This window comes from Schistocerca piceifrons, chromosome 11, assembly GCF_021461385.2.
Source record: "Schistocerca piceifrons isolate TAMUIC-IGC-003096 chromosome 11, iqSchPice1.1, whole genome shotgun sequence".
NCBI classification, from domain to species: Eukaryota; Metazoa; Arthropoda; class Insecta; order Orthoptera; family Acrididae; genus Schistocerca; species Schistocerca piceifrons.
In genome coordinates, this window is record NC_060148.1 from 151,928,447 (window position 1) to 151,982,355 (window position 53,909).

Genomic DNA, 53,909 nt, shown 5'->3' on the forward strand with positions numbered 1-53,909 from the left:
TTGATTTGGGAGAGGGGGGGGGGGGGTAGACAGCAGGGGGAGTGGTAGAGAGAGAGAGAGAGAGAGAGAGAGAGAGAGAGAGAGAGAGAGAGAGAGAGAGAGAGAGAGAGAGAGAGAGAGAGAGTGGTGGCTTGTCAGACCATGACCTTTTTTTATTTATTTTCTTTTTTAAAGAACCAGTTTCTCTATGAACTCTTCTACAGTTGATTGATGCATCTCTACAACATTCTTATTAGTATAAACCCCTGTTTGTACTGTATAATTTCTTCTGGGTCATATGCTTTTAAAAACATGTACTGAATAAGATTCTAGGTCAGGTTATCCAGGACATGGTTCACAATATTGCAGCATGCATTCTTTGATTCCAAATGGCACACAGTTTTCTTGATTAATTCCTCATAGTTACCATCCGTGATAGCAGCTGCAGCCAACACCAGTTGGCCATTTTTATGTATTACACATACATGAACTGAGTGTACCAGCCAGGATTAGGGAGAAAATAAAAATGGGTTTAAAAAATGAAAGAAAAGTAGTTGAAATTGGATCTTATTGCTTTCTTTTCAGATTGATGATTAAACAATTCAATATAAATTCCTATTACTACTCTATTCAAAACAATAACCCATTCTTACAACTACTTTATTAGTGCCTCTTTTCATGCCCTGCCAGCAATGCACCTGAAAGAATCTTGTCCGTCTGCCAGTTCATTTGGGCAAAATTAATAAAAAATTTAGGAGACAAAAGAACTGAGAAATTAGTGAAGATCTACAAATTTCTGCATGCATCCAAAAAGTAGTTAATTGTACTTTACTCTCATGACAATTCTACATCAAGTTAGTTTCTTTTTGCTGGGAGTGTAAATGTTATTTTAGTTGCATTTCTTACATTGCAAGAAAAGTTAAAACACAATATTAACAAAATAAATTCTTGTGACACTACATATTTGCCTTCAGTAAATATGATGTTAATTGAATTTTCATATTAGATATAGTTGGGTTTTATTGATTTCTTTTTACAATGGGTTTAAAAACACAATCTTTTTGGGTAAGGTTAAATTACAACAACTCTGGTACCAGCAGCACTACTTTGGCCTGAGTTCACAAGATTTTGAGAGGACCAATTCCAGAACAATACATGTCTAAAAGTCATAAAAACACCAAAACATCAGGAATCCAATATATTTACTCAGAATATGAACAAGACAGTAATAGCAATTTATTCATTCTGATGTGGAAAAGAATTATTCCAGCTGTGTTTAGAGTTATAACATTCTGAATTTTCATTTGTTTTATTGCTGCTTATTGCTTGAAGTTGATTTTTACATAACTACACTTGTATTTTTATGGACAGAAAAAAGGTTTCACTGATTTTTCTTTCTGTTTATTCATTAATATCACGTTTGAGCATAAAAATGTGTATGAAAAGTAATAACTGTGAGCAATTTTTTTTCAGTCATAAGCAGGCAAGAGTCAAAAATTAAACTAAAGTGCCTCTGAAGTTGAAAGGCTTCTCTTTTTAGATACAGAAAGACTATAAAGATTAAAGAACATACAGTTGAGATACAGACTCCAAAAACTACACAAATTTGGCACCCAAAACATTTACACCAAATTGGTAGGAGCATATAATTTGACAGAAAAGGCCCAAGGCTATCAAACAAAAAGCACAAGAAGACAGCACAGTTGTCGGCCAAATCTGTTGATTAAATTGTGAATTGTGATTGGTTAAAGATGGGCTCTCAAAATCACACAATGAATTTTCTGTCATTTTTGTAGTCTTACGGCTCTTACAGTTTGCATTTAAAAATGTCAACGATAATATCTTCTAATTCCGCACAAAAAGTTGTTTAAATGTACAAAAGCAAGGGCTTCTAAACTGAAAGTACCTTTCACAAAAGTTATCCAAAGTTCACACTTTGGCACGTGTGTAGGTGGTGCAAACTTGGGAACCCTATTCACGAGAGGCTGTAGAAATGAACCAAAGGAGATATGGAGCTGAATCTTAGTACATATCCATTCAAGACATTGTGGAACCTTCTGATAAAATTTCATTACATTCACAAATGGTCCAGCAGAGACTCCCGTTACACTTGAAATGGAATGAGCCAATTTTCAAACTGTTCATGTACTCCACACCCTAACAAGGACTGTACAGGTGGAGCAGAAAGTGTGCTGCAGTCACAAACAATATTCTTTATTTATTCAGAAATGTATTCCGTTAGAAGTGATTTTAAGGTGGAAATCAGTTTTTAAGCACCAGACTGTGCTTCTCTCTGCGTACGTGAGTTCGGAGGAATGATGGCGAGACAAGAATTGAGGTTACAGGATGATCCAGAAGTGGGGTGGGGGGAGTGAAGGTGGAGGGGAGGGATGTATTGTAGGATCACAGTTAGATGGAAGAGTATACCAAGTAAGGCTGGGTTCAGTACTAGTTTTGAGTTGGTAGCAAAAAAGTGTTTCCACTTTAGGGAGGAGGTCTTTAACAAGCTCAGAATGACCAAATTTGTGAATGTGGCAGAAGATAAACCCCTTTGAAATGAGGCTTTTGGAGGAGAGGTTCACTACTATGTTACAGGACTGTTTAGGTGCTGGGTTCGGTAGGATGGTGGGCGGGAGCTTGTGAGATTGTAGCATATGTAGATCTGCAAGATGGGGTCAGGCATCTATTAACTGATGTAAAGGAGGTTTGACAGAGGTTTTTGTAGTGGTGCTGGATTGTGGTAGTCCAATATAAGTGTACAAAGTGAATAGACTTTACAGTTTTTAAGGTGGCACTGTGCATGCTGCTCCTGTTCCTGCAGTACGTGGGTTTCAAATTTGGCAATGTGATGTGGTAATTGGTACAGCAGAGTGGAAATATTTTGCAGGCAGTGATGAGGTAGTGACAAAATGTTTAGGACTCAGTTATATATTGTGTAGGGTTGAGTTGGTGAGGGCTGTGGAATGACAGAATTACAACATAGAGTCACTGTGGAAAGCTGTTTGGGAGCAATTCCACAAACTAAGCAGCAACACAGAAACAGTTATGTGGGAGTGGGTTCGGTATAGGGGTAGGGAAACTTTTCTGTATTTACACAGATGGAAGGAACAAAAATCGATTGTGGAGAAAAAAAATAGTAACAGAGCATTAAAACATATGGGAATATTCTGAAAACTGGAAAAAGACAAAACCAGATTAAGTATAGCGAAGGAAGGATAAAGCTACATGAAGCACAGTAATAAGACATCAAGATGTAAATAAGACCAATAATAAAACTGGATGAGATTAACATGAAGACAGGAATAGAAATAAATAATAATACAATAACAGTGTGAGATGCATGTTGGTATGTAGGTATGAGTGAAGCAGGCAGCAGTTGTAAATGGGTTGGGCATGGTCAGTATCTTGCCTTTACGTTATGATGCACTGTAAAGCCTGTCACACAGCATAGAAGGTAAGAAGACACAGTGCTGCCAATGTACTACCAATTCACACGGGTCCATACTGTACCCTATAGCAAACAGAAAGTGAGATACCAACTGACCTGAATTAGGGGTTAACATAAGACTAATTTCAATTAAAATCAGTGGCTTAACAGAAAGGTTCATTTTCTTCTACCATAAAACAAAGAATAAAAATAGTCATTTACAAGCATCACGGCAGTAAAAATTTTTCTCAGAATGGATGTATTTATGTGTGACATAATGTGGAATTCACAAACTGATTTAGTAACTGATTTGAAGTTTTATTTTTCCCAGAGCATTTTAATGCACTGGAGGCCACTGACGCCAATAATTTTTGGACTGGTTGCATACGTCTCTGCCCACCAGGTCTGTTGGGTGCTATGAAGGTCACAACTGTTGCTGTGGCAGAACACTGACATTTCCTTGAAAGTGAAGGTTTAATTCTTATTTTTGCGCTCACTGGTTTCAACACTATCTGATTTTTAACAATTAAAATCTTAATTTCAATATAAGATGAATAAAAGCCAGTTGTCATGTCATTTCCTTTTTTCATTTATTATTAATACAACAACATACCAGTCATCGTACAGAGCAATAAGTTAAGTCTTCATGAATTTCCTTCTTTTCCTTGTAGTACATTTACTAAATTTAGCATATGCTGCTCTATTTGAAAGGTTTAATTTCACATTTTTGTAAGGAAAAAAATCCTTCAGCCTGTAGCGCAGAATTGCTCACTGAACAGCTAGCTAATTAATGCATCAATACCCATTTGTGACACATCAGGAGGGTAACAAGTTGGGTACCTGGAATTCTATCTGCTTTTATAGTTTGCTTCTCAGTTGGTCTTACTAGGATGATTAGGGTGTGTGCATCCTGTATGTGGATGCACGAGGAGTTGGCTGTGGTCCGCGAACAGCTTGAGGCGCTTCTGGCTACAATCGGTCACCTTCAGACTGCTGCCTGAGGGTACAGTGGTAGTGGAGAATCTGGTGTGTTGTATGGGATACCTCAGGTGTCACTTGTTCTGCCCTTGGGCTCTGCTAACCAGGCACCTCCTAGTGTACATGATGCAGTGGATTCAGCCTCACCGCAGGGTGAGTATAGGGACGTAATGCATTTGCATCAGTCAAGGCGGAGAGCCAATGAGGAGACTGGTCGCTTGGCCTCACCCATTCGCCCTTTAAGTAAATATGCGGCTGCTGCTTCAGTAGGATATGGGCAGGCACACAGGAGTAGGGGTTTACTAGTTATTGGGAACTCCAAAATTAGGTGTGTTGTGGAGCCCCTTAGACAGACACTGTTCAGGGCTGGAAAGAAAGACAATGTGCATTCAGTAGTGTCTCGGTGAGCCTCATCCAAGATGTGGAGGCAGCTCTGCCTGCAGGTATCGAGCATGCAGGGTGCGGTAGTCTGCAAGTTGTGGCTCACATCGGCACCAATGATTTCTGTCGCCATCCTCAATTCATACAGGTGGCAGGGGAGGGGGGGAGGAGGAGGAGGAAGAAGTGGTGGTGGTGAAGACCGCTAGCCTTGGTGTGGGGTGCAGGCAGAGCTCGCAATTTGCAGCATTGTTCCCAGGGGTGATTGGGTCCTTTGGTTTCGAGCCGAGTGGAGGGTCTCAACCAAAGGCTTCGTTGATTCTGTGATTGTCTTGACTGCAGATTTCTAGACTTGCATTACCTGGTGGGGATTTGTAAGACTCCCTTTGTCAGGTCAGGGGGTGGACTACATGAAGGAAGCAGCTACTCAGGTAGCAGAGTGCTTATGAAGTGCACATGAAGGTTTTTTAGACTGGACAGTAGTTTGAAGTACTCTGAAGAGCACTCCCCAGTCAATATGCAGCAAAGGATGTCAGACCACTTTAGGTCTAAAGAAACTTCGACTGTCACAATTTTATCAGTAAACTGTCAAAGAATTCATAACAAAATTTCTTGAATTTCCTGCCCTACAGGAAAGCTCTCATGCTCAGAGTATTCTTGTGACCAACAGCTCACTAAAACCTAAAGTGAAAAGATCTGAGAGATTTAGAAAGTCAGGGAACATATGTCATAAAGACAGATTAGACTCCAAGGCAGGGGGAGTGTTCACTGCAGCTGACAAAAATATTACCTCTATTGAGGTTGAAGTGGAATGTGACAGTGAAGTTATCTGGTCCCGTATAACAGATGGACGTTTTAGTGGCGACCCGATTCCACTGTGACAGTTCTTAAATCTTCAAAGAAAGACCACAGTCAGTTGCGCATAAATTCCCAGACCATGCAATACTAGTTGGAGGTGACTTTCACCTATTGAGTATAGACTGGTATATCTATGGATTCATTGCAGAGGATACTGACAGACAGATGGCCAAAATAATTTTGAAAACATTTTCTGAAAACTCTTTTGAGCAGTTAGCTTGGCAGCCCATACGCAATGGAAATGTCTTAGATCTTGTAGCTACAAACATGCCAGATCTTACTGACAATATCAGTATAGAAATGGGGATTAGCAATCATAACTAGCAATTAACCATGGTTATGAAAGATATTACATCAAGTAAGAAGGCTAGGAGAGTGTTTCTTGTAGATAAGAGTAGATAAGCAGTTGTTAGCATCTAACTTAGCCAGTGAATTAACGTCACTTAGTTCCAGTAAGATGCAAGTAGAGGAGTTACAGGTAAAGTTTAAACAGATTGTAAATCACGATCTGGAGAGTTATGCACCTTGTAAGTGGATAAAGGATGGAAAAGCCTCTCCATGGTTTAATAATGAAATTTGGAAGATGCTGAGGAAGCAGAGGTTATAGCACCCTCAGTTCAAAAGAGACCGCAAAAATGACAACAACAAAAGGTTGATAGAGATTCGTATGTTTGTGAAAAGATCTATGCGCAAAGCATACAACGACTACCACCGTGATACCTTAGCAAAAGATCTTGCAGAGAACCTGAGAAAATTCTGGTCCTATGTAAAATCCCTAAGTGCGTCTTATGCTTCTGCTCAGTCCCTTGTTGAACAGTCAGGTGTGGCAGTTGAAGATAGAAAACGAAAGCCAAAGTTTTATATTTCATATCCAAGAAATCATTCACGCAGCAAAATCATACAAATATACAGTCATATGACCATCAGACAGGCTCCTGGCACAGAGAAACAACTGAAAGATTTGAAAGCAAATAAGGCACTAGGTCCGGATGAACTCCCAATTTGGTTTTACAAAGAATACTCCACAGCATTATCCCTTATTTAGCTTGCATTTATTGCGAATCTCTCGTCCAGCACAAAGTCCTAAGTGGCAGAAGGGTAAAGGAACACGCCTGCAAAATTACAGACGAATATCAGTAACTTCAGTTTGTTGAAGAATCCTTGAACATATTCCCAGTCTGAATACAATAAATTTTCTTGAGACTGAGAAGATAATGTCCACAAATCAGATTGAGAGAGCATTGCTCGTGTGAAACTCAGATCAACCTTTTCTCACATGATATACTGTGAACTACATGTGAAGGGCAACAGGCAGAGTCCATAGATTTCTGGAATGCATTTGACACGGTGCCCCACTGCAGGCTCTGAACGAAGGTACAAGCATATGGAATAAGTTCACAGATATGTGAATCGCTCGAAGACTTCTTAAGTAATAGAACCCAGTATCAGGGACAATGGTATCATCAGGAGTGCTCCAGGTATGTGTGACAAGATCACTGTTGTTCTCTATATACAGATAAATGATTTAGAGAACAGGATGGGCAGCAATCTGGGGTTGTTTGCTGATGATGCTGTGGTGCATGGTGCTGTACTAATTGAAAGTTGTCAACTGAAAACTTCACTATTATACGAGATAGGAAATTTTGAATGAGCTGAGCGGAATAATCTGAAGCAGTGATACCACTCACCGGAAAGCACTCATTCCGGTATCTGTGAGAAGATATTTTGATTCACTGGAAAATAATTCAATTAAAATATATACATACTTAAAGTTTGGAACCAGGCACACTATTATCTTTTGTGTCATAATATCAGTTTACTTCTGAAGTTCACCTGTGTAATAGACATGAATTTTGTGGACTGAATGGCATCCTTTATTAATATGTAAAGTAATTAATTAAAAACGTAATAAAATCAACATAAGGCATTATACTATTAAATATGACTGCCAAACTTTTAGCTGAGGTGTTCCTAACATGGATGAATAAAGTGGTTGCATGAATTTTTCTAATGTAATAATCCACAACATATTTCATAAACCCAATTTTGGTCTGAGTATACAGCCTATCGAAAGTAGTAAAACTTAACCTAGTCATTTTCAAATAATTACAGGATTCCGAAAGCAGCAAAAATCTTTACACCACCCTTTATAAGACCAATCCTACCAAAAGTAGTCAGTCAGTGGCAATCTCTCACATGATTAACCTATCTGCATTCATATTATCAAAAGTCAGTCCTCCTAACATCTTCATTAACATCTTTCTTTTCTTTTTCCACAGTCTTTGCAGTGACATGCATTACCTTTAACTTTTTGGAAACATTCAGTAGGCAGCATATGGGTTGTGTAATTGTGTCAACATTATGAAAGACAGTGTACATGGGTTACATTCCTGGAAACTGGATGTATCAAACTGTAAGCACCAGGAATACTGTGGTTATGTTAATACGTCACTCTTCATCTGATGAAATGCTCTGTGTTTACATCAACACTGTCACACTACTGTTTCAGATTGTGGTTTTTTTTACCGGTAATAAACATTTATCAAAGATCTGAGAGTGGTCATCAATTTGACTTCAAGGAATAGATACTCAAAACCAATTATAGTATTTATTTTGGCATACATTACAGGACAACTTTCCACAGAACTTGTGTTCACTAATAGTGCGATCTTCTGTCAATGAGAGAGCAAATGCAGAATACAAAGTTGCAGCTAAGCAATGTCCTGAGATGGTTGTCACAGCAACTGGAAACTGTGTCACAAACAAAATCTAGTTTCTGTGTCATTATCAAAAAATAGGAAATGAAAGTCATTAGCCATTTGTGAGCAGATGGCTTCAAGCAATTCTTTTTGTGCTACACAGTTCTGTTTCTTTTCTTTCTAATCAGATTTTTTCAAGATTCTAAATAATACATGATCACAATAATATCTTTGTAGTATTTGCTTTCTATTCAGTACATTAAGGTCATAAATGCATTTTTCTTTGTAGTAGCATACACGCAGTGAGCAATATGTGGAAATGTAACATAAGAATGATAAGGACAGGACATGAACAACTGACTTTTGCTTTTGTTGATATATATTGTTAACTGTTCACAAACTGTGCTCCGAGTTGTTGCATCAGATCATCATACATGTTTGTATTACATCTGAACATTCTATCATATAATTATCATTAATTATTGTGATAAAAACTTTAATTTTTTTATCACTTACCTACAGCAGTAAAGGTTCACTATTCACTGTCAACATTTTTAGTTGCTGGTATTAATGTACGGGGACTATAAACAGAAAGCAGGAATGACATGACAGCTAGCTTATATTCATCTTACATTTAAAATAATATTTTAATTATTATGTCTACCACAGTTTTGAAACTAAGAGAGGTGACAAAAAGAATGAAATCTTCACCTCTCAAGAAAACGATCAGTGTTACGCCCACCAAACAGTAGTCACTTTCCTGGCACCTGGCAGGGCTGATGGGTGAACACTGTCACACAGCCGGTACGAGAATGGTTGGCCTCAGTGGCATCTAGTACTTCGTAATAAAGGGTGTAAAACAGGATCACACTAGTCTAGCCCATCAACACAGAAATGCTGTTATTACTAGACCAAATGGTTAGTGGTTTTTGTTTTACTTAAATGTTTGACAGCTGGAAACAATAGGAAAAATTATATGGATCTTAGTGCAGCTACAAAGACCACATTAATACACAACACATTTCTCATATAGACATAAAATCATGTTAATTCTGATAAACAAATATGCTTTCAGTTTTTGTCTTATCCTTGTCTGGAGATGCAATTTTCAGCTCCTTAGTGACTCACTAAACATCCCTCAGAAAAGTCTAATACATTCGAACTGTGGCATCTCAACTCTTGTTTGTATTATCTCCATTCACTAATACTACTTTGACATGCATGTAGAAATGCAAGTGTCAGTTGTGAAAAGCATAAAACGCTGTAGGAGGGACAAATAAAATTGCAGATCAGTTACTAGATCCATTTACAACTCCGCATCATGCCATACAAAAATGTGCACATCAGGAGCAATGTTTTTACTGGCTGTGATTCTTGTGAATTGCTCTTTTCCTTCCTTGTTTTATGGTGTAGACATATAGTTGTAAACATATAGTACGTTGACAGCACTGTCTCTCCTGTTATGCTGTGTGACACTTTACAGTTCAGCATATCAAAAGGCAAGGGATCTTGCAACTTATGCCACTGAATATGTGAGAATATATGTGTGGTGCAGGCAGGAGCAGGAAAATACAATGATGGTGAAGAGAAGTGGTGAGATTAGTTTGAAGATCCAGAAATAAACATATCAGTCTTAGCATGTGGAGATGATAGTTTCTTGTGTGTGTGTGTGTGTGTGTGTGTGTGTGTGTGTGTAAGAGCGCGCGTGCGCGCACACACGCGCACGCTTGCGCGCCGTCACATATCTCTTTTGTGTATCCGGAGGTGGACTCTCTAAAAAAATTTAATTTAGTATTACATACACGTTAATCAAAAATAAATATAAAATTAGACTTTATTACAAATCATATAACACTGTTCCCTGATTACATAAACATTGCATTGGATTTCTCAAATTTAAAGATCTTTTTTATGAATTATATAACATAGAATGCATTATTAATCATGTGCAAACAAAACCAGAAAGACGTAACTTGAACAAATCAGACTACACTCCAAATTTTTCTGCCTTAAAAATTAAGTAGGACAATAACACGATAATTACACAAAATTTTCTTCTTCTTACTTTCAAATAATGTGTTATTATCTCTTAGGAATCTTTATTACTTCCAAGCAAGTTAAAAGATTTCAGTGCTAGTTCTGTTTCACACATTTCTGTACTACAGAAAAATTCATCAGATCATAATGTGGGTCACATTTTCTTCTTATATTATGGTTGTGGTACATTTGATTGTGAGAAAGTTATGATTGAAGAAAGAGAATGTTTGGTTGCGGTCAATGTCCCCATTTTCTTAAAAAGGCTAAGACAGGAGATTTCTCGGGTGACGAGACACATGTAACTCTTTAATAATCTCATTTTGGGTGTAGATTTTTTCATTGCCCATTAACTGCCTTAGAAAACATTCACAAATCCACAAGTAAATGAAAATATTTCATTCATATTAGGAATTATTCTGATGGCAAGTGTTGCAGAGCACATACTTTTAATTTTCTAAATTAGGAGCATGTGCAACTCCCAATTTTGCTACAATCAACACAACACATCACTATTATCCACCTATACTATACGGCTTGATAATGGCATCCCCTTGGGGATAATATTCTGGAGGAGAAATGCTTTCCCTTTTGGATTTCCCAGTTGGTGAATACTAAGCAGGAGGTCACCAGAAAAACATTTCAATTTTGTAATGGAGGGAAGCTGGAGGGGAGGGAGCAGGGGTAACATTATAAAGGCAGAACAATTTTAGACAACAGCACGCAGAGCCAAATGGATGTAGATTGCAGCAGTTATACGAAAACAAAAAGCTCTGTACAGAAAAGACAAACAAGAAGAGCTGCACCAAATAAGTCTTGGCCTTCAAAGTAACCACTGTTAGCTACAACACACTTCTGACATCAGTTGTAAAGCTGTTGGAAACTGTCAACAAATTTTCTTGTGCAATCGCTCAAGGCACTGTGGTCACACACCATTGCATATCTGTGGTATAGCAGGTGATGAGACCTGGTGCTACCAATTAGATCCTGAGACCGAGTGACAGTCCGTGGCACAATGTTTGTTGTCTTCCCCACCTCCCAAAAAGAGTCTTCTGTCAAAATCCAAGATTAAAGGATGTCGATTGCTTTTTTCAAAAGCAAAGTCTTGATCGACCATGAATTTCTATCTGAGGGAGGTGAGCGAAATGTCTGTCGCTCAGTCTCCGGATCGTACTGGTAGCACCCGGTCTCACCTCCTGTAATGATGCGATAAATCCAACAACGCATGACCATGTTACTTAAAACTATTCCACCAGAAGTGTTTATGAACAGTTTTACTTTGTAACTCACATTTTATTTATTTTCTGAGACCATTCATCGAACTTTTTGGATGTACCTTGCATATTTCGGAGTATAATAGCACACTGTAATGCATAATGGTGATAGGTTTTCATTATCATGTTCTTGTGTTTAAAAAGATGGTTTATACCACCTTACCTTATGTAAATTGCCTTTCAAAAGAGCTGCCCTGTCTTTCATTTTCTTGTACTTCCCAACAAATCGTTCAATCTGCCATTAGAACAAAACAAGAAAGAAAATTGTTGTGAACAAAACCACAGGAATTTGCCCAAGTATTCTATCTATAGTAAAATTAACTTGAGGAAGCTGCTTGGTCCAAAACTACTTGTAACCACCTGTCAAAAGCCCAAATAGCCATCTTTCACAGTGAGGACATGCATGGAGAGTGTCAGTGAGGCTCCAGAAGGTACCAACAGGGATGTGGACCCACTCCAGTTCCACTATCATGGCCAAGTGTGCTATGTTTCACAGCCGAGGGCCAAAGATTCGTGGCAAAAACAGTATCAAAGTAGTCACCGGATATTCTCAACGGGGTTTTGAATTCAGCCTTAGGGTAGAGGAGGGGGCAGGGAGGGGGTAGGGGGAGGCAGGGGAGCATGAGCACAGTGAATTCCCTCTGGTGCTAGTGGTACCACACACTTACACTACGAAGTGTGTGACATACTCCATTGTTCTGCTGGTAGATGCTATCTTGCCAAGGGAAAATAAATTGCACGTATGAGTGGATGTGGTCCCCAAGGATTGATGCTTACTTGTGTTGAACCACTGTGCTTTCCAGAATGATAAAATCACCCAGGGAAGACCACAAAAATATTCACAACACCATAAACCCCCTCCACCGGCCTGAACCCTCCAACAATTGTTGCAGTGCCATACATACCAAAAGCCGTCTGTCTGATGGAGCATAAAACACAATTCATTTGAAAAGGCCATCTTTTGCCACTCAGTGGCATGCAAATTCCTGCCTTTCTCGATGATGGACAGCAACCAGAATACGTGCATGAACCAAACCATTGCTGCAGAGGCCCATATGCATCAACATTTGTTGAACGGTCATTGAGGAGACACGGTTGGTAGCCCCTTGGTTCATCTGGCCGGCCAGTTGCTCAACAGTTGCATATTCATTCACCCACACATATCTTTGCACCACAGTTGACTGCATGCCGGTTTTGGATGGCAATAATTCGTCATGCACGGTATACTTTCACCATGATGGCATGTAAACAGTTTACAATCTTAGCCTTTTTGGAAATGCTTCTACACTTGGCCCAAAAACCAATGATGACCGACAAATAGCTTTGTTTCAGCATTACGACTACATCTGCACTCTTTTCTGCACCATCCTCGACCCACTTTATATATACTCCAATGCTAATGCTGGCATCTGCCGTCTGTGAGCGGTTACTGCATGTTGATATAAAACATAGGCAGTGCTCACATTAATGTGACTGAACTGTGTATAAAATTACAAAGAGACAGATGGGGTGGGCAGTACTTACCTTTAGAAGGTGGAATTTCAAGTACTGCTAATGGACACTTTTAAGTGTATGGGGCGAAAAAAAATCGAATTAATTAGTTTCCTGATGTCTGAGGGACCTCTTCCAATCATCCCCAAGCTATCAATCTTTCCTCCTTGGGGAATTAACAAAGTTATGAGATATCTCCCTTCCTCATTCCCTCTCATTTTGTGTGTGACAATCAGCAGCACTGACAATTTCACCTCCTAAATATAAGTAGCGGTCGGCCATAGTGTATCACTGGAATTATATATTTTTCTGCTAGCAAAAATTACACCCCATACAGAATTGCAGGCAAATAGCATTAGATATAATTTTTGTTTACTAAGCAGCTGTAGATACTGGCATATTCAGTGAAGTATAACAGCACCATTTTTCAGGTTCTTTCCAATGAAGAAAGTGCAGAAGCAGGAATAGTAACTGAAATTAAATGGAAAGAATGAAAGGAAAAACAAGTGCTCTTACTGAGTTGTTCACCTCCTCCTTGCTCCAGGAACGCTTGATAACTTTTTCTATTTATTCTCAATATGCATTGTTTTAACCAACCTGTCTTCTCTTTTCAAATAAGGAAAATCCAGGATGGAATATAACAATATTATGGAAATAAAAGTCACCACTCACCGTATGGTAGAGATGCTGAGTCACAGATAGGCACAACAGAAAGACTGTCACAAATAAGAAGCTTCCGGCCAGTAAGGCCTTACTGGTCAAACCCTCTTGTTTGTGACAGCCTTTTAGTTGTGCTTATCTATGACTTAGCATCTCTGCTTTATAGTGAGTGGTAACTTTCCTAACTTTCCTTTTCATAATATTGTTACTTTCTTCTCTTTTGGCAGATTAATATAACTCCAGTTTCAAAAAAAAAAAAAAATGTTTTCCATGACTAGGTTTTCCTCGTCTGTGTTAATGTCTTCCTTGATGCTTGGTAAGCAGTTTCTATCAATATTTGATATAACACTTATATGTTTGCCAACACAGGAGATTTCAAAATACAGGGTGTACATAAAGTCTAGGAACAGATTCAATTATTTATTGCACAGAAACCAAACACTGTACAGATATCACACATTTGTCATTTCGAAGAGAAACACTGAAAGTCTTTTTTTCCCCCTATATTTAGAACCAAGTACGGTAAGAAGCCAACAACAAGAAAGGCCCTGTACCACTGCCACAACAAATTCGTTATGGCAGGTAGCTTGTGCCTGGCGAAGAGAAGCGGACATCCTAGTGTGAGTGCAGTGAATGTGGAGCACTTATGAGAGATATTCATAAGGAGTCCTAGGAAATCAGCGCATCGTGCATCCTGTGAACTGGAAATGACTCCAATGACAGTGTGGAAAGTCCTGCTACAGAAGCTGTCTATAAAACCATTAAAATTGGAGCTAGTGCAGAAGCTCAATGGCAACGACAAAGACAATCATTCTGAGATTTGTTCACAGTTGTAACAAGTGAATGGGGTGTGTATGGCATTGTTGAACACTTCATTTTTAGCGACCAAGTAACTTTTCACAGTACTGTGAAAGTGAACAGGCACAACTGTCGAATCTACGGTATGAAGCATCCACACAAATGCACTGAATTTGAGGGTATTCCCCAAACACAGGTGCCAATGCTAAGGAAAAGGTAATGTGGGTTAGAGGGCAGAAGGAAGAAGTAGTAAACCAGTTCATTCAGAAACTCGGAGATATTAAGTGGGACTGTAATTATAACTGTCAAGTGGCAATAAATAAAACTGTAACTGCTTTTAAGAACTTCATTAAAAATTATTTAGATTTGTGGTATTCTTGTTCTCCTCTTATAAAAATCAATCTTAAAAACCAACCTATAAAGAAAAACATTAAGTGGTACACAGATAAACTTACCAATATGAGGGAAAATATGTTATCGTTGTACCACATGTATAAAAATTCTCATAAAGATGGAACGGAGCAGAAATATGATTTGTACAAAGCATATCTTGAATGTAAGAGAACCTACAGAGCTAAGCTTAGAATGGCAAAAAGAACAGCATACGAAAGATACATTGAAGGGGCAGCTAATAAGTGCAAAGCTGCATGGAATGCTGTTGCACAAGAGCATTGCAGGAATGATGAACATCGCATGGCTCTTGACCCGGATAAAGTTAATCATTTTTTCATGGACTCTGTAAGTTATATTAGGAACAAAATTGAAACAACAACCACTAATGCAAGTGATCTACTTAAGCAACAACAACCTGCAAACAATACATTTAAATGGAGGACAATCGCACCCACTGAGATTGCAAAGGTAGTGGCAAAGTTCTCAAACTCCAAGAGCATGGACTGCTCTTGGTTGTCCAATTACAAAATTAAAAAAACAGTGCATATAATTAGTGAACCATTGGCCTTTCTGTTTAATAGGTGTCAAAAGCTTGGAGTCTATCCTACAACTCTAAAAATATCGAAAGTTATCCCAGTGTATAAAAAAGGGGACAAACATGATCTCAAAAATTACCGACCAGTTTCAATAGTTCCCATTTTCTTGAAAATACTTGAATCTCTTATTTATAACCAACTGAACCACTACTTTGAGTCGCATAACTTACTCTCTAATAGTCAATTTGGTTTCCGCAAGGGAAAAAATATCACCACTGCTGTTCTTTCAATTGTGAATGAAGTAATAACAACCTTTGAGAATAAAAATAAAGCCTCACTTCTTTTATGTGATTTAAGTAAGGCATTAGACTGGATTTCTCATGATATCTTAATTGCTAAACTCAAATTCTACGGCATACAAGATTCTGCATTGGCAGTAATTTAATCATACCTAAAAATTGGAAGCAGTTTGCCTATGTCAGAAACAGAGACTCACAATTGCTAGAAGTTAAGACAGGTTCTGTCCTTAGGTCCTTCTTTTTTATAATTGCAGTCAATGATTTACCTCATTGTATCCCCACTACTGTTATTTGGTTATGTTGATGCAGCAACCTTGCTTGCTCAGCACGAGAACATATCAGTTCTGCAAGATATGATGCAAGATGGCATGGAAGCAGCACTAAATTGGTTCTCACCAAATACACTGCTTTGCAATCCTTATAAAAACCAACAGATTATGCTGGGATTGTCAAAAGAGGTATAGGTGAAAGCAGTTAAAATTCTAGGAATTCATGTAGACTTTAAGTTAATGTGGGAAACACACATCAACCATACCTGCGCACAATTGTCTCAAGTTACGTATTTAATGTGGAAACTGAGGAGCCTGGTGACAAAAGAATATTTATGAGTTATTTATTTTGGACTCTTTCAGTCACAGATAAAGTATGGACTGCTGATATGGGGACTCTCTCTTCGCATCACTGAAGTTCTAAAAATTCAGAAGAAAGTGATAACGCCAATGAGCAATTCTGGTAGATCAGAGCACTGCCGACCACTGTTCATTCAGCTGAAAATATTAACCGTTATTAATCTTTACATATACGACTCAGAATTGTATGCAAAAAAACAATATAGCAGATTTTGAAATTGGGGAAAACATGCACCACCATAATACCAGAGGCAAAACAAAATTAGACATACCTAGGCACAGGCTGACAAGAACAGGGAATTCCCATCGAATCAATAGTCTAAAAATATTTAATAAACTTCCATTTTCTTCTCGGTCGGATCACATCAGTAGCTTCAAGAGCAAGCTACTAAATTGGTTACTAATCAATCCTTTTTACAATGTAACAGAATTTATGAATATAAAATCAATCAACATTAACTTTTAAGGATTTCATTATGTGATGTCACTGAATGTATTTATCTTATGTTATGGTGTATGTTATCATCTATGGGCAATATTTGCAAAGCTCATTTAGCTTTAAGGTACTATTCAAGGAAAATGTTATATGATATCCATTTAAATTGCCTATTCCACCCCATGTGGTCAATGGTGAACAAAGAATCTGAATCTGTACTGCAAAGGTAAATGTTTTTTGTGTCTTGTCACGTCAAAAATTGTGTGGGCCATTCTTCTTCGCCAAGAGCACTGTCACTGGAAATTCCTACTTGCACATGTTGCAGCAATGGCTGATGCCTCAAATGAGATTGGACTCTCTATTCATCTTTCAGCAGGATGGGGCTCCACCCCATTTTCATCGTGAAGTTTGTGGGTACCTGAACATGGAGCTGTCACATCGATGGCCCGGCCATGCTACAGAAGGGGAAATCTGTTTCATGAAATGGCCCTCCCGATCACCAGATCTCACTCTGTGTGACTCTTTTGTGTATGTACTACCTCTACCATATGATGTAGCAGAGCTCCGGGAGTGAATATGGGAAGTGACTGCCACAGTCGATGATGCCATGCTGGGATGGGTAAGGCAAGAATTCGATTACCGTATTGTCATCTACCTGATCACTCATGGTTCGCATATCAAATGTTTGTAGAAAAAAGTAAACTTTCAAAAAGTTTCTCTTCGAAATGCAGTATGTATGGCATCTGTACAATGTTTAGTTCTTGTGCAATAAATAATTGAAAGTGTTCCTCGATTTTATGTACACACTGTACTTGAACATACACTGTATGGCAGCACATTCAAGATAAGAGAATCAGGTGTAAATAATGGTATACAACTGCTAAGAACACAATCTCAAAGAAATAAGTATTATGTTGTGGAAATAATGTCTGTCTGTCTGTCTAACAAACAGTAAGCAGAGACAGGAAAAATCCATTTTATTTTATGGCCAATTTCAGAGTTATTTTTGCTTATTTGTTGCTGTTTTCTGTCAACTCTGGTATTACTTTCTGCCAATTTTGATGGTATTTTTGAGGAGTTTGGTATTACTTTCCAATAGCTTATTATTGAAGTATCAAATGGCTTATATCACTGTTTCAGCACTATGAAAACGAAAATATACCTCTTAACTACATTACATATGGCACCACAGAAGAAAAAGGAAATCATTTATATGAAACCCATTAAAAGTAATCAATTAAAGAAACCATACACTGTCAAAAGGTTTTCAAATTAAAGCACTATTATAGCTTCAATGGTTTCTTTGAAATCTTTTACCACCAGTTGATCAGTACTTCACAACAATGCAAAAATAGCAGCCTAAAGTGTAAATTTTTAACATGGGCAAGGAGAAGGCCACAAATGCAGTTAACCAATTCAGCTCATATTTGGCAGCCTGCTTCTATACAACATAAAATGAAGATCAGTTTTGAGAACACCATCCCTACAGTTCATGATGTGACTGATTCAAAACTGACCAGATCGATATACAATTGAAAATGGAACACTTTTAATCATCATAGGTGGTGTCCAGAAGCAAACTTTTTTCCTAGGGATTTGCGAAAGAAACTATTACAACTGCCACTTATGTACCTGTAAAGTAAATGCTATTGAATGAAAGTACTGCTGATGCAACAATCAAGGCATCTGGCTGGGGAGCGGAGAACCTGTGTTCAATTCTGAAATGCATTCTGCTGGATTTTTTGTCATCTTTCTTTTCCTTATTGAAATTAGTAACAATAGGAGGGTTAATATGGCAGTTATTAAGGAATAATAACAAGGAGGTAAATAAATTTCTCAAACAACTTGGATTGGTGAAAAATTAAAATTTGAAGCCTCATATGAAAACAAATGTCACAAGGGACCACAGACAACTGAATATGCTATGCTAGTTTACAATGAGCAGTGGTACAGAACTTTATTTGGAGGTTTCAAAACTGCAATGTACATCTGGAAATCCAGCAGGAATTTCACAACTATCCACATTCCGCAACAATTCATAGCATAATTCATGATCAATTTTGAGCACCAATATTTTAGGTGATGTTGCATGCGTGGTGTGCATTAGAATTACACTGGAGATCCAAAGAAACTGGTACACCTGCCTAATACAATGTAGGGACCCACAAGCATGCAGAAGTGCTGCAACATGACATGGCATGGACTTGACTGATGTCTGAAATAGTGCTAGAGGGAACTGACACCATGAATCCTGCAGGGCTGTCCATAAATCAGTAAGAACACAAGGGTGTGGAGACATCATCTGAACAGCACATTGCAAGGCATCCCAGATACACTCAATAATGTTCATGTCTGGTGAGTTTGGTGACCAGTGAAGTGTTTAAACTCAGAAGAGTGTTTCTGGAGTCACCCTGTAGCAATTCTGAATGTGTGGGATGTCACATTGTCCTGCTGGAATCGCCCAAGTTCTTCAGAATGCACAATGGCCATGAATGGATACGGGTAATCTAGAAAGGATAGTTACATAAGTGTTACCTATCAGAGTCATATATAAACGTATCATGGGTCCTGTATCAGTCCAACTTCACACATCCCACACCATTACAGAGCCTCCACCAGCTTGAACAAGTCCCCTGCTGACAAGCAGTGTCCATGGACTCATGAGGTCAGTTCCATACCCATACACATCTATACAGTTGATACAATTTGAAATGAGACTCATCCGACCAGGCAACATGTTTCCAGTCATCAACAGTCCAATGTCGGTGTTGACTGATCCACACGAGGCATAAAGCTTTGTGTCATGCAGTCATCAAGGGTACACAAGTGGGCCTCAGCTCCAAAAGTCCATATTGATGATGTATCATTGAACGATTTGCATGCTGATACTTGTTGATAGCTCAGTACTGAAATGTATGGCAATCTGAGGAAAGGTTGCACTTCTGTCACATTGAACAATTCTCTTCAGTCGTCATTGGTCATTTCCTTGCAGAAATTTTTTCCAGCCACAGCGATGTCAGAGATCTGATGTTTTAACAGATTCCTGATATTCAAGGTACACTTGTGGAATGGTCAAATGGAAAAACCTCGCTTCATCACTACCTCAGAGATACTGTGTCCCATCGGTCATGCACATGTTCCAACTCATTTAAATCTTGATAATCTGCCATTGCAGCAGCAGTAACCGAGCTAACAACTGTGGCAGACACTTGTTATCTTATACAGGCATTGATGACCGCAGTGTCATATTCTGTCTGTTTACATCTCTCTGTATTTTAATACACATGCCTATACCAGTTTCCTTGGCACTTCAGTGTAATTACAAAAAACGAACTATTTTTAAATGTAAGCCAAGTCAGTTTTCTGCCAAATCTTCAGAATGAATGATGTAGTTGTGCGAAAGCTGCTTTCATTACATGTTCTTGGTGCCACAAGCATATTTGCTTCAAATGTTTATATGACAAGTACCATCCATGTAGATGTTCAAAGGTAAGTGGAGGCATGTAACAGTGAGTGAAAGAGCCTTTGTACGGCAACCAGGATTAAAATTATAATTCTTTCTAATCCAAGTCATTAAAGAAATTTATTTCCCTACCTTGTTATTATTTTTCACTGATTACCTTTTGACTTTCCTATTCCTACTAGATTCAATACAGCAAAAATACTAATGAAAAAACTGCAGAATGCATTTGGAAATTAAACATATGTTCTCTTCTCCTCAGCCACATGCCTTGATCGCTACATCAGTGGCAGTTCTTTTGAACAATGTTTACCATAGGCATACTCAGTTTCTTTCTTCGATTCTACGAAATGGGCATATGCAGCATCACCCCCCTCCCCCCTCCCGCCCACATGCTGAAATCACCGAATTTTCAATTACCTATTGATTTCGTCAAATTTGAATCAATCGCATGTCATGAACTTTAGGAGTGGTTCCCTCAAATATAAGGATGGGGGAGCTTCTTGAGCCAAAATATCTCAGTCCTCTGTTTTATGTTTATACAACCACCCTGCCAAATATGAGTCAAATTGGTTGGCCATTCCGAGACCTTCCCCTTGTGAGGACCAAATGTCTTCAGCAAAACACCAGACATCTGACAATGTCCACATATCCTGCTTGCATGGGAAGTTGCTTCCCATCAAATTATAAAGGTATTGCTACCCCTTCAGAATATTTCACAACTGAGACCTGCCATCCTATGCACACAAAGTATTTGCTGTGTCAGCACGAACATAATTCATCATCATCACACTAGAAATAAGAGCCCAGGACTGTGAATAAGACTAAATATACAGATATGTCACCATAAGAGTTGTTAGCCTAATATGAAGGTGCAACATAGTGCCTTTCTTGGTTTTCTTCACCTTGCCCTAAAGCATTCGTTCCATTCATATTTAACAAAAGCTGGCTGGTTTTAGCATCAAAAATTTGTATTTCTCATAATAATGAAGCAGTCTTCAATTGTAACTTGTAATATAGTTACTGTTTCATCCACTGACATCAGAGATCTCAATATTTTTGTGTAACAAACTGTACCAACAATGAGACAGTTTGGTGAGATCTGTAAAGTGGAGCATCAGTTAAATTGGATTTTATTGCAGGACACAAACACATGAATTATAGCACATAGCACTTTAGCTAGCACGTAAATCAAATTTGCACCCAATTGGTCAGGTTCTCACCACCGTACACAGCAGTGAACAGAGGGTGTCATGCTAACTGAAAGTAAGAAGATTGCCCGGAAAATAATGTACCACATTTTTTCTCAATCAGCAAAAATTGTATGAATGTGACAGTTAAGATATACATTATTTGAAGTTTCCAAATTGCACACACAAATTTCCCATTTATTCTCACAGGTAGCATACCTGTAGCAATGTTTTGAAATGGTGTCTCTATATGATGTAAGCTACAAGCAGCGTGTCGTCATTGAACTTCTCACAGTAAACAATAGAACCTTCGAGAATATTCCCAATTGTTTGCATCCTGTTTATGGAGCATCTGCAATAGACAGAAGTTCTGTTAGTCACTGGGCAAAGAGAGTGAGGCCATTACGAGACACTGGTTCGGCAGAGCTCCAAGATTTGCTTCATTCAGGGAGGCCATTCGTGGCTTTCAAACTTGACCAGGCACAGCTTGCTGATGTGCTCATTCACAAAGACCAATGCAGAACAACTTGGCACTTGGCAATGAAGTTGTCACTCAGGAAGGAAAGTGTGGATGCAATTGTCCATAGTCTTAATTACTCAGACGTTTGTGCACAATGGATTACGCACTATCTCATGAGGAAACTAAATCTTCTCACTCTTTGATGTGACGCCAAAACACAGTACCAATATTTCTGAAGCAGATGTGAACACATTAACCAAACCCAAAAAGGGCTTCCAATGATTTTGTCACCATAATAACCCAGATGATTGACTGATTCTATATGATAACACAAGTTTGAGGACTTCAGAACCATCATTAAACAGGGTTGGACAGTATTATCTCATCCATCCTACAGCCCTGACCTAGCACACCTCCAACTTCCATTTGCTTGTCTCATTAAAGCATCACATTTGTAGATGACATGTTGAGGATGACAAAGTTGTGATTCTTACAGTGGAGAAATGGCTTCAATACCAGAAAAAGGTGTGGCACTGACAGGGTACACACACCCTTGTGTCTCGATGGAGGAAGGGCATAGAACAGGGCAGCAATTGTGTGGAAGTATAGGGAATGTAGAATAAACAACATTCTTTCTTTTGTGTATTTATCATTGTGTTCAATAAATAATTACTGAAGGGAAAAAAATGTAGTGCCTCACTTTTTGGGTAACCCTCACATTTATTTCAATAGTTATTCCATATTATTTTTACTACTTTGTGAATGAAGCTTGTGGTCCAAGCACAAATTGTTGGTAGTGAAATTTAACAGTGAAAAAGAGAGGGATGGCTGTACTGAGCTGAGAAGACACATTACATTTCAATATATCTGTCGCCCTGATGCTACTCATAAACATTTACCTCAAGTCAGTTACCTTCTTCAGCGACCTTCAGATTATTAACCCGAGCGCTTACCGCTGCGCCACGACGCTGTAGAAAATTACTAATCGTCGAGAGTATTTCACAGCAACGGTTTCTTTTAACTGTCGATTTTCTCAACAACGGCTGAGAAATGCATCTTGGTGCTTTGCCACATTACACCTCTGACCATGAGCTTTTATTATGCGCAGTATGAATCGAATCTGAATTTCACAATTGGCAGCCTCCCCTTGTAAGATAGGCTATACAACTCACAAAGGAGGTGCAACAATTCGTCTAACCATCCACCGGGATAAAGCCCACTTGATGCGCGTTTGTTGCCAAAGTGTGCTGCACTCGTTGCAAATGACAAAAAGTTACACGGCTCCTTAGTGTTTGGCACCAGCATGTGCTTGTTTTAGAAAAATCAGACAAGGGGAGAGAAAACTGTCCATCTCTACAGCACTGGTCAGCTAACCAAGTAGGTCAACGAGGTGCTCGAAGGAATGTGAATACACGAAATGTAAATGGGAGCAGTTCTGCCACTGCTCCTTGCTCCCCTTCTGCAAAGCCAGTCCGGTAAGATAGGAACTGCTCAAGTGGTAAACGTAAGTTTGCAAGATAAATGAACAGCAGAACTTCTACCTTCCTCATCAATACAGGCATGCAAATAAATGTTTTGTTTGTTAGATATACTCACTGTCAACTGTACCCCATTCTCGCTGACTTTGCAACTTCATCTGAAGAAAAGAAACAACTTCTGTCAAACTTCTTAATGTACCACAAGATTCCTACATATGATACCAAGCCAATAGTCTGGAAACCATATTGCATATCCTATCACTTGCAGCCTGCAGTAGACAAAAATGCCTCAGATTTACTATAAGCTGGAGTAATTAAACCTTCTTTCAGTTCCTGGTTGTCACATACAGGGTGTACACAAAGTCCGGGAATACTTTCAATCATTATTTATTGCAAAAGAACTAAACATTGTACAGGTGTCATACATATTGCACTTTGAAGAGAGACTGTGAAAGTTTTTGTTTTTTACAAACATTTGATATGCGAACCATGAGAGACCCAGCACATGTCAGTATGGTAACTGATACCTTGCCGTACCCATCCTAGCATGGCATCGTCGACTGTGGCAGTTGCTTCCCGTATTCTCTCCCGGACCTCTGCTGTATCACGTGGTAGAGGTGGTACATACACCAGATCTTTAATGTCTTCCGACAGAAAAGACTAACATGGAGTGAGGTCTGGTGATCAGGAAGGCTATTTCCTGAAACAGCTGTCCCCTTTTGTAGCACGGCCAATCCACCAATGCAGCAGCTCCGTGTTCAGGTACCCACAAACTTCAAGATGGAAATGGGGTAGAGCCCCATTCTGCTGAAACATGTCCAAGTAGGAATACCCAGTGACAGTGCTTTCGACAAAGAAGAATGGCCTTGTCACAAAAAATATTTACCTTTGGGGAATCACACTCAAATTCAATGAATTTGTGTGGATGCTTTGTAGCCCATATTCGACATTTATGCCTGCTCACTTTCCCATTTGTCAAACTACAACATACCTCAACTCACCATGCTTGTGACTAGCACCGACTATCGGCAAATTACCAAAATACGCTGTGGCAGTTGTAATGCTATTGTAAATATAATACTGCCATTAATCTGTATATTTAAAATTTTTTGTTCCGTAATAATTTTGAAAAATTAAGCAAATACTATAACGAGAGTAAGCTTTTGTTAAGTGTAGTTTATCTGTTAAAAATAACCTCTTTGATGTAGGTGCAATTAATGTATTAAAACATATTTTGTAAATAATTATGTAATATTTCAAGTACAACTGTAATTAATTATGTCAATTTTGTATGTGTGTGCTGTCATGCAATTGTAGATGGTTCACACTTAGGGTTTTTGTAAGCAGAAGTGTAAAGTGAAAATGTGTAGGGATTATAGGTAGAACGGAACTTCGTTCTGTGGTGGAATGGGAAAGGTGGTGGGGCGCGCGAGTGAGAATTGGTGTGCAAGTGACACACACAGTCGGTAGCTGCCCTGCAAGTGGTGAACATGCTCAGACATGTTCTACATGATGGCGCAGTACAGCAATAAATTAATAGCTCAGAAATTTGCTATTTTATCGTCTCCACCAAAAGGAAGATAGAGCTATGTACATCGAGAGCCGTACCTGTGCAATGTTATTATGCAGCACCGCCTCATGCCACCTTCGACATCAGTAACAGGCAAAGTACTTTATTTAGAAGTGTATCACAGTATGAACCATCCTTCTTCAATCAGTTGAATATAAGTGTTAAATGTACCTTTGTGTTTAACCATAATTTTCCAATTTCCTTTACGAAACTTCCTGGAAGATTAAAACTGTGTGCACCGACTGAGACTCGAACTCGGGACCTTTGCCTTATGCGGGCAAGTGCTCTACCATCTGAGCTACCGAAGCACGACTCACACCCGGCCCCCACAGCTTTACTTCTGCCAGTATCTTGTCTCCTACCTTCCGAACTTTACAGAAGCTCTTCTGCGAACCTTGCAGAACTAGACCTCATGAAAGAAAGAATACTGCGGAGACATGGCTTAGCCACAGCCTGGGGGATGTTTCCAGAATGAGATTTTCACTCTGCAGCGGAGTGTGCACTGATATGAAACTTCCTGGCAGATTAAAACTGTGTGCAGATACTGGGAGAAGTAAAGCTGTGGGGGCCGGGGGTGAGTCGTGCTTTGGTAGCTCAGTTGGTAGAGCACTTGCCCGCGAAAGGCAAAGGTCCCGAGTTCGAGTCTCGGTCAGTGCACACAGTTTTAATCTGCCAGGAAGTTTCATATCAGCATACACTCTGCTGCAGAGTGAAAATCTCATTCTGGAAACATCCCCCAGGCTGTGGCTAAGCCATGTCTCAGCAGTATCCTTTCTTTCAGGAGTGCTAGTTCTGCAAGGTACACAGAAGAGCTTCTGTAAAGTTTGGAAGGTAGGAGACGATATACTGGCAGAAGTAAAGCTGTGGGGGCCAGGCGTGAGTCGTGCTTTGGTAGCTCAGATGGTAGAGCACTTGCCCGCGAAAGGCAAAGGTCCCGAGCTCGAGTCTCACCCGGTGCACACAGTTTTAATCTGCCAGGAAGTTTCATCTCAGCGCACACTCCACTGCAGAGTGAAAATCTCATTCTGGAAGTTTCATTTACCTCAGTAGGGTCCTTACCTAAACGAATTTATTTTGAGTATTCTGATATTTATTGAAGCTTGAATAATAGTAAATTACTGGCAATAGTATTGGTTTGGTAATAAATTCTGAAAATCATTATTAAATACTAAAGTTTGCACATATCAGTTTAAGAACTCCCGCTTGCGTGACCATGAGGATAAGTTTTCAATAGCATTTTTGAAAGTAAGATAACATAATTGTTTAACTGCAACAATCTGAACAGTATTTGTTCATGTTGCTTCTCCATGTCAAAGAAAGCCAGACAAATATTGGTGTTAGTTGCATGTTAACAAATAAAAGTCCTAAAGAAATGAAACCTAGTCATGTTAAATAATAGTTTTGGTCATATGAATAATAGCTATAAGTGTAATATTTTTTTGTATCCTTGTTGAAACATGTGTGTGTCTTCTTTAAATAATTACTGAAGTATAGTGATAAATTCCATAAGTAACAGAAAGTGGGATTAATAGTACTTACTGCCAAGTTACCCAAGTAAATGGAAATTAAGTGGTTGTGTTTCAGTTACATAGTAAGTGAAAGTAGTTATTTATTCAGTGTCGAAAATTGACTTCATCTTTTTGTGTGGACACTGTGCCCGATTTGGGCTGGCGGCCGTTTTATTAAGCGAGACAGTTTATTGTTATAACAGGATTTGTCTGATAAAAGGTTTCCAAAAGTAATTATTCTCACTGCTTTTCCCACAAACTGTATGATTCGCAGAAAAGTAGTTCGATAATTTACCATTAGGTTGAACACGGTTAAAATCACTCTCCGAGAGTCGATGGTTTGGAGTGTGCCTGTCACTACTTACTACACAGTTCTGACATTCCTAATCACGGATCTTCCATCTTTACAGTGGTAGAACTTAAACGTTCTGGTACCGTATTGACAAGAACGCGAAAGAACCGTTGCACGGTACACATGAGAAAAGAACTTTCAGGGTTTCTCTTCAAAATGACATACATATGATATCTGTACAATGTTTTGTTCTTGTGCAATAAATGACTGAAAGTGTTCCTGCACTTTTATCAGGGTGTATACGCGGACAAGGAAAAAAATTCCCAGATTTTTCATGGATAAAAATACACTTTCTCCCAGGTGAAAACAAGCTTTCTCCGTGTTAAGTGACAGTATATTTTCCCTTATCAATCCTTTGAATGGTTATGGTTTTATACATGGGCATAGAATATCCTGGCACTTAGAAAACGAAACTCAGGGAAAAAGACAAGATTTAAAAATATCTTTCATGTGTAGCAACACGCATGCTGCGTATTTTCGTATTACAAAAGTATACATTGGAATTCCACCAAACACCACATGTTACTTTCCAAATCATTGAAATCGAGATTGCGATGCGCTTTTGTAAGCCAGTCATAGCTCATGTCACGTGATCTCGCCAGCCGATGACAGCCGATATTCAGAGCATAGGACACGTGATGTAGTGAGCCAGCAGCAACATCACTGTTAAGTAGCACAAACACACAAACAAGGAAAGTTAATAGTTTAAAGTAATATATATGGTGTTGCTACAAGAAAAGCAAAGCTGTCACATATAATATTGGTCTCTAAGGTTAATATGCTGCAAGAGAAGCTATGCTTTCGCATATAATTTTGATCTTTTTTGTGTGTGTTGCACTTCGAGATACATCACACAAATGTGCCAGTAAAATTTTCAATAATGAGATAAATGTCTGATCTTCAGGGTACAAAATTCTTCTAAATGACTCATCATCAAAGAGTTGATTTTAAATGAGTCAAACACTCTTTAATTTAATAAATTCATGGCACAGTCTTGCACATAGTTCAACTTACGTAGAAGGACATTTACTTTGAAAGTAATGCTTTTCAAACCACTAGTCACAATATTTTCCCGCGACCTGTCAGAAATAGGTTTGTTTCAGCAGTTGCCAGACAGCGCAAATAACAGGCGACACAGCTATCGTAACATAGGAAGCCCGTATGTGCGTACATGTTAAACACTGAAAGATCATACATTATGTCATAAAAGATACAAGACATTAGAAGATACTCCATGAGCATCAGAATTTCGTGAACCATATTAAAATATGCACATTTAAAGTTCACACTCTTATGTCCAGATTCCCAATGAAGTAGACCTCAACTTGATATTAAGCTTTTCAGTGTGGTTTTCGCGATGTAAATTTTCTTGGAGCACCAGTATTGTATTATATCATATTTGGTTCTTGATTATGGCATAATGCCATATGTGCTAGGGGGAAAAAAAAGCCATGCACGTGAAATGCAGTGAACAGTTGAAACTGGCCAGCAATGTGGAATTAAACATTTCGTTTCAAATACATTGACTGCCACTGCAGAAAAGGTTAATAAAAGCCACATTTCTTTAGCAAAAAGACAAAAATAACTTCATTGTTCCACAAGGCAATTAATGCTTGACTGTCATAAAGGTAGAAATAAAATAAAATCTGAAGCTAACGCCATATTTTAGCCTTCCATAATTATGTGAATGTATTTTAAGTCACTTGATAGCTCCCGGCCACAGACATCCATTTTGTTTTGATTTGACGTGAGATTACATGAAGGGGAAACAGCAAAATCACTAAATGTAGACACGGATCACGTGGAGACTACCCACTACAACTCTACTCTGACTGCTCTGCGCATCAGCCCCAGATCTACGACATATGCGGACCGGATCAATACTAAAAAAAATCGAATTTTCAAAAATATGTTCATCTTGTAGCACACATCTTTCTGAAAAGTCTGAAACATAAAACATGTGTGTTTGAGGAAATGTAAGACATATTATTTGGTCTTAAGTACGCCAAAGTGCAGTGCCACGCCTCTTGATAAATCATTCTTCTAATGCATATTACTGTATTTCGCTCTGTGGAATTGAAACGTGTATATTTTGTAATGGATGCCATGAAACTATATTCAGGACAGTGGAAATTGAAATGTCCTGTGGGGCCTCGCCTGTTCCCAGTCAACCAGTTTGACAGCCTGCCCCTTTTCAAAAAACAAATCCTCACAATTAATAGCAGATGGGATTTTTTGTAATCAGAACAAGAACTCTTCAGAAAATCTGAACTCTTTATTGCCTATTGGCTAATAACTTGCCATTTTGTGTGACATAAAATTAAATATAGGATACATAAAATCAATAAAGACAAGAGATAATCAAGAAATTATGCATTTCTTCAATCCTTAGCTCCTAGCATTTTTTTTCCTCTCTAATCTCACTACAGCTTTACATGGTGTGCTTTCCTTTCTGGGAAAGGATCTATGGTATTACCTCATCAAAGTTCGTGAAACGTTTTGCTACATGAAAAATAAAAATGTCATTATCTAATACTGAAAAACCTGTTAACAGAAATAATACCCAAGACTGGCATGGTTTCTCGATCTGATTACATCTATTTTGTCGCTGTCTGCTAGATAAAACAAAATAGGCCTTTCTAATATGTCAGCAGTTTTGTAACACACACCAAATAAACAAGACTGTTTTGGCACCAATGGCCATTTTTATAACACTACAGAATATAATTCATGAAGTACCAATATCAAATGCCTATTAGGCCTACCACAAACAAAAAAACTTAATGTTAGGAAATAGTTTCACTTTCATTCATATGCACCAGTTTCTCAAGCATGAGACCAAAAAGTAGTATTACGAATTTTTTATATAAATTTGGATCGTTTTATTCTCCCATAATTTGTCCCCGTTTCTTCTCCTTCCTCGTTCCACAAACAATCTTGCCACCACCAATTCTGTAGCTATTCGTGCCATTGTCAAAATTTGTTCGCTGATTAACTTCACTAACCCTGCCAGAATCACAGGTTAGGTTAGCCTGCAATTATTTTACGGTTAGGCATTTTACGTTTTTGTGCAACACGTTTTCCACGTTACTTCCAGAATAGAACTTAAGCGGCTGCTAGACGAGAACTGTGCTACTGGTCCTTACTAGTGTAGCGATATGGCCCAAAATTTTCTGTCAAAATTTCATTTCCTTGGATACACAGAGAAGATAATACATAATCTTTCTCACCTGTTATTCCTGACAGTTGTTTATTTGCACTCTGGTAGTCTGAATCTATGGATTTCGCTAGTAATTATAACAACACTGATCATTCACAAACCCAATCAACCACATAATCAGACAGCAATTGGCATTCATCCATTTGGCTTTAGTCCACTCAGCTCGTATAGCCCTGTCCCATCCACGGGAAGTTTATTTCTAGATGCGATGAGACATCACATACAATATGCATTCATTCAAAAATCAACTTATGATTCAGTCAGAAATCAACTTAAAATATGTTCAAAAATGTTCAAAATCCAATAGGGATGCATTTCAAAATCATATGAATAATCAATAGACAAACATGCGCTGCATGCTAGGCACTTTGTGATACAAGTTTTTTTCCTCAAGAATATGAATTTGGCGCCCCCTTTTCCCAGTAACATCTAGCTGCTTGATGCGACTGCTTGCACAGCCAATCCACATTCCTGTAGCCAGAATCAGGACAATCTACTACTCAAAAGCAACTCAACTGCGCATACGCATGAGCCGGCTCGTAACTGCTAAAATGAATCTAATGTAAACAGTTGTGACTTCACGCTCATCGGAGGCAATTTGTTGCTATGAAGCATTGCATAGTCTTCCTAAAGCCTTTGACACATTTTGCATTTGGCAGACACTTGCACGAGCACTGTGTGTTGTCGTCGTATATGGCGCATTTCCTTTGCAATTTAAGTAATTTTCGTTCTTTTTCTCTCGTTTATCTTTTATTGTTGAAGTATTATTCTGCAGTAGTGGGGTACAGTAATATCTTTTGTTAGAGTATCGGTTCTTACCAGTCAAAATTACAAAAAATTAACTGAAAACAATGAAAAATACCTGGAATTCTAAAAAAACCCGGTTGTCCCGCGTTGTATACACCTTGTTTATGTACACTCGTTACAGTGGTAGTCCCCAACAAAACCAGTTACAGAGGAAAAGCTTGCAGCATTTTTTGCAAGGATTGATGGTATTTTCAATCATCTTGTCAAATGGAAATTCTTCACCATGCTCCAGCTCCTATCAGATTCATGTAGCTATTAAAGATGGAGAAAAAGACAGCTTTAGTTGTACCCTGTGGGCATTATGAATATCAAAGAAAGCCCTTCCCCCCCCCCCCAAACACCCGCCTCTCCCCCTCCACAACATTTTAACATTTTGCTGATTTACTTTAAGGAGGTTTAACGCCAACCATGTGACTAGTATACCTGGATAACACAGTTGTCTTTTCAAATTCAGTGAGAGAACATGCAAAGTAACTATAAAACATACTAACCAATGTTAGTGATGCTAATCTAAATTTGAAATTAAAAAACTGCGATTTTGCACTATCATGATTGCACTATCAGGGCCATATAATTTTAGCAGATGGTTAAGACCAGAACCACAATTAAAAAATGCAGTGAATGATTTTCCAGCATCGAGGAACATTAAAGAATTGCAACTGATTTCTCAGGTTAATAAACCACTATCGCCGTTTTGTGGAGAACTATCCGGTCACCACAAAATGGCTTGCAAAATTACTAACGAAGGGAGTTGCTCCTGTCTGGACAATGTTAAAACTGAAAGACATTCTTAACAAGTGCACCTGTCTTGGGTTATTGGCATTTTGCTCTACCTTTAATCTTGTTGTGTGATGCTAGCAATGTCTCAGCTGGTCGTATTTTGAGTCAGATACAAAATGGTGAAGAAAAACCAATTGGTTATACATCACGTCAGCTGTAGCAGCTGTGCAAAATTACACCACCACACAAAATGAACTTCTGATTCTTGTTTTTGGCACCCATTACTGTCAGTGTTACCTATAGGCATGACAGTTCACAGTAATTGCAGATCGTGTTGCTTTACAGTGTCTTATGAGTTTAAAGGATCCCAGCAGTGGACTTGTTGGATTGGCCTTAAAACTCTGTGAATATGACTACATAACCAGACTTAAGCCTGGAAAGTTAAGTCAGAATCCAGGTGCCTTGAGCACAAAAATTAAGATCCTGCAAGTAGATGATGTGCTTACTGAGGAATTAAAGAAGGCACAAGAATCCCGAGACTACTGGTAAGTATATACTGCGACAAAGTCATGAGTGTATACAGACACATCGTAATGGGGAAAGTGCCACGCAGGTACACAGGGCAGGCCATTATTGGTGGTCAAAATAAAACGAAAATAAATAAATTAGGATATTAAGTTCAAAATTGTCTTTTTGCAGAGAGTGCAAGAACAAAAACCAAATGTACCTCTTCAAACTATATTTGAGGTAGCTGGACCTTTCAAAGTCTTAGCACTCTATATTGCAGGACCATTTGCCTTAACAGTAAAAACATAAATTTTATCTGTCGGTGACCATTTCTCTCACCATCTTATTGTGTGACCCACTGGAGACATGGCCGCTGAGATGGTTGTGAGAGCACTGGTAACTTATTTTGCACTACAATCTAGAAGTCCAGAGGCCATTATAGCAGACTGAGGGACAAACGTTATGGCCAATCTTATCATACAGTTATCTTGACTATTTAAAATAAAGAAGTACAGATCTACATCATTTCATTCTAAGAGTAATGGTAGGGTTGAACACATTCATAAAACAGTACCTAGAATCTTATCTTATAACATGATTAGCTTCCCCTCAGACTGGGATTGTCTATTACCATATGTGATTTCGTCATACAACACCAGAATACATGAAACCACAGTGTCGATTCCCTTTGAGGTTGTTTATCACCACAAAATCCATTCATGTTTCAAGACTTATAAGCTGTTACCTGAAATGAATTTCAGCAAAGTGAAGTACCTGGCTAAAAGATTAACATTTATTTTGAAGAGAATTCAGCAGAACAATGCAGCTGAACATGGAGACAGCTCCATAGTTGCTAGGATGCTGATATACCCATTAGGAGATCATGGGATGTTATGACAAACTGCCATGAAATTGGGCAGAACTAAGAAATTTACATGACCTTGCACTAGACCATTATAGATATTGTATTTTACATTGCCTGTCAACATTGAATTACAGATCAGAAGATTATAGCTCAGTTTGATCGGTTGACCAAGTATAAAGATATATAGCATCTACTGTAGTGGATCCAGAAAATCTCAGAAATGTTTAGAACAGATTTTGTTATAATTTACTTTCTGTTACCCCATCAATTTACAGTCTAGGGATTAAAAACAATTTTTATCTTAAGTGGGAGACTGATGATTCTGCTCTGTGTTTTCGCCTTGTGGCCTCTTCAGCCTCGTTTCACTCTTATTTATTCTTCTATATTTCATTACCTGCATCTGCAACTAAATGGTTTTGTCACATGTTTGCATTATTTCACTACAAAGAAACATTGTCACTACATAATTGTCTAGGTTGTCTGGTGTGGCAAAGTTACATTAAAATTTATGAAATTAGGAAATCTGCATTACCACACAAGTGCAGATTGTAAAAGCCAGTATCATGGATAAGACTAACGTGTTGTTAGGAAAGGTCTGCAGAAATAACATCCCCCCTCTGTGAACCAAAACACCTATTGTTAAACCACAGCCCAAGAAGCACAATCCAGCACTGCTCCACACACCTGGCCTCCAAGTAGACATTGATGATACAGTGTAGTTTTACACTTGAGTGGCACAATTCAGCACCTTATGTAGATTCCATTTCTTCTTGGAACATACTGAAGACAGTTTGTCTCTTACACAACAAACTTGAATGGTCCCAGATTGATAGTTGAATTAACCAAACGTTGGTTCCACTTCATAAGAATCAACTAGATATATGCCAACCCCTATGTCGTTTTGGTTTCACTTGTGTTTTCTAATCGGAATTTCACTCTCCACAAGTACCAAGTAACACTGAATAGTAGTAGACTTCTATTCAAAGCATCCTGTTGCAATACTCTGGGACATGAATTTCTGTTCTCAGCACAAATGAAAGAAATTTGAAATGTCGCTATCGAACCATTCCTGTCATCCATTCCAAAAATTAGCTTATCTCTCAGTACACATCCTGTCTCATCACTTTTTCCAGATACTAGCAACAATGAACTGTTCTAGTCCTTAAAATAGTTGACGACACAGGAGCAGCAACAAGTCACTAGATAGAGCTGCCACATGTATTATGGATTCCACCAGCCCAATATTTTATTTAACATAACAGGCCCAGTAGTGACTTCCACACTGCTCGCTATTGTGATACTCAGCATGACCTTATACTGCTGTTTCACACCCGAAGTTATGTAGCAGAACACACACAGCCACTCCAGCTTATCATGTTTCATGGCAATTTCCAACACATTGTGTGAGGCTGAGTGGAAAAGTTGAGATATAACACATCATTTTAGGGAAAATGATGAGTTACACTCTCTGTCCTAATATATGAAATATGATTGAGATATTTCATTTAAAAAAATACTTAAGTTTCACAGAGTGAATTGTGGGAGAAGTGGTTTATTAATATTTGCAGGTAATACGGGGTATATGGGTGCAGCATATCTGCAAGATGGGATGACAAGCTCAGTGTCTCCACCTGGTGTGGGCCATTAGTTCTTAGAAGTCAAACTTTGAGATGCGTTGCAACCATTAAAGAATGGTGCTCACAATAACCATAGAGACAATATATGAGCAAAAACAAATGTGTGTTTAAACTGTCATTCTGATATTATTTCTCAATCTGACATTTTGCTTTGTCAAAATGTATTTTTGTTGTGCAGTCTAATGAGACAAGACATCTATAACTCAAACAATTGTAATATGATTGTGTTAAATATATCTTAGGGGAGCTATCTTCAATGTATAAAGGAGCTTTAATTTTCTTGGTCACAGATTCCATCTCTCTCTCACCTTCTAGCACTTAAGACACTGCAAAGGAAATGAAGTCCACTAAGAAGGGCAGAAGCACATTTATTCGGATCTGATCAGCAGGTCCAAATTACAATTACTTCACATCATAGGCGACCATAAAAACAATAATATCTACCATTTACTGATCAAGTCAATATGTGGATAAACAATACCTCAAAGTTAATAAGATTTATTTTTCTGCTGCCACAAACTGTCATCTTGTAATTTCAAAATTGCTCTGAGCACTATGGGATTTAACTTCTGAGGTCATCAGTCCCCTAGAATTTAGAACTACTTAAACCTAACTAACCTAAGGACATCTCAAACATCCATGCCCAAGGCAGGATTTGAACCTGCGACCATAGCGGTCGCGTAGTTCCAGACTATAGCTCCTAGAACCGCTCGACCAGCCATCTTGTAATTTCACCTAGGATTGTTTTCTTTAATTAAACTACATGGTGTACATAAAGCCTGCAAACACTTTCAATTATTTATAGCATTAGAACCAAACATTGTACAGATATCATACACATGTTACTTTGAAGAAAAACCCAGACTTCTTTTTTCTTTTTTTTTCCATGTATACGGCCACAGCATAGTTTGGTAATTTTGCTGATAGTCAGTGCTAGTCGCAAACATGGCCAGTTCAGGTGCAAAGCGAGCTTTCTGTCTGTCGGAGTTCGATGAAAACAGGTGGGCTACCGCTGTTCAAAGATCTTTAGAACCAAGTACAGTAAGAAGCTACCAACAAGGAAGGCTATTTACCACTGGCACAATAAATTCCACCCCAATTTCATCGTGAAGTTCATGGGTACCTGAGCGCGGAGCTGCCGCATCAATGGATCGGCTGTGCTACAGAAGAGGACAGCTATTTTATGAAATGGCCTCCCCAATCACCAGATCTCGGTCCGTGTGATATTTTTCTGTGAGTACACATCTGGTTTATGTACCGCCTCTACCATGTGATGTAGCAAAGCACCAGGAGAGAATACGAGAAGCGACTGCCACAGTCGACGATGTCATGCTGGGACAGGTATGGCAAGAATTTGATTACCATATTGACTTCTGCCGGGTCACTCATGGTTCACATATCAAATGTTTATAAAAAGAAAACTTTCAATTATGAAAGTGTTCCCAGACTTTATGTACACCCTGTATTATTATTTGGTATCTGTCTTGTAAACTGTTTATTTGTGTTACTGTTTCAAACAACAGTCTTTTATTATTGTGCTTATTTGTTCATTTGATATTGTTTTAAGTTATTTTTAGAATTTGTTCATTAAATTTAACTGAACTTGATTACCTTGCTGTTGTTGTCATACAATCAGAGGGATCACCCTTTGTTGTTTATTGTAAATGATTTATTATTTGTGCATTAGGTCACAGAAGCATCAGGTTTCCCAGTTGTCTTTTTATACTTATGTTAGTTACGTCATTTTGCATTATGTTACTACAAAATCAAAGATTTCATGTTACGTTTTTGTTTCATTGTTGACACGCAATTTTCCTGTCTCTATCAATACATAATTTTCAAACATTTATCAAACAATGGAAAATCCAGGATGGAATGTAACAATATCATGAAAAGGAACTTTGCTGCAGTCTCTGGCAACTGATTTTGAAAATTTTAGATTGTTTAATAAGTACTTTATTTTAAGATAATTTGCAATGAGTTTTTTCTAGTTAAATAATGTTATTGTTGAATCTGAAATTTCACTCTGCAGAGGCATGTAACAAGGATGAGGAACCACTACACATGTTTTGTATTTTTGTTTTTTTATTATTCATTACATTTCACAAATATTTTGCTTCAAAGTACAACAAAATGACAAATTTTATGATTACACACGAGAAGAACTCTTTGTGCTTGCCAGCACCACTATGTTTTTATCCCCTAGGTACACAAAGACCTTAAGTTTAAATGTTCATACTTTTCACTAGAACGTGTTGCTCATTTTACAGTGTGTTCACTACTAAGTGATTACTGACCATCCTTGTAAAAGCTAGCATCCAGTCATATAAATTGTTTTACGGATAAGATAGATGAGTCCATACCTATGTATGACATGTTAATCCAAATCTTGATTAAGAATGATGTATAAATTGGAATGGACAGTTACAGAAAGTAGTCAGCTCACAACCTGTGACTTCCATGTATTTTTCATAGTCCATAATAGCAATTATACAACCTCAAAATTAAGTAAAAATTGGTGCATGACTTTACACCACACCCATTAACAATTTGATAAACCTGCAATACGATGCACAAGGCAAATAAAAATCATGGATTAAGAAGATCCTTATATTTTCCTTTTACTGGGTTCAGTGGTCCATGAGCAAAGAGGCCAACATACACAATTTATGTTAAACTCTAATAAAATGTTAGAGTACTTGCTAATGACCTAAGCAGATAGCCTAGAGACAGCATTTGATGCTAAGTGTATACTGATACAAATATTTGCTACTAGTTACTAAAGAGTGCAGACCTGAACCAGAATCATGTTTTGTAAACAGTGCATTTCCAATTCAGGCATTTGTTGGAAATGAATGGATAGGTCTTTGTAGTAAGCTGACATTTTGAATCAATCTAAGGCCCTACTTATATGGTACAATTGGAGAAGATCTGTCCATACCAGACAGGTACCTGGAATGAACTCCTAGTCCAGACCAATGTTTTCACTTGTTTGAGAAAAGTTTCATGTTACCCTTTTAATTATAAACTGCACACCTAAATCAGATCTTGCAATGTAGTTCACTATGCACCAAGGATGAATAATACCGCCAAACTTTACAAGGATTAACAACTACATCATTGTTCAATACCATATGCACAAATGTCCTAGCAGTACTTGTAGAATGTTGAAAATAATTCACAAATAAAGAAGGTGTAGTAGCAAAATATGTAACAACCTTCTCTTCTGAGCAATGCTAGTGACATTAATGTCTGGCCACTATGCAGAAATACAGAAATTATTTTTTCTAAATCACAAAATAAAGCTATATACAAAAGCACTTACCTCGTTGGCAGTATTTAAATACTCAAGCCACATAGTTTCACCAAACTTCTTTACAGAACTGTGTAATTCAGAAGAACCATGCAGACCTCTTGAGTCATTGTATAAAATACTGTTACATAACACTTTCGTATAAACTTGCAGCATAGCTATAGTTACTGCATTTAGACTGTTGTGAAGAAAGTGATGTTGATGGGGAAGCAGATGCTACAGAAGACTTGAGTCTTGCATTGTAGTGTGTATCTTGTTGGCTAACCTTCAAGTTTTCCTTAGTGGAAACCATTCTGGCTTTTTCAAGGTGGCAATCGTTCATCAGGATAAGGTACTGAAATGAATGAATAAGCATACAGTGCATTGTGTGATACAAGAGTTACTTCTAATTACACAGCCAGTATTAAATAAATTGTAATAAATTACATACCAGCATTCCTTTCTAATGCTGAAAATATAATTAATCACAAAACAATGCCCTGAGCAAGAGTGAAGTTTACATGTTTTACTGGCCCATTTTCATTAATGTTTTACACGGGATCCCGGGTTTGATTCCCGGTCGGGTAGGGGATTTTTCTCTTCCCGGGGACTGGGTGTTTGTGGTATCGGTATCATCATCATCATCATCATCATTTGTGTCAGTGGCTACAATGGACTGTGTAAAAAACTGGACTGTGTAAAAATTGGGACTTTGTACGGGCACTGATGACCGCGCAGTTGAACGCCCAACAAACCAAACATCATCATCATTAATCTTTTACAGAATCAAAGTAGTACTCAATTTGTTAACATGCATTCTCTTGCAGTGCACAATTCTCAGAACATCGGAGTAGAATTTATCTCAAAAGAAAAAACCACAAAAAGTGAAAATTTCAATAAAGGTTTTAAGAATTGTCTACTAGAAAAATAGGGATAATTCAGAACAACTGATATGAATAATAAACTAATTTTATGGATACATAGAAAATGTACTAAACAAGATTTGGAGCCTTAAGAATCATTACTTAATTAAAGAACTGTTGCGCACAAATCATCTGCACTAACAATTGTGAAAATGCAACCCCAAAAAAGTCACATGTGCTTGCATTTTCTACCACCATTTATGTACGCTACTATACACAAATGATTACAATCACAGCACCGATTATTATCTCTGGCTTTGAGAATTGTGAAGACCCCGCACACTGAAATCAGAAAATACAAATGCTGCGGAACACAATCAAGGAGACACTGGACATGTTGTGCCGACTCCCTCTCCACACAGTTTCTATGAGAGTCTACAAATAGTCTACAGTGTTCAATCAAGTATCCATAACAAACAAGTTGCTAACCAAAACATATCCAGGACACATTTTCTGGTTAACGTGTCATGTGAAAGTGCAGTCAAGTACACTGTGTATATGACATTACTCAAAGAGGTTTTCTGCATTCCTTGTCACACGTGGCTGGGCATAATCCTACTGAAGTACGCTGGGCGGTGTTGTCAGGAGGAAAAGATGTACGTGGGACTCAAAAATATATTGATGCAGGAGTTGCTGTTCACATTTTCAAAACATTTACAATATAAGCCAATATGTCATGCTGTATTGAAGGACCGTCAAATCATTGAACTCTTAGTCTGCTACATCACTCCACAACAAAATCAGCTGGACATGGATGGTTCAGTATGAAAGATTTCTCAGAGATGTATAAATAACCCACGCAAATTCAATTCCACATCTAGATAGACGGGATGTTCAAATCTATTAAATGCTACTCGTAGATGAAGGTAAATGTGCCATGGCACTCTGACATTCAGTTTCAAGACAGAAGCATAGACGGGTACATGGGCAGCAGCTGAAGTCTGAAGTACACGAACACTTTTATGTTTAACACTAACATTCCCAGCTACAATTTGTAGTGTATCAGAATGATTTAGCAAGTATCCTGGTCGACTATGAAGAATCAGCTGAGCAAAAGATGATCACAATAGATGAAATAGGCACAAATAATGTGTAATGCAAAATTACAGACTCTCTGCACTGCTCTGTTTTGGCACAGACATTGGCAGTGAACACACAGCACCTATCAGCTGGGCACACATGTTATGATGCCTCCAGTTGAAGTTGTCACAGACTACCTGGAACACATGCCTTACCGAAAACACAAGTTTCATCAGTATGCCAAATGAATTAGTTTTTACTGTACCACTGATTGTCTGTACAGCCTTTTTAAGTCTGCAGTGTTCTAATGACTGATGTCTGTTAGCACATAGCATATTTGAGCGGCTGTTAATAAGAAGTAATGCACTTTAAACTATAGAAGAGTTGAAATGAGAGTTCATTTTAAGTCATTTTGTGGCTCAGAGCAGAGATTGCTATCTTCCACTTAGTGTTCCCTGCAAGATGGAACAAAGTCTAAAAGAATTGGATGTTTGAGCATGGCCATGGCCTGAAGGATCCAGACCGCTAGAATGAGTTAGCAATACAATAATTCATCAAGAAGAGACGTATGAGGTAACAGACAACAATCTAAAATGGTGTTCAAGGAATACTCAAGCTATGTAATGCGTACCCACAGCTTTTACCACAGCCATTTCTCAGATTTTACACTTTACTTGGTAACCATGAGGGGAGATGAAACTTATGCTGGAAATATTCCAATTTTCGCAAGAAAGTATACCAATTTTCAAGAAATATTGAGAAGATAACATTTGTTGCCTGTGGCAACTGAGAATTAACAAAGTTACATTACTTGACGCATTACACTGGCTAAATATTTTGACAATTAATGAAGGATACTGAGGAAATATTATTGAAAAGTTCACAATAACATCATTCGTGAACAAAATACTTCAATAGAGGGTAGAAAACTAGCAGCCACGAATAACAACAGCACGGATGCATTACAGATATGCAACACAGATATAACACAACTATGATTTAGAAGAAAATTTGGTGAGTGTGACAGAGAAGACAGCCTGACTTATTTACTGCTGATGGACAAAACATCTACCATCTCAGCACATCCGTCGAGTATGAGACTACATGTCGAACATGCCCAGTGCAATATTCATTGCACCGGTAGCCACCGAGCAGATGTTGGCACTGTGGTTGCTAGTTATCGTCAACACATCTGACACAACATAACTTCTCACCTTAATCCTGTGAGAAGTGACCAATTACTTCTCCTATTTGTTGTGTTGCACATGACTACATATCTGTGACTGAGATCACAGGAGGAATGTCATAAATTACAGGAGTAATAATAAAAAAGAATAAGTACAAAATTTCAAAAAGTTACTAGATGATAACAGTGAAGTATTAGAAGACAAGATCCTTAAAAACTGGGAGACAAAATTAAATCTAACTTTGTGTCTAAATTGTCAAAACAAAATAACAGAATGATTACTTAAAATATAAAATTAATGTACTAGAGGAGAACTTGCCATCATGAGTGCACAATATTGCTTGTAATGAGTTTTGTCATTATTTCACAGATGAAAATACACATTTTCATACAGTACAAACTGATATTTCAAATATGAAAGAGCACGTAGAGTCTTGCAACATGAAAGAGTCGAGTCCTCAGTTTACCTTAACCAGCTTAGAGGAAAGATTGCAAATGTTTGTTGAATGTGAGGTGTAATCCACTAGAGCAAAACCACTTTTGTGGAAAGCAGTACTGATCACAAAAATGAATCTGAAAAGATTTGGGATGTGTTAGAGGAAACTAAATGAGCTCTAGAAATTAGATAATTTCTAGAAAGTCTGGCAGTACTGAAAGAATTTTTTGAAGATTTACAGCTAGGAAATAGTATGAATTTGTGGAAACATATTTCCCAAATTTAAACCGCAAACTGGGGGCGATGGTCGGAGGAGGGGGCTTTGTTCAACTAATGTATTTCTTAGGTGTATTCTGATGTTCACCACCTAATAAGGGGAATGACTTGAAAAAGGTAGACTTCACACTAGATAACTTAGTTGGAAATTCAGCAGAAGGGGTAACACCCATTCAGAGGACTAAGTCATGGAATGATTTTCAGGAGAGTATTAAATCTAAGTACTGGTCTCCAAGCACTCAAGAGAAATTGATACTAAAATTATTAGACCCAAAACAATACAATAATTCTTGGGGCATGAACAAAAAGGTTTACTGAATGGCACCTTACGGGGTCATTCTATACCAAGCGGTCTAGGAAAAAAATAACTGGTTGCTCGAACATCTCAAAAATTTGATATTTACTGTGTGAGTTCCCTAATGTTCAGTCGGCTCAAAAAAATTTTAATTTCTTTTTATTTTTTATCAATTGGAAACTGTGGCCATTTTTTTTCACACTGTAAGTGGCTTCTTGCATTAACATGCGTTATAGGATTTTTTAAATTATTTTGTAATGAGTTGCCCCAGACCTTTCAAACAAGAAGCATTTAATTAAACACACACTGGACTATAAATTAAAACTGCGATCACCTAGCATAATGTATTCCTTAATTTTTAATATCTCAAAGCTACTGGTCACAAATGAAAAACCTCAATTTTTTTAACAGTATTCCTCTAAACGAGGAATTTATCAGCATTAATATTTTTTTGCTATCACATTACACATTACTGTTACTTTTTATAGAGAATCAATGGTGAGAAGCTTACACACAAAACATACACTATTACAAAAAAGGATTTTGAATTTTTTCATTCTTTGGCCAGCAATATCTTTGTTACGGGACCAGATAAAAATCTGTAAATTACACACTTGATAGATCTTCATGATATCAAACTTCAGTACAAACTTCAACTTTGAGATTGAATGGAAACTTACAGAATGGGAAAAAAATTGAACATGAAGAGTCAAAAATATGTTTCTTAAGATCTGCAATATCAGAACTAATGGAAGAAAATAGATCAATTACATAATTTACACACAAGAATAACACATAAAATTAAAATAAATGATTACTTGTTGAATTAATCCTCTGCAGACAGTTTCACCCAATCCTCTGCAGACAGTTTCACCAGGCTAGGTGACAGCATCTGAAAGTCTGTACAAGCTCACAGATGAGCCTATACAAGTCTGTGCATTGTCTTCCCCTTCGACCATCATCTGATTACTCAACTTAGTTAACAATGAGCTCTTGAAGTGTGGCATTTACCAGTGGAGTCTCAGTGTTCTATTGGCGTTCTTATTAATCAAGCTTGGCATAAAGGTGTGTATGGATTGTTTCCTAAAGACATTACATTAATTGAAGATTATAGTGATGAAGAAAAAGTGTTGCTTTACTTACGAATTGGCTCAGAGTTTAACTCAACCTGCAAGTACCATGAAATTAAATACTTACATAAATCACCTTTTTGACCACTCTTTCTTGGACCCTTTTAAGATTCATAACAAAAGGTCTGAGAGAAATAACATCTGATAATTATTTTTTTTTTAAATCTGTTTTATCAATATAATACCAGGGAAGTCATTATGTCCAACATGTTATTCTAAGATATTTGTTATTAACAAAGAAAGGGATGGTGAAGGTCTAGATAAAGAATTTTGTGACTTATCAGAGACTACAAAAAAGGATCGAGATTGTGAAATCCTATACGTATTTCTTGCTAGTAAAATTAGAAAAAAGACCTTTCGTTTTGAATGCAAAAACTGAGAATGTGGCAATTACTGTCACAAAGAATTTGGAAGTTTGATTTCAAAAGAAATATTGCACTAAACCAGATTGAAGTTCTAAGAATTCTCTGATCAAATATGATGATTTGACAGAAAAGCTAAAAACTAAGAATTGTATTTCAGACAAAGAGGATATAGTTAAGATTATCAGTTCACTACAAAATTCTTGGAGTCGAGCAAAAGTTAGTAATGAATTTAATGTGTCAAAATAATTGGTTAAATTAACATGGCAGTTAATAAAAGAACACAGAATTTTACCTGCATTACAAAATAAAAATGTATCTAATTCCATAGATGAAAACACGACTGAAAACGCTATTACATTTTATGAATGAAGCAACAACAACTGTTTGATGGATGGCAAAAAAGGTTGTTTCTGTGAAAGAAAATGGTACTAAGGTTCAGATATAAAAAAAGGTTGATATTGTGTAATTTAAATTAACTATTCACTGAACTCAAAAAAGAACATCCTGAACTTAAAATTGGAAGGTCGAAATATTGAGTTGAGATTAAAATGATGTATTGTTCGAGGGGCATCTGGCACCCATTGTTGGGAACATTCATATTTTAGTCTTTGATGTGTTATATGTATGGTAGTTTATGTTTTCTCCTTGATCTTAGTTATGTAAAATGTTGAATAAATGGTCTCTAAAAATGTGTGTTCCTGGCAATATGTTGTATTGCGTATTTGATTAAAACGTCAACTTTATAATCTCACAGAGGAATAATTAGAGTCAATATCTAATAGGTTATGGGCCTAGGAGAGATTAGTGAACTTTTCGTACCAAAGGAATAAACTGATAAATCAAGGTTGCTATCGTATTTTTTTGCTTAGAAACTTTCAAGATTTATTTGTTTAACTATCTGAATGTATTCAAGATGGCTTTGGGTGGACAATCACTGTTTAATTTTGAAAAGTTGACCAGTATGACAAACTACAACGACTGGAAATTCACGTTGGAAATATACCTGAAACATGAGGGACTATGGGAAACAATTGCTGGCACTGAGGATGATGAGAAGAATGTACAGAAAGTATTATCAAAATTATGTTTATCTGTAAATTCATCTGTGTATCCAAAACTTCGTGGAGCAACGACTGCTAAAGAAGCATGGCAAAATTTACAATTTGCATTTGAAAATAGGAGTTTATCTAGTTATATTGGGCTATTACAATGCTCAATGAATGTACGATTAGCTTCTGAGAAAAATATGGAGGCGTATTTGTCGAAAATTATGTCACTTTCTCAACAAATTCGAAGCATTGATATTTGGTAAGAAAATGGACGATGATTTCGTAGCTGCAATTACGCTAAGTGGACTCCCAGCAGATTTCCAACCCTTGATTATGGCAATTGAGAATTCGGGTGTCAAGATTACTAGTGATTTAGTAAGTCAGCGATTAATTCAAGAATCGACGAAACGTCAAATTTCATCCACAAATGAGACCACAGATTCGGCGCTGGTAGCTAGTAAGCAGAACAGTAAACACCAGAAGACGAATATCGAACGTGATGTTCGAAATATCAAGCCTTTTAAGTGTTATTGTCAGAAACCTGGCCACAAGGCGAATGGGTGTAGAACAAAGAAGAAACCAAATAAATTTTCAAATTCTGCGAATGCAGTGAGTACTGAAAACGAAACTGTGTTAATGGCTCTAACTGCATCTTTGTATCATAGTAATGGCTGGTATGTGGATTCGGGTATTCACGACACATGATGGATCAAAGAAACTCGTTCAACACTTTCCAATCGACCACAGCTGCTAAAGTGACAGTAGCAGATAATAGCAATCTTCAGGCTATTGGAGAAGGCGATGTTCATTTTCGAGTTACTTGTGACGACAAGAATAAACAGAGGACTGTTAATGATGTTGCGTATGTTCCAAGCCTTGCATACAACCTACTGTCGGTTAGTCAGATGACAAGACGTGTATTGTGTGTATTGTTTGACAATGCACAGTGCGGTGTATACAATATAAGTGATGTAATTGTTTCTCGAGCACCAGTAGCAACAGCAACTCAAATAAATGGTATGAAGTGCACCATTACGCAAATGTTGTAGAAATTGACAGTTATTTAGATACGTATATTCCCTGCATAAAAGGTAACAACCTTTTCCTAAAGCATCAGGTAGAAGAGTAAAAGATCTACTTGACATTGTGCATTCTGATGTTTGTGAACCAATGAGCATGGCATAGTGGGGAGGATCACGATATCTTCTCACTTTTACGGATGATCTGTCAAAACAATCTTTTGGTTATATGTTAAAATCAACAACAGTGACACATTCATCGAATTCAAAGCACGAGTAGAAAATGAAACTGGTCGAAAAATCAAAATACATCGAACAGACAATGAAAAAGAGTTTGTCAAGCGGCGCACGAAGTTATTTTTAAAGACGAATGGAATTCAACATGAAACAACAACTCCTTTCACGCCAGAACAGGGGCAATGGTGTTGCAGAACGCTTAAATCGGACGATAATTGAAAAAGCAAGATCAATGTTAACAGATGCCAGTCCAAGCAGTCAATTTTGGGCTGAACCTGTAAACATAGCAATTTATTTGAAGAATCGATCTCCAACAAAAGCTGTTAAGAATGTCACTCCTGAGGAATTATGGAGTGTTGTCGTCGGATAAATTTGAGTCATTTACGAATATTTGGACGTCGAGTATTTGTGTATATACTAAAAGAAAAAAAGGACGAAATTAGAAGACAAATCTAAGGAACTTATCTCTGTCGGATATTGCAAAGATTCTAAAGCCTATCGTCTGACTGATCCAAATTCACCAAAGACAATTGTGAAAGACTGTGATGTGCAATTCATCGAAAACTCAAATTGCACTTGTGGAAACAGTAATCCAAACAGTAACCCAATTGACGATAATCGTACAGACAGTCATCAACTAGCGCCAGCAACTAACATCACTGAAGGGGCAACTGAACTGACACAATCGTTGACAGAAATGCAGTTTATCTTGAATTAACACAAAGTGACACTGAGAAAACAGTAAATAGCAAAGTACATAGTCGCACGGAAGTTGCATAGCCAGAAATGCAACCAGAAATTAGAAAATCATCACGTGAAAGAAAACCAAATACTAAATATTTTAATGATGATTTTGCTTGTCTTCCTTGTATTTCTGAACCAAATTCGTATGAAGAAGCAATGAATTGTGGTGACTGTGAAAAATGGAAGGAAGCCTTAGATAATGAATATAAATCTTTACTTGAAAATGAAACATGGACTTTGACTGATTTACCACCAGGCAGGAAGGAAATTAATTCGAAATGGGTGTTCAAGGTGAAATAAACTTCAAAAGGCGAATTTGAACGTTATAAGGCTCGTTTTGAAGCGAAAGGTTATTCCTAAATACAAGGAATAGACTTTGATGAAACGTTCTCGCCTGTTGTTCGTCATTCTTCACTTCGCATCCTGTTAGCTTTATCAGCTGAATTTGATCTTGACATTGAACATATGGATGCTCAAACTGCGTTCCCATATGGTGATCTCGATGAACAAGTTCACATTCGTCAACCTGAAGGCTACGTGAAGAACGGCGAGGAGATGAAGGTTTGCAAGCTGACGAAGGCAATTTATGGTCTAAAACAGGCGTCACGAGTTTGGAATATGAAATTAGATGTGACATTACATAAAATGAACCTAAAGAAGTCAGAATACAATTCTTGCATTTACTTCAGAATTGAGAAACAAAATATACTCATTATAGCTGTTTATGTGAACGACTTATTTTCTCCAATAGAAATAATAGGTGGAAGAAAGACCTGAAGAAAGGACTAATGAATCAGTTTAAGATGAGAGATCTTGGTGAACTTAGTTGGTGTCTTGGCATGAGAATAAAATGTAACAGGAAACACGGGACGATTAGTATTGATCAAAGCAAATACGCAGCAAATTTGGTATGGAACATTGTAATCCGGTTGCATATCCATTTGAACCTGGCTCAAAGCTGTAAAAATGTGAAACTAAATTGACAGATGAGGAAAACCTTGTGTTACATCGCATTCCTTATCAGCAAGCCATAGTATCACTACTGTATTTAGATCAAAGCACAAGACTGGACATTGCGTACGCTGTGGGGGTTCTAAGTAGATTCAATTCTAATTATCGGAAAATCCACTGGGAAGCGGTCAAACAAATTATGCGATACATTAAAGGCACAGTCAATGTAGGAATAGCTTTCCGAAAAAGTGGAACAACTGAAACTGAAGGTTTCTGTGATGCTGATTATCCATCAGACCTCCATCAGCGGCTATCAACGACTGGCTATATCTTCAAGTTAGCTGGGCCAGCAGTTTCCTGGACTTCAAAACGACAACAAACTGTCGCTCTATCAACTACAGAAGCTGAGTATATGGCTCTATCAGCAGCAGCGCAAGAATTGGTATACCTCCAAGGATTGCTTCGTGAATTGTGTGTTTCACATAGTGAAAAACCAGGTAAGTGTATGCTGTGACAATAGAGGTGCCATTGCACTGAGTCACAATGGTGTGCATCACGTGCGAACAAAACACATTGACGTGAGGCACCACTATATTCATCATTTAATTAAAACAGGAAAATTCAGTGTGAAACCTGTAAGTACCGATAAGCAGAAAGCTGATTTTTTGACAAAGGTAAATTTTCAGAGTTCATGAATTGACATCTCGAGAACTTGTGGGGGTGTTGGAAACAATCAATTTTACTCTTTGATGTGTTATATGTATGGTAGTTTATGTTTTCTCCTTGATCTTCGTTATGTACATCGTTGAATCAATGGTCTCTAAAAATGTGTGTTCCTGGCAATATGGTGTATTGCGTATTTGATTAAAAGGTCAACTTTATGATCTCACAGAGGACTAATTAGAGTCAATATCTAATACCCATAATGTTTGAATTTGTTTGTATCATCAGAATGCAAAGTTCATGATGGATGGCACAAATCTTAAGGAGTTGACTATAAAGACTTTTTGGAAGTTCTCGTTTGCAATATTAACTGTTACAATTGTATGATCATGGGAAAATGTCAAGACTGTCCAGCCAAACAAGCTTTCCTTGACGCGTTTGAAGCATCAGAAGATGATTTGATACCTGAAAATATACAATACAAACAATGGGTGATAAAGACAGAATGGAAATGGCGACAATTACAAAACTACACAAAGAGTTTTTTGGAGTGTTAACCAGCAAACCTTGAAAACCTGAATTACACTATTTTATTGCCAAAGTTCAGGACAAATTTCTGATAGACAAAAAGCAAACCGTGGCAGCTGAGTGGTTAGTTCTTGCCGACTTTTCAGAAAACAATTCCTTTATTGTTCAAGATGAAGTACAAGAGTACAACTGGATAAACAAAGAACCCACAATTCATCCATTTGTGTTCTATTATAAAGATCAACATAAAATCACAGTTTTTGTGTCATAAGTGACTACCCTGAGCACAATGCTACAGCAGTGCATGCTTTTCAACTGCAATTAACAAACTAGATAAAACAGGACAGAACTTCCATAAACAAACTGATCTACTTCTCTGATGGTGCTGCAAGTCAATATAAAAACAAAACAAAAGAATTATTAACATCTCCTTTGCAGGAGAAGGACATGGATTTGATGCAGAATGGCACATTTTTGCATTATGCTTCAGGAAAAATGCATGTGATTGAGTCGGGGGTGCAACAAAACAAGCTGTCACAAAATCTAGTCTTCAGTAGACCTAAGAGAACCAAATCTTGACACCTCAAGAAATGTTTAAATTATGTAAAGCAGAGGTAAAAGATTTACCAATGTTTTTAAAATGTGAGGAAATACAAGAACTCTACACCAATATCTTGGAGGAAAGATTCAAAACTTGTCAGAAGATTAAAGGCACCTGATCTTTTCATTGTTTCATACACTTGCTGAAGTGTAAGATCACATCAACATTCCCTGATAGTGAACTTCCCCAGTGTGGAAAAGATGTACCAGTGACACTTAAAAATAAGGACATAGTGGCAAGGTTTTATGGTGAACAATGATGGATTGGTGAAGTTGTTATTACTGATTGTAAAAACCAATATGTGCATGTTTCATTTTACACCTACCAGGACAAAGGACTGACCGAACTTTTAACCTAATGCCAAAACTGAGTGAGGAAACTTATCTGTTGTTCAATGAACAATGTAGTACAAAAAAATAAGGTGAGAACAAGATCAATGTAATTAGCTGGCTCATTTTTTTTAAAAAAAAGTGATCATAGATATGCTCAAATTATGTAACTGATATACTTTATCTATTAGTCCAGATACTGCCGACAATAAGCAAAGTCTTTCCAAGTCATACCGGTAATGTTTTTTAGTAGCTTCCCATTGAGTCCCAAGGTTGAAATTTATACTGAAGTTCTAAATCATAAAGGTCTATTAAGTGGGTAATTTTCAGATTTTTAAATGGTCCCCCAACAAAGATACTGCTGGCCAGAGAATGAACAAATTTTTTTTTTTTTTTAGATAGTGAACTTTTTTAAGTGTAAGCTTCTCACAATTGACACTCCATTAAAAGTACACTATGTAGTATAGCACCAAAAATATTAAGACCAACAAATTACTCCTTCTTTGGAGAAATACTGTTCAAAAATTTAGTTTTTTTTAAATTTGCAACCAATAAATCTGACCCATTAAAAATATATTAAGAAATACATTTAGTTAGATGACCATGGTTTTAATTCATAATCCAGTGTATGTTGAATTACATGCTTATTTGAAAGGTCTGGTGCAACTGCTTACTGTATAATTTTTTTAAAAACATGATGCTTCTAAATGCAAAAGAATGGTTGCAGCCCGAAACAAAATGAATGCTCTTTCTACATGATAACAAATTTTAAAAAAAATTAGAGTCCACCAAAAATGAGAGAATTCACCAACTGAATATCAGTTTCTTCTGAGATGGTCAAGCTACCAACACTGGACCACTTGATATGGATTGACCCAAGAATTAATATCTTTAAGTACACAGAAAGATTTTTTCCCAATACTACCATTAACTGGAGTATATATTATCAGAGAGAAAGGTATAAAGAGTAAATTAATTAAAAGAGAAACAAGAGCAACTATCAAAATTGGACCATTTACATTTCCATGAATTTTATTAGTGGACTTAATATAAATATTCAGGTGTTATATGGAGCAGATTGTTTGAAGAAGTACAAAGCGAATTTAGATTTCCATGCATCATCAATGAAGTGCAATGTGGACAATCACCACGACGGAATACAATTTACATCACCACCTTAGCAAGTACTAAATATGTGAGGCTAAATCACATCCGTTTAGTAAATAATACAAAAGTAGTGGAGAAAGAAAATGTTAATCAGCTACAATAAATGTCACTTACATTCATAAAAATTGTATATGAGTCTGATTTATTAACTAATATGTAAAAGGAAGCATTGTACCATGTTTTATGTACCCATGAGAAAATGTTTCCAACAAACTAGGGGTCATAGGCAATCATACATGTAATTTTAAATTTAAGAATAAAGGACTATTTTTCTGCAAATCCTAACCAGTACTGATACATTTAAAACCTTAAGCACAAGAAGATATTAATAAGATGACAGATAATGATATAGAATGTAGCATAAGTGCCTTCAACAATCCTTTACTGATAGTACGAAAGGTTACAGACAGGGTTCACCTCATGCTACATGCATGTACTTTCCATAGACATATAGAGACTGAGGGAGATACATCAGTGTATATCAATGAACTGTTAGTACATTTTGAGGAAGTGAAGTACTTTAGTTTGCTGGATTTGGCAATTGGCAGATGAGATTAAATGACAATTCAAAACCATACTCAGCATTTTTATATGATGGAATAAACTTTCAGTTTAAAGTATTACCATTTGGGCTAAAGATATTTGTTTCAGTATTTATACAAGCCTTAGGTCAAGCTCTTAGCAGTCAGTTACTGGAAGAACTTTCAATCTACGTCGATCTTTCAGCCGGTCGGTGATGACATAATCGAGGCACATGCCCTGCAATGTTTTTAAATGATTTTACAGAAACTATTTGCTAAAAAAATCATTTTTGCTTTACTTGCAGCTTTATATGTCAGGTTCATTATGAGGTGCCCAACATTTCATTACTGGTCATAATTGTTGTGATATTTACTTGGAAGTAAGACACAGCACGAAATTCGAAAAAGTTTGCAATGAAAAATTGGTGTCACTATGACTTTGTGATCGGTGCATGTTACATAATATGTTGCTGTGCATTGAAATTTAGCTAACATATTGAATTTTTCTTTAAACTTGGTGGAGGTCTGTAATTGTCACCAATCTCGAGAAAATTGATCTGATGTAGCATACTCATTTGTGGTCACACAGTGCCAGCAATAATCCTAAGGTGATATATCCAGAACATTCCTCATATTTCATAAATGGTTTGAGATACCAAAATGAGAGTTTGACAAACGACAGCACACAAACAGGAGAGTATTTTGCCATACGGTTATTATGTAATTCTTCATTATCTACCATATTGTTCCACTAACTACAGACATTTCCAGTGAAGGAATGTTATTTTTAAGAGCCATCAATAGCTGGTGAAGCAAGAAATGGTATGGGCTTTGGAACAACATAAATGAACTCATTACATGTTTATTTCATACTGAGGATGTGCTTTTTTCATAAAATGCTCACCTTAGTTTTCACCAGTTCCTCTCTTGATAAATTTAATGAACCACTGTGTACGGATTCTCTCACAACTGTGTCTGCACAACACGTTAGTGAGGTTAGACTGTGTAAACTCTGATGAGTTTTGGCAAAAGAAGCACATTTTAACATGGCAACAAGAAAATGTGTAGGTTTTCCTCAAAATTCCCCATTTATGACACTTCTCTGAAAGTTACAAGTGGTTAACAAACAAGGAGAAAATTAATCGTTGTATTTTTGGTGGAATTCTTTTTGGATACTAACCACAGAAGAGGTGACAAATCTTTTTGAATAGGCACCATGCAAATGTGGGCATGAGGGGCGTCTCTTAATATTTACAAAACATGTGAGTGTAGGATTCAGTTTAGAATAGCACTTACCCTCCAGCACTCAGTATTTACCCTACAGTGCCTGCCCAGAGCCCCACCACCACTGATCTCCCCCATTGTCTGCGCATCTACCAGCTATGGTACTCTGCCTGCACCAGCCAAAACACAGTTCTTGGGTCACAACTGGCAGAATTTCAATAGTCCTATCTCCAGTCCTGGGTTTCTCATCTTTGAATGCCTGATACAGTTAATGCAGGTTTCCCAACACAAGTCATTTTTGTGTATGAACCCTGAAACCCTGCTCATTAACAGAAGCAAAATCCTTCTTCCCAGGCAAATAGTGGCTTATTATGTCTGTTGTAGAATATGACACCATTCACAATTGTTCACTTAAGACACATGTAGGTCTTGGCTTGGGATTCTCTAAGATACCACATTTGTTTTGCTTTTCTCACTAAATAATTAGAGGATCCACATTCATTTTCAATCCTTCGAAAGCTCCAACTTTTCAGAAGAAGTGTCAGCATCTGCATCTTCTCACTGTCTGCGGTGCTGGTCCTGAATTTCTCTTTCAATTGCTTTACCATTTCAGATTCAACATTTGTTTCATAATCTGCATTTTTTCCACACTAGGTATGTATTTACTTTGCAATAACTCAGAACTTGCTCAATGTTTTTCTGCACATATCTTTTCTTTTCCAGTTTGTTCTTTTTCACTGGGGATTTGCCAAGAGATACCTAACTATCATTTAATGCATCTACAGCAACTTTTGGGGCTGCAGATGTGTGACTCATCTGAAGAGCAATACACGTTCGTGGTTTCCACGTGTTTCAATGTAGCTGAGTCGGCCACCCACCCTTGTCCCTGAGTTAATTTTTTTCTACATTTACCACATATTTTGTAATCTGTCATTATGCCACTAATCATCTGCATTTGCACTTTACATAGATTTTTCTTACATCTGCTGTGTCCATCTTTCCTGAATGGGTTACAGCAATACATGATGATCTCAAACTTCATCTCCAAGAGGATTTGTATAATTTCAACACACAAGACCTATTGCAGCAACTATCTGTGTACACATTGCAGACACGCTACCATCCAATATTTGTTAGGTTGTTAACGCCCCGCCTACATCGTTACCTTCCAGTGCATTGTTAGACCACCACTTTTTTTTGACAATAAACATGTTTTTCAGTGCTTTGTGTCATATTGTCAGACTCTGAACACAATTTATTTTGCATGAACAACACATTCCTGTATGTATTAATTGGTACCTCATAAACCC

The 53,909-nt window shown here is 37.5% G+C and overlaps 1 non-coding gene across 1 annotated transcript; it reads left to right on the forward strand.

Moving 5' to 3' along the window:
* The first annotated feature begins 25,610 nt into the window (after nt 1-25,610).
* Trnas-cga lies at nt 25,611-25,684 on the forward strand. Its single transcript has one exon. It is a non-coding gene; the product is annotated as a tRNA-Ser (tRNA).
* The last annotated feature ends 28,225 nt before the right edge of the window (nt 25,685-53,909 follow it).